Genomic DNA, 60948 nt, shown 5'->3' with positions numbered 1-60948 from the left:
TTAATCGATCTCTTTTAAAAATAGTTCCATTCATGTACGGAATAAGCTGTGAAAATTTTAGAAAAAAAGCTTAACTGAAACTGAAAATATTAAGCTTTAAAGGTATTTTTCTCCTATATTTTGCAAAAAAATGACAGAATTTGCCGTTTTTGCTGATTCAGCCAAATTTTTTATATATAATGTTAATTTTTTGTTATAAACTATTAACTCAAGCTGATAGGAATGGATTTTTTGCTGTTTCTCACATTTATAATTTTCGGTTTTATCAATGCTGATTCTAGGGCCCCAAAATACTGGTTTACCTTTAAGATGCTATATCTTTTTTAGGTGTAGAAAGTTTCCTATACCCCATTTTCATAACTTATTTTCAATATTTAGGGAGCTAGAGTGAGTTATATGCAATTTTTATCTAATTTTGGTGTTAAAATATTTCCTTCAGACGCAAATATGTTATTTTGAATCTGTCTTAAACCATCAAAAACATGCTCATTTTTAAGTATAACCATCATTCTTTCAAAATAAACAAAAATCGTTTAAATCTGATAAATCTACAAGTCAGAATCCTCATTTTAATGACGACTTCCGTTTTGGGGGCCGTCTCCGTTTTGGAGACCGTATACTGTAGCATCTTTGTGCCAAAAATCAGAAAAAATGGTCCAATCTCGAGAAATGCTTGTAACAACGGACGAACGAACGAACGAACGAACAAAGGCTAATATATAGGACCTCCAGGTAGGTCCAACAACCATCTATGTATTTGATTAAACCGTAATGCATGGCCCCCGGCGTGCGCATCGAATTGAGGGGGGCCAAAAAAATATGTCGCCCACCATGGTTGGGCGACGAAGAAAATTTTCGACTTTTTGCCCTTATTTCACCCCTCTAAACGGTATATATAAGATTTTTCAAAGTAAAAAAAAAATACTTTGCAAAATATTGGGGGGGGGGGCCATAGCCCCCCTGGCCCCCCCCCCGGTGACGGGGGCCATGTAATGGCGGAGAAAAAGTAGTAAATAGTTATTTAAGTTACTTAAGTTCAAAACACATCGCCCGGGATTAATATTATTTGGCTTTTCCAGAAAAAAATTAAATATGGGAAGTAAACATCCTCCAACGTTTTTCGGAAGTTTACCCCCCGAACATCTTGACATTTTGACCCATCAGACAACAGGTTTAACCCCCGCGGCATACAATTGAACCCCTGGACATTCAAAATTACCCCCAAACAGAGCAAAATTACCCCCGGACAAGGTAAATGTTGTAGATTTCTCACTACCCCCCCCCCCCAACTTGTCATTCTAGACATAGTTTTTTGACAACTTTTTTCGGTGTATTATATTTTCAGAGCCCACATATCAACAAATACCAATTCTTTTATTTAGGCAAATCTCCATTGACTAAAAATCAAGAATGACCAAAATCGGAAGAATCGACATTAGAAATACTTTCATCAATCTCGAAAAATAATTTGGAATAGAAAGCTTTCAAAGTCTAATTCATTTAAAATCTAGCCGATCAAATTAGAAGAGAGCCTTGATAAAGAAAAGAAGAAAAAACTTTCGAAAAGATGCCATTTATTAACATAGCCATGTAACCTTCTGCTAGAATAAGACTACGTATAATTTCACTGAAACATCCGCAATTAGCTCTTTAGTAGACACTAGAATAGAAATGCGAGAGAAAATTTGGCGTTTAGCTTTCTTAATCACTTATCGCAGCGACCTTTATATCTACCTTCATTCTTCACAAACCTTCTTAAATATCATATAAACGAAAAATGTTTAAAATATCTAACAAAAACATCCTATGTCCGCCACTAATTTCCCTGAATTTCTCCACTTGCTTTTGATCGTCTCTTTATTTCCTACACATTAAGCAAAGAGTACCATCTTAAAAATTTTAAGTATGACCCGGGTAGGGGTTGAATATCACAGCCTTGCACACCGAAGCCGGATGCTCTAAAGTCAAGGTAGAAATATCAGTAGCGTAGACAGAAGGGGAGCAAAATTTGTGTAGGAGAGCAGATTTTTATGACACTGTAATTATCTATTCATAATGTAAAAAGATAGGTGATTAGAGTTTCATAAAAATCTGCTGTCCTGCACAAATTTTGCTCCCCTCCTGTTTACGCTACTGAATATATTGAGATTTTTGGATATTTTATCGCGTGAGAATTCAAAGCTCAAGCGAGATTGGCAATTTCGACATTTCCGTTTGATATTTCAATTTCGGAAGGATTTCCTCGCTTCGAGGCTATTTTTGTTTTAAGATACTACAGGGAGTTCTCCCTTTCCCCAAATATTATAACTTTAATTGTAACCCTTGTGCTACATTTGATTCAGTCTAGGACAATATTAGTTAAGCCAATACACTATAAATACCTTTTGCTAGATGTGATCGTGTTATATGCCGAATAATTAAAAACTCCGGCATTAAAACACTGAGCACTAATTTTTTTCTTATTATTGTTTCGATGCTGGAGTTTTTAATTATTGAACATAACATCGCATCTAGCAAAAGGTCAATCTATAGGCCTCCTATACAACAAAACCTAAAAAGTGTTCTATTTAGCCACACGTCCATAGAATCTTTACGAATGTTTAGAATTTCAACCCGCCTCTCTTTTAAGCAAAGAAAACCAAATATTAACTTTATCTGTTCGATCCATCAATAATATTAATTAATTAATTATCACCTAAGGAATGAACTAAACAACAACTTCACGCTTTTTTATAAGAATATTTGCAAATAATACCCCAGTAACGCTCAATGCTTTCACAAAGAATGCCATTCTATTCTTCAGGTGTGTATTACATGTTAAATTTAAGGTTGAATTTCAATTATAATCTAAGAATACCCTAGCTTACGAGTATTTTAGAATGACTTTCCGCGTCAAAAAGTTAAGAGTATCCATGATGAAATGAAAAAACACCATTCTTATAATAAAACAAGAGCCGCAAAGATGCGGATAAATATTTCCTTTACAAATGTTAAAATAATAATTGATGTCTTCGAAAGATTTCAAAGTGCTTTAACTCGCAGATAACATCAAGCAACACAAGTCCCTAAGAATTTCAAAATTCCATTTATGTTATTGCCAGTATTTACAGGATTATTCATAAGATGACTGTAGGTTCAAAGCTACGGATCACGGAATATATCCAAGCTGAACCCGACTGAGAACAATAATGCAGTAATCAAATTGGCTGGAACTTTAATTTTCGTTAGGTGGACTTTAAATGGATTTTAGTATTATACTAGCGGTCACCCGGCCTCGCACCGCCAAGTAGAGTGTTGTTGAACACATCAAAAGACCTGATTATATAATTATTATTTCAAGCGGTGATTTCCAGAAATATTATATAGCCAAAAAGGGCAAATATTTAAAATGAAAGAATGACAAAAAGGAGAATATTTCACAGTAAGAAAACCAAAGAAAATTTTATATATTTTCAAAATGAGATGAAATATTTTGCATTATACTTTCATATATAAAATATTGTAAGAAATGTAAAAATTTAAAGTAACTTTTGGAATTTGTTGAAATAATGTACGTGCTCCCGACAGAATGCAAAAAAAAAAAATCTCAATTTTTATATACTGGGAAACATTTCATAATCTGAAAGAATGTAGATAGGAAAAAATTCCCCTAACAGAAGCCATTTTATGATTTCCAAAAGCATGCTGCAAGAGCAAAAATGTCACATACTTGGAAACAATCAAAATTTCCAAAAAAATGTCAAAAAATAAATAAATTGTCATGCCAGGAAATCATTTGGGTTTTCTTCATTTTTTAAATGCATGTGGAAGAAAATGTCAAGTTCACGACAAAAGTTTTCCACGTTTTGAATGCACGTGTAAGAAAATCTCCAAATCTATCACAAAAGTTTCCACATTTTAAATGTACATACCGTCAACTGCTTTAACTTGGGACGATTGGTCGAAACATGGAACTGTTTGATATCTGGTCTGTATTTTCATTACTAACTTGTTAAATCTCTTTGACAACAAATTTGTTTTGATAACTCCACCAAGTTTATCAATCATACTTCCTTTCGTAACATGTCACGATAACTTTCACTGATAGCGCCAATTGTAGAATTAGAGAACGCCCGCTGCCTAACCGCCCTAACCGCCTATCACCGATGGGATTAACAAATAACGCGTGTGTAACTTGCTGTACGAGTGGCGTCAAACGCTCCATCGTTTTGCCATTTTTTTAATACGCCGTTCATTAAATCAAATCAAATGACTTTGGAGGTTCGGTGAAATGGTGGCAAAATTACCGTCCCATGTTTTGTCAGATAGTCCCAAGTTGGAGCAGTTGACGGTAAGAAAATCTCCAAATTCACGACAAAAGTTTCCACGTTTAAAACACACGTTGCATAAGATCTCTAAATTCACTACTAAAGTTTTCCACGTTTTAAAATGCATGCGGGGAAGAAAATCTCCAAGTTCAACAAAAATTTTAATTGTACATGTGAGGTGTTTTCAAATTATTAACATCCATATTCAATGCAATAAACCTTTTAAGAAGTATAATGTCATAACATTCTTCATATTGGGGCCGTGGTGTCCTGGATCCGGTTATCAGCTTTAAAATTTGAAATTTATAACTGCAACGAGTTTTCCTTAACTGTCACTAACCCCAGCAGTTAATTCATTGTTGTAGATAAAAAAACTTGCATTGTCGGCATTGCAATTTTCATTGGGTGCAAACTTTCTTCATATTGCAAGTATGTAATTTTTCAGGTATAACATGGTCAGATTTATTCACAGCCACTTGCCTTCGTATGATTTATGTAAATATACAAACAAAATTGAAGTTAGTTTTTTGTGAAAGTTGATAAAATGTCCTGTTTTTCCAAGACCAAGAGATTGTATCATCTCTCATTCCAGCTCATTCCAAACCAACAGAATGTAAACGAAACATCAAATCCAGAAAGGAATATTAAGAAAAGTTCACTGTCGACCATTCCTTGTGACAATCGTACAAAAAAAATCATGATCCAATTCAACTCATCAAAGCATATAAACCAAAGCAAAGAAAAGTAGCGAAAGAGCAAAAGTTGTTGTCTATTTTCTGCCATCTTTGTTTTGACAGTCCGATCAACAATACGCTTCTAAAACGGCCGACGTTGCCCGATCGACAAGGAGAATAGAGCGCCGTAGGGATTTTTACCACTGACGTTTCTCGAAGAAATGACGTCTTCCGCCTTGAAAAAAGAACATCCTACTGTTTTTACCGCCGGAGCTTGATTTAAAAAGAGACTCATGTACAAACTCACGAAATTGACCAAAACCGAGCGTTAGACTTGAAGAAGAAGGAGGAGAAGAAGGAGAAATATTACCGTTTTAACAAATATTTCCTACATAGATAGGAAATATTTAAAAAGCGTGTTTGGTAGATTCAATAGTGTAAATTTATACATACACCTACAAAATTAATGTGAGCTCCCAAGAGATAAGTAGGTAAAGAATAAAGAAAACGAAAAGCCTTTGTTTTTGGTTTTGTTTTTACACAAGTCCTTCCGTTTCATATCAGACACATATATTATATCAGGCCAGTGTCTTGCTATTGTTATATTATGCTGATATAAGTAAAAAATGTTTTTCTTTTCATCTTTCCGATCAATCTTGCTCCACATCCGTGCCAATCAAATGTGAAAAAGCTTGTGAATTAAAATACATAAAATTGATGAGTAAGCACTCTTATTTAAGAACAAAACCTTTAAAGGACATGTTAGTTTAAAGTCCTTCCAAGATTCATTACTCTTAGGTGCCAAATAAACGTGGGGGTTCGAATAAAAGGGGGGGGTTGGAAAATTTTTGAAATTTCAATAAACGGGGGGGACCTAATTGCCGGGGGGGTTGGAAATTGTACTTATGAAAACCCAAAAATAAGGTAAATATAGGCTAAAATCAGGCTTTTTGGAGCAAAATAAGGGGACTTCTTTTAGCCAACTGAAAATATTCTTTAAAATTAATAAACGGGGGGGTCCTAATAAGGTCCGGGGGGGTTGGAAAATTTTCGAAAAATTAACAAGCGGGGGGGACCGTTTATTTGGCACCTAAGAGTACCTTCTCTTGGATAATTGAAAATCAAAGCATGAGAAAGAAAACGACCGAGAAATCTTTATGCCATGAAATATTTCAATAATTATGTCACCCATAATTTAAAAATCGCAATGAAAATATTTAATGAAGAAGAAAATGAGAACTTTTGCGAAAAGCAGCATTTTAAACTTTGAAGACCTTGTTTTCGGCGAAAAAAAAAATTTCAAAAATTTCAAGTAGTTTAATTCTTTACAGACAATTTTAAAAGTGCCAAGGAACCCAAAACAAATCTATCTTTTCGTTTTATCTTCAAATCCCTCACAAATTTTCTGACTTGAACGCCATCAGCCCCATAACTTCAGATTATGATTTTTGGTCAGCCTAAGCTGAGCATTCAAATCCGTAAAATTCATTTCTTCTTCCATCATCATCATCATAAGACGGCAAAAAAAAAATCCGATTTCCCGATCTCACTTTGATTTCTAAACTTTCTTCCGATATCGGGTTAACTTTTTGGGTACTTTTAGCGTGCGTTGTTTTTACAGATCATAATGTGGTGTTTCGAGATGGCGGCTCAAGTCAGTGTGATACGTCAGTGTTGTGCCAAAGTATTTCCAGTGTAAATCTGTTGCAAGCTTCAATTTCTGTCATTTATTTTTTTAACTCGGCAAATCAAACACATGATTTTCATCAAGGGGATTCTTTTTCTACATCTTTTGAAGGTTTGAAGCCTTTTGCTCAAGTTTTTGTTTATGTTGAATTTTCTGATACTTTTTATTGCTGCTTTTTATTAGTTTTTGCATAAAAACATATTTTTCTTGTTTGCCTCTAGGTGGGATTGATGGTGTTATAATGTTATTGGAATTTGATAAAGTTTACAAAAGTACAGCTACTGTCTAAATTTGATAAAGACTGGATGCAATCGTGCTTTTTTGGACTTGGTTTGGACGTGTTTGATAAGGCGAATCGCAAAAAATTGTTTGGTTCCCATCATTTCTACTTTAAAAAGTGGTGGTCATTCGGTCGGTCGGTCGAAAATATTTTTCTTTTAAGAAGCAGCTGCATCTTGTTGAAAGGGAATCCGTGTGAACTGATCCAAATTAAGAAATTGAGAAACCGTGGATATACTGGTTTTCGGTTTACTCCATTAGCATGCGGCTCGCTACTTCAATTTGAAAACTTGTAAACACAGAGCGTGCAGAGGTCGACAGTGGAAATCCAGCAAAGCAGCCGAAAAGCTTTCCGACTCTCCAACTCTACCTGCTGACCGTAAATCAGGGTCGGTCAGATGACAGGAACCAAATGATGACATCACATCTCCTATTATTGGACTTGCAAAATTATGACAAATGGTCTTTGGAATTTGATCTATATCTGAATATAAACAGTTCTTGTTGAAATTGATCAAACTATTTTTCACGCAGTTCCGGACGCAGATTGTGTTTTTCTAACCTTTTCTAACCTTGGCGCACGTTTTGACTGAATGATGGAATGGAATAAATGGCGATAACAGTTTATACATATCTCTTATCAGACTCGCAGAAAGCGGACTGCAGAAAGTTATGAAAAATGGTTTCTAGAATTTAATGAATTTTACCGTCCCAGTTACACAACATGCACACTCTCATCACAACTTGCACAGCCATAACAAACAGATCCATCTGGTCTTCATTTAACATTGTTTTAAAGTTTAAAAAACACTGCCAGTGCTTGGCACAGAAGAGAGGACTCCCAGTTGAAATTAATTGCTACTCCGCTGCCCTGTTGAATTTATTTATTATGGTCGTGTGTTTATTCCGCCAAGGCGGTAAAGCAATCACCCAAATTCATAGACCAATCAAAAGCGAGTTTAAAGCAAAACGGGGGGAAAATGAGCTTCCTCGCATAGCTATGAATTTTAAGTTTTGCTTTCGATTATCATTTGCAACCAGCAAAGTCTTCAAGACGGTTGTGTGCATGTTGTGTAACTTGACGGTACTAAACTACAAAAAAATTTTACGCAGACTGGATGCAAATTGTGTTTTTCAAGATTTTGTCATTTTGCCAAATTAGGCCCAAAAATAGGGTTTTTGTAGAAAATCTGTTCATGATAATGAGATTCTCCTGAATTTTTTATGCAAATTGTGTTTTTCTGGAGTTTGCGCTTTGTGACTTAAAGTTTGTAGCTTATTATCATAACTGACTGGAATGAAATTAACAAAAAGTTTAATTACACTATGTTTCTCTTTTATTTTATAGTAATGAACTATAGCTTAATTGTTTGATGTCATAGAAACAGTGCTACAATGCTAAAGAGAAGTATACTTTGAGCTTCTCGTGGGGGGGGGGGGGGTGGAGGAGCTCTCAGGCTTGTTTTAAATAATTTTAAATCAAGTTATCAAATGTTTCACAGTTTGTACATTATTCAACATTTTTAGTCTACTCTCTTTCAGTACATCTCTTACATCTGTTAACCCACTTATTAAAGCTATCTAGCTAAGCTCTATTGGCTGACCTTCCAGCCTCGGCTGGTTTATTTTTATTTAAAAAGCACGTCCACATCCCAACTAAGGATAATAGTAAATGACAGCTAGGTCGCAGGTCTCCTAGGTTCAGATCTACCGGTGAAAGACTGTAAAAATTGAGTGACCAAAACTGATGTCAGTGGCAATGAATGAGTTACACAACAATAACATATGTTTTTTCAGGGTGGTTACTTTTGAGTAAAACTAGTTGTAACGGTACTAATCTTTAAAAAATCCTTGGCAAGATTTTGTTTTTCGTATGGACCCGTTAAACAAATGTTTAAGACATTTCAAGACTCGTTAACTCCCCTTAGAGAAATTGAAAATTGAAAAAGTAGCAGCCAATCAATATTTGTGAATTTGTACACATTTGTTTATTTCTAAGCCTATCTTATCCTATCATTATAATGTACAAGGATTTCTTTTTCCAAATCATCGCATCTTCTTCGCATAACTATTTCACTCTCTTGAGATATCCGTCCCAGTTGAAAGTCCCGTTATACCTAAAAATTGAATTACAATTAAAGTCAACCATTTTCAGAAATTCCTACATCGCAATTAGCTTAATATAGCAGCCTATTAGAGCTCAATCTGAAAGGCTTTTGAGAAATAAATCCATTGTATTATAGTGGAACTGCCATACGTCCATTGGACGTAAAATCTAAAGGATAATCAAACGGCTTCAGAACTTTACTTTCGCTTAATATTGATGAAAATCTCCGGAATGACATATTTTTAAACACGCTATTTTCTAAATTTGAGATATTCAAGCTACCCGCAGTTTTTGACTTACCGGGCAAGAGGATAATATGATTTAAACGTAAAGAAAATTTTTTAGAGATCTAAATCGTCTTGATTCAAGAAAAATAAAATGGCATGAAAGAACAATTTTATAAATATAAAAGGTAAAGAAAAGGTGTGTCTTATAATTTGCATGGAAGAATGATGAGCTCACTTAAAACGTTAAAGAAAAGTAACTTATTACCCGAAAAAGTCCGTATAGAATGCATCAACTTTGTAAAATTCTTCGTGACGGTTTAAGAATCCTTTCAACAGCTGATGTTTCCGTTGGCCCCATGCTTGATATTGAACGTCTTCTAACAATCCTTGTCCACTCACTGTGACAACAATAAATATATCTTTAACACCCTTAAAATAATCATTCTTGATGACGTAATGATAACTAGGTTTGGCCATTGAATTACAGAGGTTGTGCCGAGTAGAACTTAATTTCGAAAGATTTTTACCCATTGTAAGAAAAGGTGCCCTAAATATGAAAGAAATTGAATTTTTCCATAAAGGTGATAGAAGAAGGATTATCTTCGTGTTTTTTGTGTTTTGTGTCACACTAACTTGCACTCAGTACCAATCCACCCTGGGATTAAGCTATTACACGATGAATTTCAGAAGAAAGGTTGACCTAAGAAGCTTTAAGTTCTTGTTCACACGCTACGATTTCGTTTTGCTCCGAAATGAAATGAAAGCCATTCCATTGGTTAAATTCAATTTTTACGTCACTTTTAACCGATAGAGTGGCTTCATTTCGTTTCGGAGCGAATCGGAACCGCTACGTGCAAACATGGTCTAAACGCTGGTGTCACCCTTTCAAAGTAAGACATCACTAATGAAGACGCTTGACAATGAGGCATAAAAACACTGAAAAATGAGACCGGAGTTACTGAATTTTAAAATAAAGAGTCAAGAAAATTCATATAAATTAGGTCTTAAGTCCTGAATTTGTTCTTAAAGAATAAGAGCAGGTTAAGGAATATGAGTGTTAACAAGATAACACGGATTCACTGATTCTTGTTCAAAAAAAGAGCTCCATTTTCACTCTAACACAGAAATGTGATAAACAAAACACTTACCGAGAGGAGTATCAGGCGAAGTATCTTCAATGATGAAATAGTCACCAGGCTGCATGTATTGATGGAAATGCTCCATCACACCCACCACATCAACATGACAATCTTCACTGATGATCCAAGGATGTGGTAATTCCTGGTGGTTGATGGGAAACAAAACATTAGTTGTCAGAGAGCTAAATATTGAAGATAAGCTACACCAAGGGGGTCGATAATAAAATCTAGGGCACCATGCTGATTAGTGACGTGGAAGTGTACCCAAAAACCTTGAAAATCCTTTTAGTTCCAAGAGGTACTAAAATACCAAAAAGGTGGTATCCAGAGAAATATTTTAAAAAATCGGTACTAAAATTAGTAATTTTCATAATTTTATGAATCTTTTCCTGAATTTTTCGTGATTATTTTTCAAAGTTTTTGCAATCTTTCAAAATTTTAAAATTTTCTCATTAAAAGAAAATTTCCCAACTTCAATTACTTTTGCATTCAGTCAAATGTCTTCAATGTTTTCTCAATTCATAAAGCAGCATTGCTTAAAAATATCTTTGAAAAAAAGTATTTTTGAGAAAATATAATGAAAATATTATGTTCCAAAAAATGCCAAACAAAGAGATAAAACAGTCACACCTCAACAAAGGTTTACTGTTGAACGTTTTTGAGCACGCAAAGAGAATTTTTTAAGGTCTTGCTGGCTGGAAGGAGACTGTGACGTGGTTTCAACGTTACGGACTTTTTTATGAATATTATGGAGATATTTTTTGAGGTGGTGCTGAAGGCTTCTAGAAAGGTTTCTGAAAATTTAATCTTAATCATTCAAACACAGAAGAACGAACAAGACGAAATTTTATTTGAGACCACAGAGATTATAAAAAGGGTACCTTTAGCATTTCAGGTGGAAAGGCTTTGGCAATCTTGTTTGCATCTCCTTGTCGAATAGTGACATTTTCATCGTTCAATGCTAAATCTTCAACCATACTTAATTCGATATCGATGGAATGAACGTGTGTTTCGATACCGTAACTTTTTGCTGTGTCTGCCATCCATAACGCACATGCGCCAGTATAAGCACCTAAAGAAGGAAAAAAAACAAGAGTTGTTGTTTTAAGTCTGTCTCAGAAGTAAATGGAGACATTACTTTTTTAACAATTTCTGAGAAATCCCTAGAAAAAGTGGTTTGATTGGGAAAATATATGTAAATGAACAACTTTTAGACTTTTACCAATTCTCAGTATATAAGGAGAAATGGCCATCGTTTCAGAATTTCAAGTATCAATATTCATTCAGTAAATTTAAGTTTTTCAAGGTATTTTTAGAATATATAATCTAAGACTCAATTCTTAAGGAAAATGACATCCAAACAAGGTGCAATATAGACCAACCACGGACAACACTGTTCCACAGACCCGTTGGCCACACCTATCCACCCAAATCGTCCTTAGTTAGGAATCGACTTTGTTTTCATCCCCATTTTTGAAATTCAATGGCAAAAAAATGCACTCAAAGCTATCCCCATTGGGATTTAATACGCCTTTCCCGATATCGATTGCGCAATCACAAATTCACGGGAATTTAACATGAAAGCGAGGCTGGGTAGGGTGAATTTTGTAAACAAACCACGTAAATCACTGTATTTTGCTACAAAAATTACTCCCATCCAAAGAAAAGCACTTTATTTATCTTTATAAACATGAATAAAAAGAAGAGACCTGTTTATTTGCTCTTTCCTTTTGTTTCGAGTGTTTCTCACCTTTTATCAGAAAGAAAAAGAAATATTTTTGAGACTGATTTATAGTGAGAAAGGCACACACACACCTTACACAAGGAAAATGATTGTGTGAAGCAATGAGATACTGTGTAGTGTGTATCACTTCAACGTTGACTTCGTTTATAAGATGAGTGAAGAAAACACTGCTAATGAAGAAAAATACTTCCAATCAAAAAAGACTCGTCCAGCTAAAAATCTATCTGGTGGACATGGGAAATACTGTTGCATTCCAGGATGTAAAAGTGCAACTGCAGATTCTAAAGGAAATAAAACGAATATATCACTTTTCAAAATCAGACAAGACTGGGTAGCAACTATTTCAAAATTCAGACGAAAAGGAGGCAAAGATACCCCTTTCTTGCTTGGCAACTGTTGGATGGTCGTATCCTTGACAGGGAGTTTTGGTGCTTGGGCTTGTCTAGATTTCCCTGGTACACCCCATTGTTGTGACCTACTGGTGCAGGCTACTTCTTCAGGGATTTCTGTGAGTCCTTTGAGTGAGTATAAAGCAATCTCCATAAGCAGCCCCATCACATGATTACAATAGCCAGAGTTCCCTGCCACACAAGTACAATTGGCAGATACTACCTGGCTTGTAATTTTATTTATACTAACTGTTAAGCTCCATTTATTGTCTTTCATACTGGCTTTGCTGATGGCTTTAAAAAGTATGTGTCCATCCTTCTCCATAGAATATATATTGTTCGATGAGATATATCTTTCTGCTTGAAACTTGTGTCCTCTATCTCTTGTTTTTATGATGGCACTTCCAGGTGTTTTACCACTGTTCTTTCTATGAGTTTCGATCTCCTTCATCCCAAATGCAGGTAGTGAAGCAAAAGATTTTCCCCATTTTACCTCAGTCTTTTGAACATCAGATTGTGTTTGTGTTGTTGTTGTTGAGAGTGGTGTTGTTATGGGCTGGTTTTTTGAAGTATTTACAGTATTTACAGGAACAGAACGTGGACAATCACTTATAAACATATCAACATCTTCTTCATTGTATATAATTTCAATAGGAATTTCTTTATTTACATTATTTACAAGTTCTGTGAAGATAAATTCTTTCTCAGTCAATCTGCTACTGCTCGCCGCCATGATGTTTTGAAAATGTACCCTACCCAGCCTCGCTTTCATGTTGTATTTCCGTGAATTTGTGATTGCGCAATCGATATCGGGAAAGGCGTACTGTGGAAAGAAGTTCTATCGGGACTGTGAGACAGGGGTGTTCAAGCAGTAAAAAAGAATTCACCGTCTCCCTCTTCACCTACTATATGAAAGACAGGCTAGAACGGGGTTTTAAAAATCTTTACTAACTTTGTAAGACGTTGGAGAAAAGAGTTGATTTTCATACCCGTTTCGATGATGGTTTTTGGTTGTAGTTCCCATATAAGTTGTTGATAGATCACCATGTCACAACAATCTTTCATCATGCTCAACCCTCGCCACCTTGTACAATATTTCCCTGAAAAGAAAAAATACACCTGTGAATGCAGCAATTCTATAGACGTAAAAAATTGAGATTGAGAGTATGTACATGTTTTTCTTTATATGAGCAAGTCTCTGACCCAATACCAGGCTCGCATAATGCTAAGTATTCTATTGTTCTTAAAGAATAGAGCCATTGTTAAGGTACCAAAAACTTAGCCTAAATATGCTTATAAACGTTATGCTTATAGAAAAAACATGCATGGCCCCAGAGGTTTGCGTGAGTGAATACGTGAATTGGATTTTATCATTGCGTGAATGCGCGGATCGAAAAAATCTGCGTGAGCGTGAAAATCCACTTATTGCACGTGTAAATAGGTGAATTCCACACTTGTGTACCAAAAAGATCGAGATTGTGAACATTAGACTAATAGACCATTAGGCCATCACTCCCTTTGGTGAAAATCTCAACTAAAGAAATAGATTAGAAAAATATCACATACCTTTCGAGACCTTCTTGAAAGTTTCCATATCAAAAACACTTTCTTCTTTTCGATCTTTGATCGATTGGTATCGATTCTTATCGCATAACAATTTATCAATTTCCACATAAATATCGTTCTTACACTTCGAGTAATATGTTGTATCTGTGATTAAGCCTTTCTTGATATCCTCTGTTGTTGTAGCGGCCATTTTGGAATGATGTAATAAAATAACGAAATCCTTGGAATTCTGAACTTAGCGAACACAAGTACGATTTCTCTGATGAAAGAGGTTTTTTAGTAAGTTGATGTCGACGGTTTGATTTAAAACGGTTATAAAATGTATTTATGCTTTTTAGCCTTGGTTTTTATAAACGGACTCGTAAAAAATTGAGTCCAATATAGTGATATTTATCTAAACTTTCAAATCTTTTGTGTTTTTAGATAGTTAAAAAAGATTATTTGAAAAAGTTTTTATTCAAGTTTAACAATAAAGTCAAGAAAAAAAATAATTAGGAACATATTTTTCTTATCACTTGAATAATTTCAATGTTATCATAAATATGAGAACAGTTGGTCTGGTCTCCAAGCTATGAAAAATATGGCTTTAAATTTCTTTTGAAACTGTTCTGAAAAGAATGGTTCTTTAAAAGAAAAGTAGGATGTGAAAATTTGAACCTGGCATTCTAAAATTGCTATCATGACGAACAAATGACTAAGGACATTAAAAAAAATAATCCTTTCATCCAAGATAACTCATGAGAGGCGTGGCCGTTTCGATGGTCTAAAGATCTTTATACTCTGCCAAGACGATATTCTCACGGGTCAATAGTTTTCGAGATTAAAAAATAAATAAACAAGTGATACTTTTATGGACCTACCTGGTTATGCATTTAACACATATATAATTGATATCTACGTGAGCGTGACCATTAAACAATCATTCAGAACACAAATAGTGACGATCTATTAAAATCAGTTGTTTGTTTCTTATAAAAAAACATGTTTGGAAACCAAAATTTCATGCTCTTGAAATATTCTTTCATATTCAAGACTTCGAGAGCAAAAAAACATATCTCATCAAAACATTCAGTAATTTTAAGAACATTGATGTACACTTATTAATAGTGATTCTTATAGATAAACATGCGTTTTTTGAGCCAACAAAATCTTTTTGCAAAAATCTGCTTGAATCATCTTTTACCTATGATGGTACCTTACTTTCCTACAAAAAATCAGAAAAAATCAATGATCCAATTTTTCACAAAGTCCAAAAAAATCTCGAGAAAAGCTAATACCTAACTAATTGATAATGTTCTTATAAAAAAATATCAAATTTGGCCAGTTTTTCTATAAAAACACGCCAAGCAATCAAAATTTCATGCCGAAACACACATACTCTTTAAAAGTAAGTCCTCCTGAGCAAAAAAAAACATCCATCTCATAAAAAAATTGAGTAATTTGACTAAGAACATTGATGTATGCTTATAGTGATTCTTATAGATAAACATGCGTTTTTTGAGCCAACAAATTTTTTTTGCAAAAATCTGCTTAAGCAGAAAAGATGTTTTACCTATACTACGATGGTAACCTACTTTCATGCATAAAATCAGAAAAAATGAACGACCTAATTTTTCACAAAGTCCAAAAAACCCGTTTTTTAGCCGTTTTTTGGCCCTAATTTGCCCCAAATTTTTTTTATTTCGAAAATCGGGCTCCGTCACATTCGAGGGCTTATAGTTATGCATCTTTGTGCAAGAAAACTAACGAGCCAATAACGCTAATAACGAACGAACGAACGGACAAAGGTTAATTTTTTATAGGACCTCCACCGGGGTAGGTCCAAAAAACAAAAAAGAGGTTGAATGGCCATAAGCTGGGCTATGTCGTTACAAATATCCGAACAGATCCTGATTACTCAACGCATAGCACGTATTCGCTCTAAAAGGTTGTGGCTCCGTTAGATCTTCTATTCAGGTTTGGCGGTTCTCTTTGATAATTTTCATTTCAGAGCTTGCTTGAAAATTAGGTAGTACATAGCGTTCCCAAAAAAATCAACGTAGTTATGATCAATAGTAGCCTCTCCCGTAGGTTTATAGTTATGGTTTTCATAGAGGCTATTTGCAATGTTACCACAGATTTATAAAGCCCGAAGGGTTAGATGGCATGCTTTTAAGCCATCACAGACAAAAAATGAATATCACAAGAAATATAGTTGCTATTCTTTTCGAAAATCCGCGAGGCTTCTAATTGCTACCTAGATGTTACGTGCCGTATTCCATGGTATCTTAAAAGCTCGAAATTACCGGCATAGGATGGTCCGATTTTTACAATCCTGTACCGGCTGGTAGTTCTGAATCTGGATTTTGCCGTTTTTTTATGCGGCTGTAGTGTAAAGGTAGAACTTTCGGCTAAGGTGCATTAGATCACTGGCCAGGTTAAACCAAAGACTTATAAAATTAAAAAATGCTCAGAAATTTAAGAGAGAAGTCAATGGTAAATACAGGATGAAATATTCCACCATAATTTAACAAGTTAACTTGGGGTTAATAACTATCAAAAGAGGAACCATCGGGTCACCTCCAACTGCAGTCGCAAGACTTACTTGCAGGTCTTCTTCTAGAGGGTTTGCGACCCGTTTTGGCACCTTCTTACATAATTTGAAACATATAAATTGATGGGGATTATGTTTTCAAATCAGAAAATTCAGACAGAAATTGGAACATAATTTTCCACTGAGGACGATGTTTTGGCCAATTTTTACAGTGGAAAGGAGGGGTCCCAGTGGGTGTGTGAAAAGGGGGTGTTATGGCCTTTCAGAAATAGATTGTTTTGTAGCACTTATTGATCTGGGGACTATGAAGTCAAATTGCAGACGTATCTGAAGTCTTATTACTTGAAAGACATTAACATTTCGAAAAAGAATTAGATCATTTAGTGGACTGATTTATTCTAGTAAAGGCAAGTCTATAACTGTTCCATCAAGAGAAAATTAGGATTAGCATAAACATATAAACTTCACAGCGAAACTCGAGAAAGGTAAATACGCGTTTTTTATAGTAACACAGGTCTTATTTTAAGCCAACAATTATTAGAACAAATTGAGAACAATCTAAGTCTCAGTTTTCAGAATTGCTGAATATAAAACCCTTTAAACCACATAAGTCAATAAAGTAAGCTTATTGTTAGAATGGATTCAAAAACAAAATCGCTAAAAACACGTAAAATTGAAACAACCGAGCCTCAGTAAATCTAGAACCATTTCTTATAAAAAAGCGTAAGCATAAGAAAGCATGTTTAGAGAAAGCGGGCTTATCAAGGATTTGATTTTTTTCCAAAATTTGTCAAAATAAGCAAAATTATGAGTGACAATGACATCACTAGTTACGTAAATACTGTAACTCCTTTTAACACCTAGAACTTTTCCTTGACATATAAAAATATGAACTAACACACAAACAGTAAAAATATATTTTTTTATGAAGGATAAAAGAGATCAACAATTTTCAAACATTATTGATGGTATAATAGAGAAAGGTCAACGATTTTGAGTGGCAGGAATTGGTGGAAAGAAAGAAAATGTGGACGCGAGACCTAGCCATTGCAATTGGTGTAGTTTGTCTTGTACAAAGTGTAACATGTTCAATGCAAGGTCAGTTTATTCCCTTCTTTAGAGCCTTGTATTTTTAACATGCATTTGTGATTGACAAAAGTTGGAATTGATAGCTGCAAGAACAAACCTGAAGTTAACGTACGGCTGGTTTAGACGAGGAAAATGTGTAAAAACCTTCAAACTTTGAGTTCCTTAAAAGCCCTAAAATCAAACTTCTTTTGTTTCAGATGTCAAAAAGTGTCCGAACCATGAAGTTTTCACCGGCAGCCGAAAGTTAGATGGGATCTGTCGTGGCATACAAATTGACGACCAAATCTCATTCCCTAACTATTTGGGGCATAGAAACTTAAACGAAGCTATCAAATCAATCAGTTCATACAAAGTCTTCATAAAGCTTGGCTGTTCAAACCAATTTGAAAGATTCGTATGCGCGTTACACTTCCCGAAATGTAATAACAAGAAACCACCGTGTCGGCAGATTTGCGAATTATCGCGTGATAGTTGTGCACCCAAACTAATGGAGTTCGGAATGAAATGGCCCGTCTTTTTGGGTTGTGGTCGGTTCCCGGATAGTGAATATGCTGATGTTTGTATCGGAGGAACAAAGAAAGGTTAGCATTGGGTTTAAAGCGGAAGGCTAAAGAGGAATCTTGAAACCAAGCAAGAAAAATGGAAGCACTAACATTTGCGCAGATTTTAGAATGAGCGATTGATTATGACGGATTGGATCTTTAGCGCTTTCTCTGCTTTCATGCGGCAAATTTTGAAACCTGGCGATGGATTTTACTTTATCTGTGGCGTTTGTGTGAAAACAACGTGGATCGCGGGTTTTGGATAGGAAATAAGTGCCATCTAAGAATTGCCTCTCTTTAAACTCAATGGTGTTACACTTGTTTGTCTGTAACCAGTGTAAACAATTTCATTTCCGGGGTTTGACGGGTGTCACCTTGAGAGTGGTTTCTACATAAAAATCAAAACAAAGTCCATTCTCTTCTCACTTCTTTCTAGCCACGGTAGCACCAGCTCCCGAAAGATCAAGTATTCCTACGACGACAACACCTAAATCATTTCCTACCACGGTAAAACAAGAACCGGTACGACAGTCGAACATAGAAACAACAGCATTACAAACAGCAGAAAAATCAAAATGTATGTCTATGGCTGACAATAAAATAATAATGAAAGGATTTTGTAGAAATCGACCCTACAACTACACAATTATGAAGACCAAATCTGAGATAGAGGAAGCAAATCTGGTAGGAAACCAATTCGAACCACTGTTGAAGGTCGAATGTTCCGAGCATATTCAAGATTTCATTTGTTCCTATTATTTCCCAAAGTGTGAAGCAAATAAACCCTTACCTCCGTGCCGAAGCCTTTGTAAGGAAGCTAGAAAGGGTTGTAAAGAGTTAATGAACAAATTTGGATTCCAATGGCCACGCCACCTCCGATGTAGGCACTTTCCTAAAAGAAATCAAGAAGGAAACAATTGCTTTATGGTTAAGAAAAAAGTAACTCCAAAGCCTACCTTAACACCAAAGCTACCAGTTAAAGGTGAATGTATAGCATTTGACAAGCAGCCTGTACCTTTTAAGGGGAAATACTGTAAAGTTCTACCATATGACAGGACATTAAAGATGAAAAAGACTACACTTAATTCCGTTGGAAGTAAAGTGGTACGGTACATCCCTTTCTTTCAAAGATGTTCAAAACATCTAGAGTTATTTGTGTGTTCGGTGCATTACCCGAAATGTGAATCCGGACTTGTTTTACCTCCATGTCGAAAGGTTTGTGAGGCTGCCAGAAACGGTTGCAAAGATACAGTAGCGAGATTTGGATTCGGCTGGCCGGAGAAACTCAATTGTCATCATTATCCTGTACAAAATGAAAATAAAGATAACTGTTTCATGACTGATGATGAAGAAATACAAAAGATTCGCCCCTCGATAATAAAACCAAACAAAACATGCAACTTAGTTAGAGAAGTTTTGAGAAATAAAAGGATTTGCCAGCAGCTCCCGTACAGCTATACGTCAATCGATAAGTTAAAGGCGATAAGTGGTGCAAAGAGGATGATTAACATGTTCAACCCATTATATGCAGTCAGATGCTCTGATCATTTACAAAACTTTATTTGTTCTTATCATTTCCCAAAATGTGAGCTGAACAAAGTTTTGCCACCTTGTCGAGAGCTTTGTGAAGCTTCTAGAAATGGTTGCAGTCTGTTGATGCAAAAGTATGGTTTTCAGTGGCCGGAACATTTAAAGTGTGATCAATTCCCGAAAAAAGTTATCAATGAAAATAACTGCTTTTCCGGTAAGTTTGAGTTTTAAAGGAATGCAAATAAAAGGGGTTTTATATAAGAGCACTACAAAGAAGACCGTACATTTCTTTTTCTTTTTTTCATTCAAAAGTTTTCTTCTCGAATCTTAGGTAAGTTATAAGATTTAATCTACAATAAAGTTAAAAATATAATCTTTAAGCGCTTCCCACACTATACAAAACTTGTAACGCAAAGGGTTAACCCAGAGAAATATTTCGGACGGTTTTAGACGTCATGAGGTCGTAAAAAAGTTATTCTTCTTAGCAACGGTCATTTCTTAGAATTGTTTTAATTTTATTTCATTGCGAAATTAAGGTGGCGAACAAAGAATAACAAAAATCACCCAAACAAGACCAACAAAAGTAACACAGATGACAACAAAATTAACGAATTCTTCAAAGTCCCAAAAACCAAAGACATCGGAAACGGTATCCAAACCAAATCAATGTCAAGAACTCATAAGGACTCATGAATCATCAAATGTTTGCAATAAACTACCCTACAAATATACTTCCATTGGAAAGTCACCTTATTACGCCAAAAGTTTTCTTGAAGTTCAACTTTATGAACCTCTGTTCAAAACAGGCTGCTCAGATCAAATGCAAAATTTCATTTGTTCATATTATTTCCCAAAATGTGAGCTGAACAAAGTTTTGCCACCTTGTCGAGAGCTTTGTGAAGCTTCAAGAAATGGTTGCAGTCTGTTGATGCAAAAGTATGGTTTTCAGCTGCCAGAAGAATTGAAGTGTGATCGATTCCCGAAAAAAGATATCAATGAAAATAACTGCTTTGCTGGTAAATTCATAAATTTCGAAAAGTAAATTTTGTGAACTCTCAATGTACAAAGTTACAGCCTAAATTCTGTTCCTTCAAAAATTGGCAGTTTGCACATTTTGATACATTCCTCTCTAAGAAGAAAATATATAATTAAGATGTTGAAAAGATAGTCAAGCTGAGGATTTTAAGACTTTCAAAATTTTTCGGAAATTAAGATGAAAAAAAATCAAGATCTTTTCTACAGGACAAAAGTCTTTGAATTTATACTTTTCTGAAACTTGGAATTTCGCTGATTTCAATATGTTTTCAGGTTTTTCATATCTTTCTTGGAGCGAAAGTTGCAGCTCTCTAAAGTAGGTTAGGGTAAAATTAGCAAAATGGAAAATAAGAAGATTAAGATTAAAATCTTTCCAACATGGTATTACTTTTAATTATGTCTTCTATCTATCAAGGGCAATTTATCAAAATTACTCTAGGGGCTGAGTTAGGTCCCGTATGCGCATCGGCGTATAGTCATTTTTTCTTTTGATCATGAAAGTATAGTCCTTGAAGAGTCAGAAAACGTGTGTGGCGTTATTTGGATCAGGCTCAAATTTCCATAATGGAGGATTTTAGATTTCAACCCTTTTTAGCCCTCTTGCTTGAAAAGAAATTTTTTTTTGACTTTAAACATAGACACATTATATACCAATCGATCACAAATTTTATGCTGATTAAGAAAAAGGTCAGAATCATGGTCTGAAAATTTTGTTATCTGGAGATATGAAGCACTTTCGATTTCGATTTTTTTGAAATGACTACTTTTGGTTCCAGATTTGCGTGGCTTTAACATTTGATTGGCTTACTTAATTTACTTGAAATTTTCGGAGGGTCTTGCCTACTGTTCAAATAATAAAATTCAGGAAATTTTTTTTTTCTACATGAATTTCGAAATCCATAATGGCGGATTCAAAATTTTCTTTCGTCACATGGGCTCTTAGGCTCTGCTAGCCTAAGAAAAATATTTTTTGAGCTTAAAACCCTGCATATTATATACCAATCGATCAGAAATTTTATACTGATTAAGAAAAAGGTCAGAATCATGGTCTGAAAATTTTGTTATTTGGAGGTATGAAGCACTTTCGATTTCGATTTTTTGAAATGACTACTTTTGGTTCCAGATTTGCGTGGCTTTAACATTTGATTGGCTTACTTAATTTACTTGAAATTTTCGGAGGGTCTTGCCTACTGTTAAAATAATAAAATTCAGGAAAATTTTTTTTTCTACATGAATTTTGAAATCCATAATGGCGGATTCAAAATTTTCTTTCGTCACATGGGCTCTTAGGCTCTGCTAGGCTAAGAAAAATATTTTTTGAGCTTAAAACCCTGCATATTATATACCAATCGATCAGAAATTTTATACTGATTAAGAAAAAGGTCAGAATCATGGTCTGAAAATTTTGTTATTTGGAGGTATGAAGCACTTTCGATTTCGATTTTTTGAAATGACTACTTTTGGTTCCAGATTTGCGTGGCTTTAACATTTGATTGGCTTACTTAATTTACTTGAAATTTTCGGAGGGTCTTGCCTACTATTCAAATAATAAAATTCAGGAAAATTTTTTTTTCTACATGAATTTTGAAATCCATAATGGCGGATTCAAAATTTTCTTTCGTCACATGGGCTCTTAGGCTCTGCTAGGCTAAGAAAAATATTTTTTGAGCTTAAAACCCTGCATATTATATACCAATCGATCAGAAATTTTATACTGATTAAGAATAAGGTCAGAATCATGGTCTGAAAATTTTGTTATCTGGAGATATGAAGCACTTTCGATTTCGATTTTTTGAAATGACTACTTTTGGTTCCAGATTTGCGTGGCTTTAACATTTGATTGGCTTACTTAATTTACTTGAAATTTTCGGAGGGTCTTGCCTACCGTTCAAATAATAAAATTCAGGAAAAGTTTTTTTCTACATGAATTTCGAAATCCATAATGGCGGATTCAAAATTTTCTTTCGTCACATGGGCTCTTAGGCTCTGCTAGCTTAAGAAAAATATTTTTTGAGCTTAAAACCCTGCATATTATATACCAATCGATCAGAAATTTTATACTGATTAAGAATAAGGTCAGAATCATGGTCTGAAAATTTTGTTATCTGGAGATATGAAGCACTTTCGATTTCGATTTTTTGAAATGACTACTTTTGGTTCCAGATTTGCGTGGCTTTAACATTTGATTGGCTTACTTAATTTACTTGAAATTTTCGGAGGGTCTTGCCTACCGTTCAAATAATAAAATTCAGGAAAAGTTTTTTTCTACATGAATTTCGAAATCCATAATGGCGGATTCAAAATTTTCTTTCGTCACATGGGCTCTTAGGCTCTGCTAGCTTAAGAAAAATATTTTTTGAGCTTAAAACCCTGCATATTATACACCAATCGATCAGACATTTTATGCTGATTAAGAAAAAGGTCAGAACCATGGTCTGAAAATTTTTCTATCTCGAGCTATGAAGTACTTTCGTTTTCAAAAAATCGAAATCGAAAGTGCTTCATACCTCCAAATAACAAAATTTTCAGACCATGATTCTGACCTTTTTCTTAATCAGCATAAAATTTCTGATAGATTGGTATATAATATGCAGGGTTTTAAGCTAAAAAATTTTTTCTTAGCCTAGCAGAGCCTAAGAGCCCATGTGACGAAAGAAAATTTTGAATCCGCCATTATGGATTTCGAAATTCATGTAGAAAAAAAAAATTTCCTGAATTTTATTATTTGAACAGTAGGCAAGACCCTCCGAAAATTTCAAGTAAATTAAGTAAGCCAATCAAATGTTAAAGCCACGCAAATCTGGAACCAAAAGTAGTCATTTCAAAAAATCGAAATCGAAAGTGCTTCATATCTCCAGATAACAAAATTTTCAGACCATGATTCTGACCTTTTTCTTAATCAGCATAAAATTTGTGATCGATTGGTATATAATATGTCTATGTTTAAAGTCAAAAAAAAATTTCTTTTCAAGCAAGAGGGCTAAAAAGGGTTGAAATCTAAAATCCGCCATTATGGAAATTTGAGCCTGATCCAAATAACGCCACACACGTTTTCTGACTCTTCAAGGACTATACTTTCATGATCAAAAGAAAAAATGACTATACGCCGATGCGCATACGGGACCTAACTCAGCCCCTAGAGTAAATGTGGGACTGCTAATTTTTTTTGGAACAGACTTAAAGGGAATAGCGCTATACTTATAGTAGGGGTCGGAGTTGCTGGTAGTTCCATGGTATACTCTGAAATACATGCTGATGTCAGCCCGAAAGCTGATTGGCTTAACCGACAGTTATACGTGGTTTGAGAGTATAGCTAAAACTTTGTTATGTTTTCAACAGTAAACGAAAGTGAATGAAGACAAAATGTAAACAAAAAGATTGCAAAGAAGTTTTCGAATAAATTCACAATAGAATGTCTTCATTTAAAAATAGAAACACTCGATTTCATTCAAAAGAAAAAGACATTCTTTTTTTCTTTCAGTTTTATGTAAGTCTTTTTGTGTTGTTGTTGAACATTATAGTAAATTATATTCACTTTTTTGAATATATTTTTTGGAATAAAGTCACTTTTGGTTTTTGTTATGATCCAGCACTCCTAAATACTCCTCCGTATGGGTGTTTGTGCCAATGCTAGATCAGCATTTCATAAATATACCATGCGTCGTTCCCTTTAAACTTTGACTAGTAAACTGGTAGATTCGCTGGATTGTAGGATTCGGATTCAAGGATTCGGATTCGGATTCAGGATTCGTAAAAAGCTTTGTAAAAAAAAATTGAAAAAAAATATTAACTTCAAACCAAAAGATCTTAAAACATTACATAACATAGAGCAGTTCTTGACAAAAATTGATGTAAAAATGGGCGTGGCCTTGACGCTAATTAGGGAAATTCCCCTTTTTAGGATTCAAATTTCCAGCCCATTGCATACTTTGGCTAGTTCTCAGTCCCTTCGTTGTATTTGTATCAATTTCTAAACACCTGATCTTATGACCGGAAATGTCAATGATTAATCGTGGACAAAATTTATTGACAACAAGGGCGTGGCCTCGATGCTAATTAGGGAAATTCCCCTATTTAGGATTCAAAACACGAAAATTGCAAAGTTTGGCTAGTTCTCAGTTCCCTCGTTGAATTTGGATCAATTTCTAAACACCTGATCTTATGACCGGACATGTCAATGATTAATTGTGGACAAAATTTATTGATAAAAAGGGCGTGGCCTCGATGCTAATTAGGGAAATTCCCTTATTTAGGACTCAAAACACGAAAATTTCAAAGTTTGGCAAAGTTTGGCTAGTTCTCAGTCCCTTCGTTGTATTTGGATCAATTTCTAAACACCTGATCTTATGACCGGAAATGTCAATGATTAATCGTGGACAAAATTTATTGACAACAAGGGCGTGGCCTCGATGCTAATTAGGGAAATTCCCCTATTTAGGATTCAAAACACGAAAATTGCAAAGTTTGGCTAGTTCTCAGTTCCCTCGTTGAATTTGGATCAATTTCTAAACAGCTGATCTTATGACCGGACATGTCAATGATTAATTGTGGACAAAATTTATTGATAAAAAGGGCGTGGCCTCGATGCTAATTAGGGAAATTCCCTTATTTTGGACTCAAAACACGAAAATTGCAAAGTTTGGCAAAGTTTGGCTAGTTCTCAGTCCCTTCGTTGTATTTGGATCAATTTCTAAACACCTGATCTTATGACCGGAAATGTCAATGATTAATCGTGGACAAATTTTATTGACAACAAGGGTGTGGTCTCGATGCTAATTAGGGAAATTCCCTTATTTAGGACTCAAAACACGAAAATTGCAAAGTTTGGCTAGTTCTCAGTTCCCTCGTTGAATTTGGATCAATTTCTAAACACCTGATCTTATGACCGGACATGTCAATGATTAATTGTGGACAAAATTTATTGATAAAAAGGGCGTGGCCTTGATGCTAATTAGGGAAATTCCCTTATTTTGGACTCAAAACACGAAAATTGCAAAGTTTGGCAAAGTTTGGCTAGTTCTCAGTCCCTTCGCTGTAATTGGATCAATTTCTAAACACCTGATCTTATGACCGGAAATGTCAATGATTAATTGTGGACAAAATTTATTGATAAAAAGGGCGTGGCCTCGATGCTAATTAGGGAAATTCCCCTATTTAGGATTCAAAACACGAAAATTGCAAAGTTTGGCTAGTTCTCAGTTCCCTCGTTGAATTTGGATCAATTTCTAAACACCTGATCTTATGACCGGACATGTCAATGATTAATTGTGGACAAAATTTATTGATAAAAAGGGGGTGGCCTCGATGCTAATTAGGGAAATTCCCTTATTTAGGACTCAAAACACGAAAATTTCAAAGTTTGGCAAAGTTTGGCTAGTTCTCAGTCCCTTCGTTGTATTTGGATCAATTTCTAAACACCTGATCTTATGACCGGAAATGTCAATGATTAATCGTGGACAAAATTTATTGACAACAAGGGCGTGGCCTCGATGCTAATTAGGGAAATTCCCCTATTTAGGATTCAAAACACGAAAATTGCAAAGTTTGGCTAGTTCTCAGTTCCCTCGTTGAATTTGGATCAATTTCTAAACAGCTGATCTTATGACCGGACATGTCAATGATTAATTGTGGACAAAATTTATTGATAAAAAGGGCGTGGCCTCGATGCTAATTAGGGAAATTCCCTTATTTTGGACTCAAAACACGAAAATTGCAAAGTTTGGCAAAGTTTGGCTAGTTCTCAGTCCCTTCGTTGTACTTGGATCAATTTCTAAACACCTGATCTTATGACCGGAAATGTCAATGATTAATCGTGGACAAAATTTATTGACAAAAAGGGCGCGGCCTCGATGCTAATCAGGGAAATTCCCCTATTTATTAGGATTCAAAACACGAAAATTGCAAAGTTTGGCAAAGTTTGGCTAGTTCTCAGTCCCTTCGTTGTACTTGGATCAATTTCTAAACACCTGATCTTATGACCGGAAATGTCAATGATTAATCGTGGACAAAATTTATTGACAAAAAGGGCGCGGCCTCGATGCTAATTAGGGAAATTCCCCTATTTAGGATTCAAAACACGAAAATTGCAAAGTTTGACAAAGTTTGGCTAGTTCTCAGTCCCTTCGTTGTATTTGGATCAATTTCTAAACACCTGATCTTATGACCGGACATGTCAACGATTAATTATGGAAAAAATTTATTGATAAAAAGGGCGTGGCCTTGATGCTAATTAGGGAAATTCCCTTATTTAGGACTCAAAACACGAAAATTTCAAAGTTTGGCAAAGTTTGGCTAGTTCTCAGTCCCTTCGTTGTATTTGGATCAATTTCTAAACACCTGATCTTATGACCGGAAATGTCAATGATTAATCGTGGACAAAATTTATTGACAACAAGGGCGTGGCCTCGATGCTAATTAGGGAAATTCCCCTAATTAGGATTCAAAACACGAAAATTGCAAAGTTTGGCTAGTTCTCAGTTCCCTCGTTGGATTTGGATCAATTTCTAAACAGCTGATCTTATGACCGGAAATGTCAATGATTAATCGTGGACAAAATTTATTGACAAAAAGGGCGTGGCCTCGATGCTAATTAGGGAAATTCCCCTATTTAGGATTCAAAACACGAAAATTTCAAAGTTTGGCAAAGTTTGGCTAGTTCTCAGTCCCTTCGTTGTATTTGGATCAATTTCTAAACACCTGATCTTATGACCGGAAATGTCAATGATTAATCGTGGACAAAATTTATTGACAAAAAGGGCGTGGCCTCGATGCTAATTAGGGAAATTCCCTTATTTAGGACTCAAAACACGAAAATTGCAAAGTTTGGCAAAGTTTGGCTAGTTCTCAGTCCCTTCGTTGAATTTGGATCAATTTCTAAACAGCTGATCTTATGACCGGACATGTCAATGAGACGAGCCTCTAAAGACATTGATAAAGTCTACCACTACAAGGTCGGAAAGAATACAGGCCATTATGCATGCATCCTACAAGAGATTTGTTAAAGATGCAGAAGAGGAGTTGGACATTTTTGGTCTGTCGTATAAACAGAGCCAATCTTACACCTTCCGCATCATTGAAGGCCTAACCTATAGAGAGAAAGTTGACCCTGATGATCTCACTAGTTTTGGTGGGAAACAGCGACTGCCCATCGTCTTCAACAGACAAAACTATCTCGAGACGGTCCAGTATTGTGTTCTTCCCGAGCTGCTGATACACTTTCAAATGGAAAACTTCCATCTGACGTATCAGCAAGCTACAGAAAAACTTAATGGAAACCGCAGAATGACCACCCACCATGTGAATTTACTTTTATGCGTAAGGAGACTTCCACTATTTTTTGCTCAAGAATTTCAGATACATATGAAATTGGCTTTTATTTTCCGAGACAGGTAATGCAACAAGAATTCAATGTGCACTAATATTTAGTAGAATCAGCATGAAAAACTAAATTATCCAGTAAGACCACATGAACCAGTTAAGTATATTTTTCTTAAAACGATTTGAATGATAACAATCCTAAGTGACAAGTGCGGGTATCTTTTACAGCAACGAAAAACGGATGGGGCATCCTTCAATGGCATATTCATCCAATGCAGAGCGGCAGACATCCTGTTGGAAAAACGAACAGATGCTCTAGTTTTCAAGACGAACAAAAACTTTATCCCGATGAAAGTTGTAAGAGTTCTTTAGTTACGAGATCCTTTTTCTTAACAAAAAAGTACTAAATATATCTTTCAGAACGAAGGCCAACCACCATAAATCAGAGCCCAATGAAGTGTCTCTGTGAATGGCTTTGTAAAATCACAAGGTATAAGCTTGTGGATAAAGTTCAACTCCGTTATATACATGTACATGTATATGTGTTCTTGATTTTAGAGGTTGCTAGAAGAGTAAATAGAGACGATAAAGTACCTGTTATAAGTACTTAATTCTAATGACAAAGAATTCTCTATCTTCTTAGGCATTTTTGATTTATTTCGTAATATGTTCATACTCTATTTCAATATTAAATCAGGATGGATTTACCTCTTGGGAAAATGATTTTGGCTTCACACTTGAACAGACGGAGAAATTAGACAATGTCAACGTTTATCATGCAAATACCCATCAAAGGATATTCCTCATTTCAAAACAAGGCGGTATGTTTTCATCAACCATTAAAAGAAAATTGAAAAGCTATTTTTTGGTCTATGATATTTTACGGGATGGTATTTTCATGGAAATTACGTCACTTTCCTATTCATACTATAATGATTTCAAAGTCAAGTCAATCCTCCTATAAGGTTTCCGGTGGGGAAAAAGGTAAAATTCACAACACAACGGTACAGGAGAACAAGCCATAATCGTCTAGTACGAGCTAGATTATACTCCGAAGGGATTGCACTTTGGAAAAACAGGTGAGAGGTATGTGCAAGCCATAAGGGTACCCTTTTTCATACCTTACAAAAAATGAACGACTTCGAAGTCACGTCAATCCTCCTACAAGGTTTCCTCACGAATAAATAACGGATACCCTTTTTTATTCAGTACATAATATTTTACATAACTTTCAGACTCCCTCCCACCACTTATTCAAACCTTTGAGTAATTATCAAGTTAGAAGTAAAAGATTAGACAAGTTCATAATTTTTGCAATTAAATTTCAGGTAAATTCGATGACCTACGAACAGTTTTAGTTGCTATATTGGCGAAGCTGGAAGAATCGAAATGCCGTTCAGTTACTGTAGGATTCACCGACTACCTGCCAAGTTTAAACAAAACTGAAGCACGCACTATGTTAAAAACAATTTTACAATTAAAAAAACAAAAGTATCTAAAATTAATTCGATTTAGCTGCCCAGAGGAGCACTTGGGTTCATTGAGATTCATGAAAAACCTCTTCAAGGATTGAATTACTAAACTTGAAAAAATAAACATGAAAAAAACAAGCCTCTTTTCCTTTCTATTTTTCTTTACATTGTTCAATTCCAACCCATTTTATCAATAAATTTTGTCCACAATTAATCATTGACATGTCCGGTCATAAGATCAGGTGTTTAGAAATTGATCCAAATACAACAAGGGGACTGAGAATTAGCCAAACTTTGCAATTTTCGTGTTTTGAGTCCTAAATAAGGGAATTTCCCTAATTAGCATCGAGACCACACCCTTGTTGTCAATAAAATTTGTCCACGATTAATCATTGACATTTCCGGTCATAAGATCAGGTGTTTAGAAATTGATCCAAATACAACGAAGGGACTGAGAACTAGCCAAACTTTGCCAAACTTTGCAATTTTCGTGTTTTCGTTGTTCTAATTAGCATCAAGGCCACGCCCTTTTTATCAATAAATTTTTTCCATAATTAATCATTGACATGTCCAGTCATAAGATCAGGTGTTTAGAAATTGATCCAAATACAACGAAGGGACTGAGAACTAGCCAAACTTTGCCAAACTTTGCAATTTTCGTGTTTTGAATCCTAAATAGGGGAATTTCCCTAATTAGCATCGAGGCCACGCCCTTTTTGTCAATAAATTTTGTCCACGATTAATCATTGACATTTCCTGTCATAAGATCAGGTGTTTAGAAATTGATCCAAATACAGCGAAGGGACTGAGAACTAGCCAAACTTTGCCAAACTTTGCATTTTTCGTGTTTTGAGTCCAAAATAAGGGAATTTCCCTAATTAGCATCAAGGCCACGCCCTTTTTATCAATAAATTTTGTCCACAATTAATCATTGACATGTCCGGTCATAAGATCAGGTGTTTAGAAATTGATCCAAATTCAACGAGGGAACTGAGAACTAGCCAAACTTTGCATTTTCGTGTTTTGATCCTAAATAGGGGAATTTCCCTAATTAGCATCGAGGCCACGCCCTTGTTGTCAATAAATTTTGTCCACGATTAATCATTGACATTTCCGGTCATAAGATCAGGTGTTTAGAAATTGATCCAAATTCAACGAGGGAACTGAGAACTAGCCAAACTTTGCAATTTTCGTGTTTTGAATCCTAAACAGGGGAATTTCCCTAATTAGCATCGAGGCCACGCCCTTGTTGTCAATAAATTTTGTCCACGATTAATCATTGACATTTCCGGTCATAAGATCAGGTGTTTAGAAATTGATCCAAATACAACGAAGGGACTGAGAACTAGCCAAACTTTGCCAAACTTTGCAATTTTCGTGTTTTTTTTTTTTTTTTTTTTTTTTAGCTATAGTGTATGTAACACGAACAAATAGTACAAAACTAAAGGTTCCTAACCTCCCGCAAAAGGACCTCCAGATCATACCGCCAGGAGGAAGGAACCCAAACTAAGCTAACAATAAATTACTAAATAAATTGATAAATGGAAAAAAGGAAAAACTTACTACAGAGGATAAATATACTAACAGAAATAAAAAACAAAAACAAAAAGAGCTAGGAGAGCAGTTAGAGTAAAAGACTAAAATAACGGTCCCCCAAAACGGCTTGTATCACAGATAAATTTTATTGTTATACTCAATATATCGTGATTTTGGACAATGCTAAAATCGGGGTCGCCATAAAGAAGTATTCTACACAATGTTTTGGGATTAAATGGAAACAAGGTTATGTCAAGTTGAAGAAGGCTGTCAAACATCACAAGTCTGTCGTTAGAGTAATCAGAGCAATGCATCAAAAAATGCTGTGTTGTTTCTACTGAATTTTGTCGACAATTGCAGAAGGGGTCAACTGTGTCTGCAAAATTATGCAATCATCTGTATGGAGATGTCATCCCAACCATGCGCTTTGTTAGTCGTAAGTGCGCGAATGAGGGCTAAGATTTTGGCTTCATCAAGAGCGATATTGTTTATTCTAAGATTAGTTACATAGTTTTGTTGCGGTAAAACACTATCAGTGTCTATGAGAGAGCACTGATTAGCAAAGAACTGATTAAATATATTTGTTTTTGTAGCGACGTCAGCAATAAGATTATTGCTGGAATCTCGAACAGGTGGAATCCTTGGCGACTTCCTCCTATGAAGAAATTGATTTAGGATAGACCAGTATTTCTTTGAACCTAAGTTTGGGTCATTAAGGTTATTTGCTAAGCGGGAAAAATAAGAATCTTTAGCATCCCTGACAAGCCCTTCTACACCTAGATTGATGTTCTTGAAGGTTTTTGAGGTCTTCTTTCCTCCTCCCATTTTTTACATACCGCTCATAAACTTTCGATTTTACAAGTAGGGCTCTCTTTATCTCAGCCGTCATCCATACCGCATCCTTATTCCTGATGGTTATGACTTTATTAGGCACAAAGTTTGACATAATGTTAATGATTGTTTCAGTCAAAAGGGAGACCCGGCCATCCATATCAGTACCCTCAAAACACCTATCCCAGTCAACCATGTCTACCGCCCTTCGTATTAGAACGGGATCTGCTCTGGAGAAGTCCCAAACCTTTCGTTCATAAGATGGAGCGAAGGGGATTTTAAAGTTTAGCTTGCAAAAGGTTATCTGGTGATGGCACTTAGGGTGCAAAGATGGGAGGATACCAGTATCTAGAATCAAATGATCTGCTGAGGAAAAAATTAGATCAATGCAAGAAGTTGAATTATCAAGGAGATGAGTAGGCCCATCAATTAATTGTTTCAGACCATGCTGGGTAGCTAGATTTTGAATTTCTCTACCTCCAGGATTGGTGACATCACCGCTCCACCAGTCAGAATTCTTGACATTGAAATCCCCAAGAAAGATTGTAGCAGTAGGTGAAAAATTTTGGATATTTATTATAGTCTCCTCCCATTTGCGAGAAAAAACATCGAATTCATCAGAAGTCTGACTGGGGGAACGGTAACAGACGCAAAGAAAAAACCGGTTCGCACCGGTTTTCATCTCAGCTACAAGACATTCGTCCAAAGTAGTGAGTTGTGGTTTCACATCGAGACCTAGATGATCTCGATAATATATACAAACACCACCTCTCTTATTATTAGAGGGATGGTCGCATCTTTTGATCTCATAATTATCAATAACCAGCCTAGGATCGTTATCTTTTATCTCAGAATTCAGAAAAGTTTCACCCAAACAGACAATGTCGAATTTATGAATGTTCAGAAATGCAGAAAGTTGTTTAATCTTAATAAAATCTCCCATAGAGTCTTCAACCCAGACGCTATTCAGGTTCCAATGACAAATGCTTAGCGTAGTTTCCCTCTCCGGCCCAGGGTTAACCTCAATATCTCCGGATAAAATAAGGCATAAAAATATGAGTGTAAAAAGGAAATTTTGTAAGATGAAAAAACTACAGGAGGGATTAAGCTTATGATATTTCAGGCGTAAAATATTGAAAAATCCGATGCATGCTCTGTACTGACTAAGACTTACCCCCATGACAAACTCCGATCAACAACCATCAAACAACATGACATAAGAAATTTGCTCATAATGCTCTCTAAGCCAAAAAATAAAACAAAAAAAGAAAAATATAATTCCGAAAAAAGTTGTAAAAAGAGAAAAGAAATGCTTAATGCATAAAGAATCATTTGGTAAAAAGATTCCATCGTGGTTAGTGAGAGGCAATTATAAGTAATTACTTAGATGAAAGGACATCATAAAGTGATTGAATTTCGCAAAAAAAGAAAGAAAGTTGCAAAAAAGTTTGATAAACACAAAAACAACAAACTTTCAGATGTAAGAAAAGGAAAAAACTACTTGTTTAAAATATATTGTTTGAAGGACTCGATATCATTGAAAAACTTGAATTCTTTAGATTTTAAGCGTGCAACACAGTTGCAGTTTATGTCTGCAAACACAAAATCCACAGGCCCATCGTCAATAATTAATGCCTTAGCTCTGTCTAAAAGGTCAAGCCTTGATTTGGTGATGTCAAGACGTATTTTTATGTTTTGGTCTAAAGCATTACTTTTTCTAGCTTTATACAAAGCTGTGCGTTTCCCAAACGAATGAAATTTGACAATCATGGATTGCTTTTCTCGACCAACACGATGAGCCCTATCAATATCAGCAGCAGAAATGTTTAAGTTCAAGTGATTGCAAAGATCCACAACCTTTTTACACATTTATCAGCGGACTCGTCAGCTGACTTTTCCATGCCATTGATTCTTAAGCAATATCTCCTTGAATATTGCTCTTGATGGTCATTTTGTTTGGTCAAAAAATCTACAGAACTCGAAAGTACAGCATTCTTATCACATAAAATATTGACTTTGTTATTGAGTTCAGAAACTGACTTTTCTAGAAGTTCAATTCTATCTTCATGATGAATGCTATCTTCCTCGAGAGAAAGAATCCTTTTTTCTTGTTCGTCAAGACGATTGTACAATTTTGTAAAGAGATTTTTAATGTCAGCAATATCTTCTTTAGTAGCCAATTTCTTCCCAAACTCAAGTAGTTTCTGCTCTAAAATGTCTTCATGCTTGGCAGCATCAGAAGAGTTTCGTAGGACTCTACCTTGACTCATAATATTCCTCAATAGCAAGTAAAAACAACCAAATAATCAGCAAAAAAACAATATTTCAATCAAAGACAAGCAAAAAACAAGCCAAAAATTTCAAACGCCCCTCAAATCAAACACGCTACATTGACATGACCGTTCAGTTCCGTGGTCAGTTTAAAAGAAAGTTAGTTTGAAACCTTGCTCTATGTCGATCGCTTGTTTTCGTGTTTTGAGTCCTAAATAAGGGAATTTCCCTAATTAGCATCAAGGCCACGCCCTTTTTATCAATAAATTTTTTCCATAATTAATCATTGACATGTCCGGTCATAAGATCAGGTGTTTAGAAATTGATCCAAATACAACGAAGGGACTGAGAACTAGCCAAACTTTGCCAAACTTTGAAATTTTCGTGTTTTGAATCCTAAATAGGGGAATTTCCCTAATTAGCATCGAGGCCACGCCCTTTTTGTCAATAAATTTTGTCCACGATTAATCATTGACATTTCCTGTCATAAGATCAGGTGTTTAGAAATTGATCCAAATTCAACGAGGGAACTGAGAACTAGCCAAACTTTGCAATTTTCGTGTTTTGAATCCTAAATAGGGGAATTTCCCTAATTAGCATCGAGGCCACGCCCTTGTTGTCAATAAATTTTGTCCACGATTAATCATTGACATTTCCGGTCATAAGATCAGGTGTTTAGAAATTGATCCAAATACAGCGAAGGGACTGAGAACTAGCCAAACTTTGCCAAACTTTGCATTTTTCGTGTTTTGAGTCCAAAATAAGGGAATTTCCCTAATTAGCATCAAGGCCACGCCCTTTTTATCAATAAATTTTGTCCACAATTAATCATTGACATGTCCGGTCATAAGATCAGGTGTTTAGAAATTGATCCAAATTCAACGAGGGAACTGAGAACTAGCCAGACTTTGCAATTTTCGTGTTTTGAATCCTAAATAGGGGAATTTCCCTAATTAGCATCGAGGCCACGCCCTTGTTGTCAATAAATTTTGTCCACGATTAATCATTGACATTTCCGGTCATAAGATCAGGTGTTTAGAAATTGATCCAAATACAGCGAAGGGACTGAGAACTAGCCAAACTTTGCCAAACTTTGCATTTTTCGTGTTTTGAGTCCAAAATAAGGGAATTTCCCTAATTAGCATCAAGGCCACGCCCTTTTTATCAATAAATTTTGTCCACAATTAATCATTGACATGTCCGGTCATAAGATCAGCTGTTTAGAAATTGATCCAAATTCAACGAGGGAACTGAGAACTAGCCAAACTTTGCAATTTTCGTGTTTTGAATCCTAAATAGGGGAATTTCCCTAATTAGCATCGAGGCCACGCCCTTGTTGTCAATAAATTTTGTCCACGATTAATCATTGACATTTCCGGTCATAAGATCAGGTGTTTAGAAATTGATACAAATACAACGAAGGGACTGAGAACTAGCCAAAGTATGCAATGGGCTGGAAATTTGAATCCTAAAAAGGGGAATTTCCCTAATTAGCGTCAAGGCCACGCCCATTTTTACATCAATTTTTGTCAAGAACTGCTCTATGTTATGTAATCTTTTAAGATCTTTTGGTTTGAAGTTAATATCTTTTTTCAATTTTTTTTTACAAAGCTTTTTACGAATCCTGAATCCGAATCCGAATCCTTGAATCCCAATCCTACAATCCAGCGAATCTACCTAGTAAACTAGTCGGTTATTAATTATAATAAAACTGTCAATCAAATCATGTAAACACTAATTAAATATTCAGCGCGCGTGAGAGAAAAGGAAAATAACTTCAGAAAAGACACGCAACCTCGCCTCTTCGATTCTTTTTATTTGGAGCTTGATTTTTTGTATGGGTATGTTTTCAACGACTAGTTTACTAGTCTAACTTAAACTTAAAATCAAAATAGTCGTAGTAGCATGCGAACACCTTTCAAAAACTCAATATAACACATTTTATTTCTTTTATTTTCATTCATGATTTAGGTGGAGAACCAAGGACAACAAAAGCAACTCAAATGACAACAAAAATGACTCGAATAACAACAAACTTACCGATTTTTTCAACTTCCCTAAAACCAAAGACATCGGAAATGGCAACCAAACCAAATCAATGTCAAGAACTCATAAGGAAATCATCAAATTTTTGCAATAAACTACCCTACAAATATACTTCCATTGAAAAGTCATCAATCAGCTATGTCAAAAATTCAATTCTTGAAGTTCAACTTTATGAACCTCTGTTCAAAGCAGGCTGCTCAGATCAAATGCAAAATTTCATTTGTTCATATTATTTCCCAAAATGTGAACTGAACAAAGTTTTGCCACCTTGTCGAGAGTATTGTAAGGACGCTACAAATGGTTGCAGTCCGCTGATGGAAGAGTTTGGTTTTCAATTGCCAAAATACTTGAAATGCGATCGTTTTCCAAAACGAAACATCAACGGAGATAACTGTTTTTCGGGAAAGATTTAATACAGAAAATCATGCAGAAAACTTTTCTCAAAGATTGCATCGACTACTTTCGGAGAAAACTGTTCAGGCAGAATGTAATAATAAACCTTCATGAAAACGTTGAGAAAATTTATGTGGATAATCATACCTTAAAAACATTGCCTTAAAGGATTGATATCTAAAAAACAAAAAAAACGAGAGATACTTACAAACCGATCGACGCTGTATGAATAGAAACAAAATTAGAATACTAATTAAATAATATGAGAGCTTTATCAGGGGGGGTTATCAGCTTTCTCACAAGGCAACATTTCTTAATTTTGTTAAATTACACTAACCAATTGTTCATTTGTTCATCTGTATTTGAAAAAAAAGAGAAGAATTAAAGTGGATTACCTTGTTCCTAATTCTTTTTTCCCTTATTCTTCTTGGTCGATTCTGAGCTACACCCATCTATGTGTCAATCATCAAAAAATAGACAGATTCTTGATCAGGATAACATAATTATTATATCTCTATCTTTATTTGATTTTTGCTTTTACTGAAAGGAAAAAAACAAAGTGAATAATGGAAGAAGGGATATTACCATAGGCGGTTTTAGACCCTGTCGAAGATTTGTAATTGTAATTGTATTGTCAATTAACGAGGGTTACTTGATCTATTGTCTTGAATCCACCACTGACTACTACCGGGGTATGCCAGGAATAAGTTACCTTCTTTAATGTGAAATTTCTCTAGTTTTTTTTAATTTTGGAATAACATTTTTTGTTGGAAATTAATTTTGGTCCAATAGATCAAAAGTTAAAATGTTAAAATGAAAAATGATTCATTTTCTGAGAGTCTGCTAAATTGCGTGCGTGCGTGCGTGCGTGCATGCGTGAGTGCGTGGGTCAATATTTTTGCGTGGGTCATTTTTTGAGTGGGTTTTTGAGTGATCATTTCAACCCTCTACCTCTCGTATCGATTGCACCTTGTTTTGTCATACATATATTTTTTATATTTATATTTATACCAATTACTAATTAAGTTTTGATTAAGACTAAGAGCTATAAATGTGTTTCTCATAGAGAAAACAATTACAAAGAAAGTATTATGTTAATGTTCCTGGTATACATTGTAAAAACTTCAATACCGATCACTAAGTTTCATTCACATTCAAGAGTTATAAGCTTGTTTCTTATAAAGAAAAAGCTTACTAAAAATTAAAATGTTAATTATCTGCACTGCCCCGATTTGACTGTCAATACCGATCACCAAAAATTTCGACCCACGCAAAAAATAATGACCCACGTAAAAAATTTTGATCCACGCAAAAATATGACCCACGCAAAAAATAATGACCCACGCAAAAATTTTGACCCACGCAAAAATTTTGACCCACGCAAAAATATTGACCCCCGCACCCACACACTCACGCACCCACGCAACCCACACAATCTAGCAGACTCATTTTCTGAGACTGCTCAAAATCGTCAAAATTAAGCTACTAAATTTTGATAGTGACGAACAACGTCACTAAACATCATTTTTATTGTTTGTGTCATAAAAACAATAATGAAGAAATTATTAAAAACTATTAATCTGAACAAGAAAACTTCCTTTAAAGGCAAAATATCTCGTAAATCTTGCTTACGAATGGCTTTAGTAACGAAATCAGGGCACAAAATTCCACTTTTAGGGGTCTAAATATGACATATAAATAATGACCTATCAAAATTTAAGTTTATCCTTCCTTTTCGAAATGGAAGTAATTTGATTCTTAAAAAAATCATAGAACTATAGAGATTTCCTTTCAAAAAGAGTAACTTATCACTGGCACACCCGGTATTCAGTTTTCAAGGTATTGCTCTCACTTTAAGCTTTTCCTACCATAAACTATTCCCTTGAGGAAAAGATATTTTGTTACCTTTTTATTGTATAACTTGATTTTCTTAACATATGTTCGTGGTAGGGGTTGGAGCCAAATCAAAACTTTTTTCAATTATGGAACCTCTTAAAATCTAGACTGTTGAAGACGAAAAATTCGTACGAAAATTATCAAAATCCTGAATCTTCACTGAATTCTGATTCTTGTTTGGCCATCATATCAAAAATGGAGAGAAGCCAAATTTGAGAGAGTCGAAGTAGGAGTAACTCCGGCCTCCTCCGATTAGTTATTGTTAAAATCTGAGCTTACTAGAGGATTAAGTGTTTTTCTGTTTTCTATTATTATTATGAGATCTCAGATTATTAGTGAAATAAATGAAAATATAGAAGAAATCTGCTTAATATCTTTTCATTTTTTTATGTTTTGATAGTCAAGATAAATCTAGACGATCCTATCGTCTACACAAGATCACTAAAAAAGGGAGTAGTTTCTAGGAGAGGCGTGATAAATTCGGGTGGAGTAAGCTGTGGCGGAGATGTTTACAGTGTAGACGATACCAATTTGGCGCAAAAGAAAAAAAACTGAAAAAAGCCGTGGATTTGCTTTTGCGTATTATTGACGATTCGGTTCGACCTTTTTCAAAACATTCGAAAACGTACAGTATCAACTCTTGTTTTTCTACACAGCTTGCTGAAGGAATTTCTTGCATGAATTTTTTTTCTTTATGGGTTTATTTTGTAGCTCAAATTTAGATGCTTAGAATTTAGATGTTAGTTTGTTTGCAATTTATTTGCAACAAGTATTTAAATTTTAAGAGCCATGCTTCATATGTTTAACATACTTTGACTTCAGAAATAATCACCACAAAGACTAACAGGTTTGTTGCTAATATTTTTTACTTCCAACCTTCATTTTTCTTTTTAACTAATTTTATAACTCAAAGACACCACACTTGCTGTACATTTAGTATCATTTTACACACTTCCCTTCTAATAAAAACAGCTTTTTACCTCCCCATTTTACTAATTTTTAACTTTTATATTTTTTATATTGTAGATTATAATATAGCCACAGGAAATCATTTTGAAGTTTTTAATTTTTGTTTGTCTGGAAGATGGTATCAATTTGAAGGTAGACTATGTGCTTTTGGCAGCTAGAGAAGAGTTTTATTCTGTGTGAAGACAATTTGTTTACAATATTTTCCACCATATGTATTCTATATTTAAATATAATTATATTCTGGCCTTATTAGGTAGAAGTTGTAGACGTTCATGGTACAGCAAGATGCTGTTATTGTTACCATACAATGCTACTTGAAAATCTTAACCAAATCCTAGCTGGAAAAACTGATTATTTAAAAAAAGATAAAATATTTTATTTTTTCAGACTTATCATACTACATATTCTACAAATGGCCTTTTAATTGCTTTTACTTAATCCGCTGATTGGAGTAAAAACTGAGCTTTTTCAGGGTTTCGAGAAATTAAACCAAAAAATGCCAGAACAAATTCTCACCCTTATTAAAATCCCTGAAGTTATCTCTAAATTATAAATTTGTTTTTTTCCCGATTTCCTATACAAATTTGAAAAAAATAAGAAGTTTTAGTTCTGTTTTGCTAACTTCTTTATATGAACATTATACTGTCCAGTACTGTCTGCTATTGTGAAACCAAATTTTACTTTAACTTATGTAGCATTAAAATTGCCATAAATCCTAGAGCACTCTTCGGATTGACTTCAGATCTGGTGTGTAAACTCTCTGTACAGACTGGAAGAAATTAGCAAAGAAAAAATGCCCAAAAGATACCCGAATCAAAATCTTGCTTTTTCAGCAAAGGGCGACAACAGTCAGACAGTTTCTTTTTCAAACAGCCAAATTTCTTGTTAAAAAATAGCTAAAATTGGCTAAAATTTACATGATATAGATATTCCTTTGCCACACAATTCACCAAATTTTTTTTCAGATATTCATTCAATCTGAAGTTATTTATAAAAAAATATAGGTCAAAAAATTATATAAAATATTTTAATTCCCGCAACCCAAGATTATGCTAAAAAAATTTGTCGCTGAATGTCTTGACCTGTAGTAGAATTGGTAAAGGAATAACAATTGCTTGAGAATGTTAAAGTACAATTTTTACATTTTACCCTAACCACAACAAGTAGAAAACAAGAAATTAGTCACTTATATAGAAAAATTTCTCAAAAATTAAATAAATAGGTTCAATGTACAGTACAGTACATGTAGCGACATGAGTATTCACAGCTTGCATTTGGCAGTACCATTTTTGATTGTTTTAAATGGTTTTATTCTTCATATACATAACGTATAGAACAATTTTCCAACCACGTTCTACTGTTTCAATTTTACAAATTTCACAAATTACATAAAATAACATTAAATAATTTTATAAAAAGGTATTTAAGCAGTAGGGAAACTTATTACCAAAACTTTTTTGGTGATTTCACAAAAACATTTTTGATGAACTCTTGATATGCACCATTGTCTTCCACAGCGACAGCTGATTGGTTGAAAGTGACGTATTGACTTATTTTACGTCACTTACAACGAATCACCTATTGGGTACGTGATGTAATATCAGAAGGCCTTGGAATGGCACATATCATGAATTTGCAGTGAAAAGGTGCAATTCATGAAAAATTCCAACCTTTCACATCGTGAATTTGCCAAAAATTTATGGTGACTTTTTTAAACATTTTGTTTTTCATGTACTCGTACATCTGGATATAACTGAATATAAACTACGTTCTGATTCAATTAATTGCCCCTATCTAACCTAAGAACACCCTCTTTTTACTTTTCGAGAAAAATCTCAAAAAAGCCCATTTTTATGTCCAGTGAAGTGGCAATCTGAACACCCAATAAATAAGAAGAATTAGAATTTGTAAAACACCAGTTCTAAAAGGTTCTATTCCTAGAAACTTGGGGAAATAAAATAGATTAGAACAAACATGAAAAAATGGTACATGAAGGAAAGTATTTTCAGTCAAAAATCAAAAAGTAGTTTGAGGGAAAGTAGTTGAGAATAAGAGTGAGAATATGTGAAAATATGACTTGCTTATGCTCATAAACCACATAAAAGCACAAGCTGAAAATTTCAAGGAATGGAAAGAATGGAAAACATACCTGATTATAAAAATAGAATTTTGAGGAGAAAGTCAGTCAGGTTATTGTTGTTCATTATTCAAAAAGATTTTTCCAAAAGCAAATCTTGAGGAATCTAATCCCTACTGACACACTAAAGACTAATATACTGTACACAAAAATTCATGCATAAAAAAGACTAATAAAAGTAGAAATAATTCTTCTCCACCATGAAAATAAATCTCATAAAAACAATCTGAGTGAAATTTCATCAGCCATCTTTCTCAAACGTTTAGCTGTTTGCACTGTTTGCACTCAGTTCGAACAAAAAACGCAAACGGAAAATCTCGAAAACCCGCTGACCTCTCTCAGAGGTCAGTCAGGCAAGGATTTTTATATTGAGGTGCGCCAAATTGGTATCGTCCGTTATGTTCCAAAACTCTACCGCCACTTTTTTCCCGTAAACCGCCCTGACGCCCTAACTCTTTCTCGCATTTACTTTAAAAACGGACGATAGCATCGTCTAAGATAAATCATGATAACTGATAAGAAATATAAACAAAAATAAATATGTTACATAACAAAGCCATAATCACCTGAAATAGTAAATCTTGACAAAATTTAGCAACAGGATGAAACATCCTTGATTAGTTTGTTTTTTTAAACACTCCTAACAGGTTAGACTGAGTTTAGCCCAAAATCTTGGGCTCAGTTTTTAGGTTAAAGGCGTTCAAAAGACTAAGATACAACTCAATTCGAGTGCCTCAATTAAGGTTTACACTTATAGGACAAAAAAACAGTGTGAGATTTCAGCACTGATAAATGAAGCTATAATAGTTATATATACTTTTAAAAACGTATGATAATAAAAACATAACAAAAGATAAAATAAATTAAATACGAACAAACATGTCAACAAATAAATGACTATCTCTAAAAACCTTATGCATAATAAAAGAAACGAAAAATCTATAAAAAAAAAGTTTGAATGATTTTTTGGAAGAGCTGGATCAACTTCTCAATTTCAAACTAACACTTATAAAATGAAGACATAAAAGCTATTATATACTTTTTAAAATTAATAATAATGAAAATGTAACAAAAGACAATAAGTAAACCAAATATGAACAAAATCATGTTTCCCTTTAAATTCAAACTTTCTACCCTTTTCTTTGTTTAAAACCATCATGGAATTTCTGTTTTGTTACTAACAAACGAAACCTTTCATTTAATCATCGTATCCAAAATGCTTGCGCCTAGCACTCTCCAATGAGGCTGACCAAATGTCAATGTACCTAGTGCCACTGCTCAATTTGCGACAACACACATCTTCTGTAGTGTTAAGCGAACATACAAATCGGACAGCATCGTCCATGTCGACTTCACTTGCACCAATTACACACATGTACGGATATCTGTACATTCTCTTCAAATCTTTTTCTGGTTGAAATCTATGTAAATATTTTGGATTCGGTAAAGGATCATCAGCATATCTTGCCCAACGATCTGGATCAATAATCAATCTGACTTTTGGGAGACATGTGAAATCAGCACAATTATCTCTGATTGTGTAATTGCCAGTCACAATTATCACATGTTCAGCATTATACTCATTTTGGTAAAAGACTTCCAAGTGGTGGTCACCATGATTTATATGGTTCTCAAAATTGGTTACTCGATCTTGTGTTGCTTTCCATGATGATTCACTACCGTTACCTTTGATAGATATCTTTAACTTCAACATTTCCTTTGGGATCTTCCGTTTAAAAACACCATATGTATGTGTAAAAGTATTCATCAAATGAGCATTGTCTTTTAGTTGTATACAACGGTCTCCAAACAAATTAGACAGTTCCTCGTTAGTGGTTGGTTGTATCGCACCATTTTTAGGACATTGAAGATTTCCACCGCAAGCTTCGTCATATTTTCTTTTGATGCCCCTCTCTTGATATCTTTCATCAACTTTGAATCTGATATTATAAGATTGGAGTTGATGCCAACAGAAAAGGTACATGAGCTCATCAAAATATTGTTCTCTAGATTGATCATAGTTGAGCCATTTCATTGCTGCTTTGTATTTATCATCTTCAGATGAATTTAAGTATGGGTTGGTAAACAAAGCTTTCAAGTGTTTCCATTGCATCTGTTTAAAAACTAAACTATTTGAATGCTTTTTAATTGAAATCCTTTTAGCTGATTTGTCACAGATTCTTCGAGTATACTTTCCAACATATTTTGAAGCACCGACAAAATAAGTCAATGCATTAGCAGCTTTTATATCTTTTATTATTTTAGTGACAATGATATTTTTCAATGATTCAACTTGTAACATTTTATAGAGAAAGTACCAAGCTGAGTTTGTTAATAAGATCTAAAAAAGGAGGAAGGAGGAACAAAAATTTTAAATTGTCAAACAGAAAAACTCAGTCAGATAAGAAATGAAGAGAGGAGACTAAGTCTGTGTATAATATAATTTTACACTTGGGTCTGCTTGGGTACCTTTTCCAAAATTTTCTAACCTTGACATTCTTATTCCAACCCCCTTCCCGCTTATTAATTTTTGGTTTTCATTCCAGCCAGGACATTTGGTTTTTTCTCCCCAAAATCTATTTTTTATTTACTAGACATAAGACACAATGATTTTTTATGTATGATTTCTTGTATACATATTTTGGTTGATATTTTCAATGTTATATGATAGATTTCAGAAGCAATTTCATTTCAAAATTAAGATATAAAGTCTAACCCAGGTCTAAAGCAGGTTTTAAGTTTAGGGAAATTTTCAAACGATTGTGGATTCTTCACAATTGCAAAAGACACATCTGGACACACTTCGTACTTTTCAGTCTCTAGTTCGTAGTTTTTTGTGAACTTTGTGAGTTATTTTCTATGTTTTTCAACTTTTCAAACTTTGTTTGAATGATTTTCTGAAAAATCGCCACCGATGGGATTCGAAACCTTCAAATGCAAAGTTCCGATGAGCAGAAGCCCAACGCTCTAACCACTACATTGCAGATTCATATCAGGAGAGTTTTTCTGATGACTATTTATATTTTACAAACTACCGACCAGACTACATTAAGAGAAAGTCACAAAAGAGTGTTTGTTTAGGGCTCCAACCCTGACCCTAACTGATTATAACCCAATTCCTAGTTAATCTAATACATAACCACACCCAAACCACACCCATACCCAACCCTGCTAGGTTGCCTGCAGGTCCTGACATGCAGGTCCTGTAAACTATTTCACAGTCTAGTTTTTGATATTTTATGTTCTGGTTTACAGCCTGGTCTCCCTAGTGCGATTTGCATTCTCCATATCAGAATGCAGTCCGCTTGCTTGCGCTCACTTCGCTAAAGCCGTAAGGACCAATCTACACGGCGCAGAGCAATTCTGAAGCAAAAATAGGATAGTCCTCCACTTGCTAGTGAAAATAGAGCTCTTTCTGTTACATGAAAACATGAAAAAGAAGAAAACAGAGGCAAGTTCATTTTCCAAGAAAACATGGTCTGATGGTTGATAATGATAATGCATGCAAACTTGTTCATGGACTCTGGTGTAATCTTTGGATGTTTTAAATGGTTTTAGATTTGTAAGGCTGCTTTTATTAAGTTCTGTTTTGCTGCCCTGGGTTGGCTAGGAAAGTTTTGGAAACATGGGTTTGCACTTTCATTCTCTAGGGAGACCAAGCTCTATAATTTTAGAACTTTTTTTGTTGAGATAAATTTTGTTTTTTCTAAAATTTTGAGCTTGGATAGGTTAGTCCTGACGCTATTCCTGCATGCCAAATCTAAAAATATCTTTGTATCTTTCGCTTTTACGAAGAAGCCCTTTAAGAAGCCCCCCCCTTTATTAAGTTTTGAGATTTTTTCCATTCAAAACCATTCAAAAAGTACACACCCTAAATTGCAGAGGTGCCAACTCTCATGCATTGAGCATGAGAGTCATGCCCAAGGGAGGGCACTTAATTTCTAAAGGACAACATGTGCCATAAAAAAAGGCTTTCAAAATTAGACAGGTCAGCCCTTGAGCAGTGAGAATGAATCCTTACAGTGCATTTTACCGAACGTTTCTGACCCTTACAGTGTAGTTAGATTTCATATCTTTTTCTGCTGAAGCCACCTGAAAATGAGCCTGAGATGTCCCGTCGATGGGCTTTTCAAAAAAAAAATTGAATATGGGGGGATGGAGAATATAACATTTTTTGGAAATTTACCCCCGGACACCATGACTTTTGACCCCCACGGTCAGCAGATCTAATCCCCTCCCGACAGCAAGTCTTAGCCCCTGGACAAGTGTCACTTGACCCCCTAGCCCGGGGGCCACTCATAGCTTTTTGATAGACTGGATGGCACTGATACGTGGCCCGGCGTAATTTGGCAGGCTTCATATTTTGGCTTTGCTTAAGGTGGTAGCAAATATATGCCACTAGATCCAGTCCTTTTTTAGAGAAAAGCAAACATAAAACCATGACCAAAGAACCAACCTTTTTCAAATTTTTCAGGTATTTTCATGTTTTTATTATAGTTTCATAAAATTTGATGAGGTTTCAGAATATATTTTATTGTTTTGTTAAATAAAAAATAAAAAATAAAATTTTTGTAAAAAATTCAAGATGGCGAAATCCTCTAGTCTACTTCACTGGACTCAGCGTCATCAAAATCATCAAAATCATCAGAAAGCAAAGTTCAGTCAGCAGTAGACTCTAGTCTATTGACCCCCTGGACATTACCTTCAAACAGAGCAAAATTACCCCCAAACAGAGAAAGTTTACCCCCCCCCCTAGACAAGGCAAATTTTGTAGACTTTTCACTACCCCAACACGCACACTTATATCCTCCACCCCTCATGAACAGACATTTTCTGGAAGAGCCCAATGTGCAGAACAAATAAAAAATGGGTGTGAGACCAGATTTTTACTTTCAGACTTGCAATTCAGCAAGGCCTGGGTCACATATAACTTGTGTTTGTGTCATTTCCAGCCCCAAAATGTGAGTCGGACATAAAATCATCGGAAAAATGCACCCTGAACATAGGTGGTTGGTGCATGCTGAATCCATCAGAAAAATGCGCTCTTAGCATAGGTTTGTTTAGCCTAGAAATCTAAGCCAGATTGATTCAGTCACTTGGTAAAATATGATGATAAGAATATCTGACTGAAATAATATGACTGAATATCTGGCTTAGTACAAGTAAACTTGGTTTCTTATCAACTGACAAAAACGAAATCTCAAATTTTCCCGGGCACGTTTTTGTAAAGGCACATAAATTTGCATAATTTGTTCAACACATATTCTTCAACAAAAGGTTTCCCACAACTCACTCGCATAAAAAAAGCAAAAATATAAAAATAAGGAATTTGTTAAATAAACAACCTCCTCCCTATCTACTCAACTTCTCTTTCATGCAGTTAAATAAAGATTTTTCAAATTAAAAGAGTGAGAGAGAAAAACATATCTTTCTTTTTATGCAAAAAGTAAACAATAGAATATGTTCAAAAAGGCTTTCCTTGAGAAGTGAAAAGCGTTTTCAAAATAAACGAAAAATTTAGTTTCTTATCACATGGTCTTTTATGGCCAATTAGAAGAGGCCCAATGCTCATTTTTTGAACGTGCGCTTTGCCCGAGCTAGTTTTTCAAGGCAAACTTAAAAGTTCTCACATCATAAAAAATATTAAAGCACCGTTAGCGCTATATTACCTTTAGCCGTATCTTGGCCTTGTAAAAACTGGCTTGGTTAACCAGGCTAAGGTTTGTTCAGGTGGCAAGTATCATCGAGTGCGTGAGCTGTAATAAGATCAGATAGTCACACTAGCGTCCCGCCGAAATACGTATCAAAGATTAATGCTGCGAAAACGCTATATCGTTTATCTGACTCTCAAGCAAAAAAATGCGCCACAAAACTTCTAAAGGGATATTAATGAAAAAATAACCCAGCGCTTTTTAATGAAATTAACATTCTCAAAGACATGAGAAATTGCCTAAAATTTGAGTCAAAGATGAAAACATTTGAGCCAAGCCAACCTTGGAAACTAATTTGAAGATCAACTTCCCAAGAAAAAAGATCTACAGGGGAGACGTAACCCATCTAGATCTGTGCAACACCGGATAGGCTATTTCACAAAATTTTGCCAGACCTCAAACACTGACCCATTTACATGTGCGGAATTGTTTTTTCTTTAGCGTATAAACAAGGCCTTAAAAATCGAAGCGCTACCTCGGGAATTGAATGACAAATTTTGGTTGGTTGATTTTGGCTGCTGCACGTTTTATTTTGTTTCAAACTTTCAAGAAAAAATAGAAATAGAGAAAAAAGCAGTTGCATAGCGCTTTCTGACGCAAAAAATCTTTACAAAATTGTGGATAGAATTCTTAAAACACTCAATGATCAAAACGCGGGCTACCCTCTCTGAATCTAAAAATTTCTTCGAATAACATCGCTAAAGAATCAGACAGATCTTCAGACTCTCCGACTCTAAAGGATCGGATTTTTAACATAGGAAGTGATGTGAACTCAGCTTATATGTGTCCCAAAACACACCCTTACAGTTTATCAAGCTGAAAGAAAACCCTTGCAGTGCACTCTATCAAAAGTACACCCTTACAGTGTATTTTAAGGCCCCGAAAAACCTACTTTTAAGGTAGCACATGTCGTGATGGGTCGGACCATATGAGTGCCCTTCCCAGTCATGTTTAAAAACAGTTTGATTTCCAAGGATTTCTCATGCTGCCAACAACTCCCACCCCTGCCATGCCTAGTTTCTTGAAAAGTCAGGTAGTACTAATAGTTCTGTGCAAGACAAAAATAGGAAAAAGTGGGAAAATACAACCTCAGCTTTGAGAAGCATCTCCTAACATCTCAGATCAGTCAGTCATCAGAGTCAGGCGTTTGATAGCTTGTGAAAGAAAAGAAAGGAGGAAAAAGAAAAAGTCGCACGTGATCCATAGCTTAGGCTACCATATTACTTTATAAAAAAGCATGAATGAATCGAAGGTTGCTCCACAACAGAGTCTATTTAAATTTTCAGCCGCGCGCCTTTTTTTATCGCAAACCCTATATCGAAGAAAAACGTCGGAGAAATTTAGAAATTTAGAATGATACCGAACATAGTACAGACGCACACCATCATGACAAGGTTCACTTCACTTAATCTTCAAAAGCATCCACCGAAGAGGGACTACAAAATATCTGTTCTGAAGGCACGTTCCAGCTGTAAAATATGGCGGTCTGTTCTTTAGCGAACTAAAGAAAACAGTCTGCTGGAAAAATGTGATCTGTTCTACTAAAGATTGGGACCAGTTGGAAAAATATGATCTGTTCTACTGAAGATTGGGACAAGCTGGAAAAATATGATCTGTTTTATTGAAGATTGCGACCAGCTGGAAAAATATGATCTGTTTTACTGAAAATTGGGACCAGCTGGAAAAATATGATCTACGTTCTACTGAAGATTGGGACCAGCTGGAAAAATATGATCTGTTTTTATGAAAAAATAGTCTGATATCCAAAAAATGAGGTGTCTAAGAATTTCCTATCTGTTCTGAGGGAATTTCAAAAAAGTCAAAAAGTCTTTGAGATCTGTTCTTTTCCTTTCTCTGAATGTGGTTGCCTGGAGTAGTGGCAGCTGAAAATTCTCCATCTGTTCTACAAAACATCTGGAAATTGTCGATCTGTTCAGAATCTGTTCGCATAGACATTTAAACTGTTAGCTGGAAATTAAGTTTCTGTTCTTAAAAGTCCTTCAATAACGATCTGTATTCTCTTCTGTATTTTGTCAGCCCTGGTAGAGAAGAACAGTTAACTCAGTCAGCATAAAATCAGTCGCCTTTTGAAGGTTGTTTCTGCGAGACCTATGTAAGTTTTTGGTGGTAAATTCTCGTCGTCTGTTGTCAGTGTGGCTTCGTAAACAGTGTTTTTAGCTAAGCAGTTACCGTTCATGGGGCATTGATTTTTGACGATGCAGTTGCATGTTTTGGTTGGTTGTACGATGTCTTGCTTTTTGAGTACTGCTTTGTTATGTCCATCGATGATGGCTTTCATGTTGGTCGTGCAGCTATATAGACTGTATTTCGATTGAACAGCTTGTGGTATTTATGATGACGAGGAAAGTGTTTGTCGATCAGCTTCAGGAACTTTTGTGCAATATTCGTTTCGACCGATTTGCTGAAGGGAGGGTTAAACCAAATGACGCTGCGTTTTCTTTGGCGTGTTTGTGGTCTGTTCACTGTTGGTGTGTAGGTTAAGTTGGTTTCATAGCCGGCGTCATTCAAAGCCTTTTCGTAAATGGGATTTGCTTCATTGAAGATTTGTGACGAATGCTCCGATAAGCGTTTTTGAACTTCGTTCCTTTCCATAGTTGTGCCATGGTTGAGCATAAAACATGTTTGTCAGTTGTACACTTTTTTTATAAGAACAATTTTGTAAGAACAATGCGGCTCAAAATCGCCAAAAAATAAGAACAATTTAAAAACAATGCTTAAGTTACACATTTCAAGCAATTTCGGGGTCAAAGTAGCAAAAAATTCTCATGGTTGATTGAAAATCGATTGACGTTTTTGTTTACGTTAGTTTGTGATTTCCCGCGAACTTGTAATTTCCCTACTAGATTTTGTAATTTCCCTCCTATTTTGTAATTTCCCGCAAAAGTGAAATTTCCATCCTTTGGAAATTCATCACCTTTTTCAAATTTCTTACTAACTTCGAAGGCTTAAGTAAATGGAATACTATTATAGCGTTCTAAATCTACAGGCCTAGCAAACGTCATGAATACTATCCAATTAAAACTCGATTTTTGCGTTTCTATGACTTTTTTGAGACCTCTTTTTAAAGTTTCAGATTGATTTCCAGTGTTAAATTGAATTGTTAGAAATTCAATCCAACCATGAGATTAACCAGGAATCCTTTTCGCAATTTTTTCGAATTGTTTTCGCAAAATTCTGGATAAATTACCCTCGGTCAAATTTCGAAATATTTTAAATTTCCCTCGTTGAACTCGTGAAATTTCAAAAAATTTCAAAATTGACCTAGGGGAACTTATCCCGAATTTCCCTCATAACCATGAGATTTCTAGTACAAATAACTTAAGAACAATTTGGGGCTCGAGAAGTGCCAAATAAATAAGGACAGCCAAGCCTCAGCAAAATTTTACTGGTTCTTATAAAAAAAAGTGTAGTATTATTAAAGTCTGTCTCAAAATAATTTGCAGCGGAGACAAAAAAAGGCTATAACTTTTGATAGAATTCGAATTAAAGTCTGTCCAGATATAATTGGCAGTGGAAACAAGAATGCCTGTAACTTTTGATAGTCAAATATAATTTAGGAATTTTTTTTTGCTTGTTTTAGAGAATCAAAAGCGCTATATTTGAATGTATTTTTGGTTGAAAAATTCGCCATTTTTAGCGGTTAAATTTGCGATTGTAAAAATTGTGCTTTTTTTCTACTCATGCTATAACTTTAATTTTTACACCAGTGGTAAATCAGCTTTAGGTAAAGAAGGTTGTCAAATTTCAAAGCAAACAGAAAGGCCCTTCGGAAGATATGGGACCCGAAATATCCCTTGGTTGCACTTTTCTGTGAAATATCAAATCTCCAACATATTACTAAAAACGGGGGTTATGTTTTTATTTTTGAACAGTGCAATTAAAATTTGGAAAATGTTAAGTGTTGGTGCATTGGTATTATTGGTATCATTGATTATTTCGAAACGAAGTGAAATAACAGTATAATTGTTTTTATTGAAAAGATAAGCATGAACTTATATTGCCTTTGTTATTTTTAAGTCATTAAAGAACTTTGCTAATTCCCAAATCACTAAACACAGTTTGGCTATTAGGTCATTAAAGAAATCGTAAAATGTGTTATGATCGAAAAACTGTTTTATCAATATTATCACTACCCCCGTTTTTAGTAATAAGTTGGAGATTTGATATTTCACAGAAAAGTGCTACCAAGGGGTATTTCGGGTCCCATATCTTCCGAAGGACTTTTCTATTTGCCTTGAAATTTAATAAACTTCTTAACCTAAGGTTGAACTTCCACTGGTGTAAAAATGGAAGGTATAGCATAAGTAGAAAAAAAGCTCAATTTTTGCAATCGCAAATTTAACCGCTAAAAATCGCGAATTTTTCAACCATAAATACATTCAAGTATAGCGCTGTTGATTCTCTAAAACAAGCTAAAAAATTTTCGGAATTGTATTTGGCTATTAAAAGTTACAGGCATTCTTGTTTCCACTGCCAATTATATCTGGACAGACTTTAGATAGCGGTTCTGTGCTTTTTTTTAAAGATAATTGTGAGTGGAATATTATCAAGTAAAAAATTTGAGAAAAAAAGAAAATGAAAAATGAAGAGGAAAAAAATCAACTTTGTAGAAATGTGGTATAATTACCATTTTCACAGGAGTGATTCTTCAATCTTAGATCATTATCACTGTGAAAAATGTTTTCAAAAATATTCATTCAATCAAAAGATACCAAACAAAGTTTATTGCTGGTTGACTCTATAAATAAAGTAAGAAAAACGACAAAAAACAGACTTTACTACAATTCGACTTCAAAATTGAGCTCAACAGTGATAAGTAGTAGCTTCACGACAGAGTTTTTCGAGTTGAGGCTTTAGGAATGCCAGCAATTGTTTGAACGTATTTAAAAACAATCCATTGATCGTTAGTTTGTAATAATCGAACGTATGAAATTGATTGGTCGACACATAATGACGTCACAATACCACGCCTTCCTTTTGATTTACATACATCGTATATTGCTTTTTCATCAACCGTAAAAGTTTGCTCATTGCAGCACTTGCAAGTGATACTTTTTCCAATGTTGCCGATCCGGATTCTTCCGTTAAAAGCGAAGATGACATAGTGCTCTTTGATATAGGTTTTATCGGTTAAGATTTGATTGCAAGTTTATCAAGATTAACATCAACCAACACTTCTATGAGAGAGAAATCTGTTGCCATGTAACTTGGGAATTCAAGTTAAATATCAAACTTCTAAAGAATGAATCGCTTCACGACTATTAGTTAATTCCTCAAATAATGCCCACCTTCAACTTGAAATAATAGTTATTTTTGAAACTGTTTATAAGCTTGAAATAAGAGAAAAGGGAGTTGAGTAAAAAATGAAGGCCACCTAGTGCTAAGCTGACGTATATTCTTTAAACACCTCTATGAACACTTTCAATGGGACCCTATGACCCTATTTTTCAATTCAATTCATAAAAATCCTCTGTTGACCACATACACATCGAAACTTTCTATAAAAAAATAACCAGTAAAATAAAAATTTCTATTTCTATATTATTCAAGCAATAAATGAAAATTCATCAACCATGAATGAGCTGTATTAGGGTGGACATCTTTTATATAATAGTTTTGAGATATATGCACAGTAGTGGAATGGAAAACGGACAAAGAAAAACAACCTCAAATACAGAAAGCTACAGCCATTTTACTGGGGTCTTGACCAAAGAAAGAAAATAACAAAATTGATATTCTAGACGTTCGTAACATTTAACTATCAAAGCATATAAGGGTAGTGTAGCATGAAAGATTTTCATAAACTTTCCAATCACAATTTGACAGCAAGTCTAACAAATTGGTATCGTTGGAAAGCCCTAAGCTCAAAATGGTTTTTTTCTGTTTTTCTAAAAAAAAAACAATCAGATCATCAAGATGATATGTAAAACATATTTAACATTACTTTATTCACCCTTTTAGAAAATCACCTGATACAAGCAAAACTAATTAGAGGAGTCCCCTTTTTATGCAAATGATTAGACAAATTCAACTGTCCAAATTAACAGGAAAGGTAAAAGACAAAAAAATATCTCCAATGTTGTGGAAAATTTCTCTAAAAATCACTATAAATTATGATACAAAATTCTAATTGATTTCATTTTCTAAAAAAAATATAAAATAAAAAATCAAAATAACCGAACGCTTCCGTAATAAAAGTCTTGAGTCGATACAAAATAAGCCAGTGTGCTGTGCATGAAGATGAACAATATTTATGACATTTTATGTAATAAGAAAAACAAAGTCAATTAGGTTACAAAATCTGGAAGTACCTAGTGTTTCTAGCTTTGAGAGCCGATAGTCTATACTCTATAAAATACATCTTCCCACTCCACGTAACTACTCTCCATCCTTCTTCTGATTTTACTTTCTATATTTTCTTGAGAGCATCTTCTAAGATTTCAAGCGTCGCATTGGCATGGCTGTCGTTGAAAATCAAAGCGGGTCGGAGTCGGATACTGGCTGCGCCACATCCACCGTTGTTTAAACCTGAAATATGAATAGGAATATTTGTTTTTCACTATGAGAACAAATTGCATAAGAACATGAACCAGCTGCGCTAATAAGTCTGATTTGAAGAGTCACCAAGGTTGATAAATAAGGCTAATTATTTTAGAGGCCAACAATTTTAGAACATTGTAAAAATATTTTAAAGATCTTTGCAAACTCTAGAACTTAAAGTGAAAGTTGGATTTTACATCAAGACCAATTAATTAGCCTCAGCCAACAGAAACAATAAACTGTACCTAAATTTCGTAGAGTGGTCGACAGTTTATCTCTTGTTTCAGTTGTTTTACATGATACAGCGAGGAAGGTACCAAGTCCACGGGTGTCATGAATAAGGTCTGGGTATTTATTCTGAAAAAAAGAAGAGTTATTTCTAGTGAAAATTTGATGAGATCTTGACTTTCTTAACCAAAGTGTCGTCAAAAGTTTTTGGCGTCAAAAGATCAATAGATCTTATCGCAGTTTTTGATTTTTCTGAAAAAGCGATGCATTGTGGAATTGTTTCGGAGGTATTACAATAGAAATCTCTTAGGAATTCTATTGTAATACCCCCGAAAAATCAAAAACCCCGATAAGATAAATTCCTTTCTGTTGCACTATGAAGAACGATTAATTTTGTCAACTTCAATTTCAAAATCAAATTTGAGGATACAACTTCATATCCGACATTTCCACGAAAAACCCCGAAAAAGGCTAACCATTTTTTATGCTATAATGATTAAAAACGTTTTTGATTATTGACCAGACTGCCTGATCCAGGGTAGTAAGTGAAATAATGTTTGACATTACCTCGAGCATACTGAGTCCATTCATTAAGACATTCCCTGCACTTTGTGTTCTTTCTAATAATTTGTCTTCATCGATGGTATCAAGAACAGTTTCCAGCAGAGCGTTTCGTGCTGGGTCTCCCATCCAGGTATTAAATATACGATAAGCCTATAAGGGAATACTCAGTTGAGTTAAAACGTGTCTAGATTTTTAAAATCCCAAATCCCAAATTAAAAAGTCAATAACACCCACTATCAGAGATTCACTTATGAATTCTTAGTTGACCTATACCTTAAGGTTTCAGGATCAGATTGTGACGTAATTGAAAATTTTCCCTAAAAACTCAGGGTAAATTTATAGCTTTTCAAAACTTGCCCTAAGTCAGCCGTACATAGGGCGTGGAGAATATAGTGTTCAGATGTGTTGTGAAAAATTCCATGTCCACAGGGTAAATTAGCCAAGGGATGAACTTTAGAGCCCAGGGGGGGGGGTCAATTTGAGGTTTGCCTAGTGGCAAAACACGTGTCCAGGAGGTGAGAAATCGAAATGTTCAGGAGCATCATTGAAAATCCTCCATTTTCATGGAACGGGTTTTTACTGGTAAAAAGAAAGAAAGCACAAAAGAAACTGATATGTCTACAAATCTCCGAGTGAATTCATAATTTTGCTCAAAAGTGTACACTTAACTAGAACTACATCATCCTTTTTGACTAAATTCATTATCCATATCCAATATCCATATCCCCCGACATTTTGGTAAAACTATAACCAACTGGACAAATATATCATAATTGAAAAGCCACCCTCGCCGAAAATGCATGAACGCTGTCCAAACTTTAGGGCCTACTTCTATTTACCTGTTTAGGAAGGAATTCTTCTTTGTAATAATAGCCACCGATCAACAATTTCTTGGCGAAAGTTACCATATCCGGAGCTTCTGGCAAATCCCAATGTTCATGGGCCCTGAAAAAGGTGAAATCATAAGAGATTTAACATTATCATAGCCGCTACATGAAGTTTACAACAAATTAGCCCAAATTCTTTCCATTTTGTCTCTTCTTATACATTGCTGAGACGGAAATTCGTTTTTTGAGACGGACGAAGTTTAGCAGCGATGAAAATTAACAATTTATAAACGATTACATGTGCAAGCGATTTGTTGTTTAACCTGTTTCAAAGTAAAGAGCATAAAATGTTGTTGAATTTTAAGACAGACACGAAAGCTTAAAGAGTCGAAATTCAAAATAATGAAAATATCTTAAAAAATTTCGCCCTTGGTAGTAAATCATTGAGATCCAATTCTACATCTTAGCGTTTTTATATCAACGAGCAATCACCGTTTCTAGAAAATGTCTGGGGGTAACAAGTGATACTTTTATGGACCTACCTGGTTATCAAAACTAATCAATGAACATTGAAACAGTGAAACACATAAGACATAACTGGTCAAAATACAAAACAAGTGATACTTTTATGGACCTACCTGGTTATGCATTTAACACATATATACAGTAATTGATATCTAGGTGAGCATGACCGTTAAACAATCATTCAGAACACAAATACGTGACGATCTATTAAATATTTTAAAATTTCTTATAAAAAAACGTTTAGAAACCAAAATTTCATATTCTTGAAATATTCTTTCATATTCAAGACTTCGTCAACAAAAAAACATCTATCTCATCAAAAAATCTAGTAATTTGGCTAAGAACATTGATGTATGCTTATTAATAGTGATTCTTATAGATAAAGATGCGTTTTTTGAGTTGAAAAATTATTTTCTAACAAAACTCTGCTTGAGCCATCTTTTACCTACTTGCATGCAAAATAATCTGAAAAAAAAACAAATATCCAATATTTCACAAAGTCCAAAAACCCCGTTTTTTGGCCCAAATTTGCCCAAAAACATTGTTTTTCGAAAATTGGGCTCCGTCACATTCGAGGGTTCATAGTTATGCATCTTTGTTCAAAAAATTATAAAGAATGAAAGAGCCAATCTTGAGAAAAGCTAATACCTAAGTAATTGATAATGTGCTTGTAAAAAAATATCGAATTTGGCCAATTTCTCTACTCTATAAAAACACGCCAAGCAACCAAAATTTCATGTTTAAACATACATATTCTTCAAAAGTAAGCCCTCATGAGCAAAAAAAGCATCTATCTCATAAAAAAATTGAGTAATTTGACTAAGAACATTGATGCGTGCTTATTAATAGTGATTCTTATAGATAAACATACGTTTTCTGAGCCAACAAATTTTTTTTGCAAAAATCTGCTTGACATCTTTTACCTATGATGGTACCCTACTTTCATGCAAAAAATCAGAAAAAATTAATGATCCAACCCGTTTTTTAGCCGTTTTTTGGCCCAAATTTACCCCCCAAATTTTTTTTCCAAAATCGGGCTCCGTCACATTTTAGCCACCACCATTTTGTACCTTTGTACCAAAAATCAAAAGATTCCTATGATTCAATCCTGAGAAAAGGTTAATTTATAGGACCTCTACCCCACCGGGGTAGGTCCAAAAATATAATGACCGCATATCTATTGGGATAAACTATCAACACTATTGAATTTTATTTCATTTTTTATAAGAACAATCCACTATCAGAAAAATGCACAGCTTAATAAATGAAGTTTCTAGAAAACTCAAACCATCGCGCTCTACCGTGAGATTTTCTTCTTTTAGAAAAAAATAATAATAAAAATAACAATTTGGCTACTGTAAGAACGTTGATCTATGCTTATAAATAGCGATTCTTATAAACAAATATTCGTTTTCAGCCAAAAAAATAATAAGTGTTTCTAGAAGACTCAAACCATCGCACTCTAAAATGACATTTTCTTTGTTTAGAAAGGTAACAGACGAACGGACGAACGAACACAGGTTGATTTATAGGACCTCTACCCTACCGGGGTAGGTCCAAAAGCTTATTGAAACTGGTTGTCTGGGGGTTGAAATCCTTTGTCCGAAGGAGGGGTCAGAATATGTCAACTTCTGATAAATGGTAGAATGGGCTATTCCAGAAAAAAATTGTACCCCCTATGTTGAGGTCTTTTTTGGATTTTTTTCCGATTTTTCAGGACTCCCTTGGATTTTTTACCTCATTTTTATGACCACCCTGGATTTTTTGTTTTTCAGACCACCCTGAAAGTTACACCTCCTCAACATAGGTAAGTACAGACTATTATTTGTGGAATAGCCCAACATACAACGCCCATGCAATTTTTTTTCTGGCAGAGCAAATCTCAAAAATTAAAAATACACACCAGAATTTTCCAGATGGCCCACCACCAGTTTGGACTTCGTCAACGATAAATGCTACTTTAAGCTGAAAAATGAAATTATCAAAGAAAAGATCAACTTACTGATCAAAGGTGTAGGAAAGGTGGTTATGGAACATCTAGGGTAAATTGTAAATTCATTGCCATAGAGCAGTCTGTTGGCATTGTGCCTTTTTCCCAGTCAACTGTTTGTGTTATTTGCATAAGTTGAAATTGTTACAGCTTTCAAATATTGACCTGTTAAAAACGTCTTTTGGCGTATTTTTAAGTATTTTAAAACGTCAAAAAATTAGAGGCACCAGATACAATGAAAGGGTATCATAGAAAATTTTCGAAACAGTTTACCTCTTTGCATAACTTTTGGAGTTCCTTGAAGAAATACGGAGTGGCGAAATTGTCTCCTGAAACAAGTAAAGTTGTGTGAATTAATAAGGTAAGTAAGGTTAACATTTTGACAGTGATCGAATCCAGTGGATGATCAGCCCAAGTTTTCTTTACACTAAATATTGTCGGCCCTTTTTACGTCAGTCCTTATTGGTGAAATCTTTGGGCCGCAGCCGTTCATTTGGGGCCGGCGTAGAAGAAGCCAGTAATTACTTTAGATTGGCGTAAAAAAAGCCGATAAGATAACCTTCAAATAGTTAAATGTTAAAATGAATGATATCTTATGAACTCTGGTGTCTAATAAAGAGATCAAAAATTGTATACTTTAGGAAATCACAATTTAGAATTTAAAAAGGTGGGTTCCAAAAAGGACTGGCTGTTAGGGACCTAAGATTAGTCGATCGCTTGTAAGAATAAGGATTAGAGAAAAAACTGTATAAGCCCCAATGAAAATTACACAGTACCTCCTTCAGCTTGAATCGGTTCAACAATAGCAGCTGCCACGTGCTTTCCTGCTGCATTGTATTTTAATATTTGTTCACGTGCCTACAGTACAAGATAAAAGTGACTGAGTGAATATTAGCGAGAATAAATTTCTTTGTCATTATACATTTAAGCTGAGATGTTCAAATTTTTTATTACGGATGAAAGCACCCTTTGCGATGATTGTAATCAATAGAACGAACATTGGGAAAAGGGGAATTCGTTTCAAAAAGACCGCCTGGAAGACCACCTATGAGATGGACAGATCAATAAGAAAACACTGGACTCCCACTGCCGACAGCAGGTAGAAGGATAATGGATAGGGATGCTTGGCGAACAAGGAATAATGGAAGGGCAAGGGACACCGTTGCCTCAGTCAGGTCAAGTAAATCAAAAGCAAATTTGAATCAAAAAAAGATAAGAGCGATGTAAGAAAAACTGCTGTAAACATTTGCTAAAAAGCACCTTCAAGCTGAAAAAAGTAAAAAACGCTTACAGCTTTAAATATATCGTCCTTGAAAGCCAACGCTTGAAACAAATAGCAAACTTGTTAATTATTTCTTCAAGAGCAAGAATAAAGCATAAAACAATCGTGTTGTTCAATATAAGAAAACTCACACTTTCAATAGCTCTATCTTCAATTTCTCGATTCTCAGCTTCGTGCTCTTCCAAAGGATATTTCAAGAGAGGGAAATCAGCAACAGGCCAATCGTGAAGTGGAATGTCAACTCGATGAATACCTTTTGATCTTGTAGCAGAAAGTGATCCTAGTGAGAAAATTTGAAGGTGTAATTTTTCTATAAGTATTCTCGTTTAGATTTCAAAAATTGCAGCCCTCAAAAACAAAGGAACCACTAGATACAATCCGTCGTCGTGATTGCGGCGCGTTCTAGGCGTGTTCTGGATGGGAAATAACACGTTATTTCACTTTACTTCACTTTTTCTTGCATGAGAAAGGTTAGAGATTCTACTCTAGCCCTCCGGGCTTTAAACTCAATCGGGTTAACATCACTAGCCCGTGAAATGTAAGCCACAAAATAAGGAGGAGGAGGTTCTTCCTTGTTTTAGTTGTTTTAAATGCAAAACAAATCCTCCATTTGCCTTGAAATGAGCTCTAGCAAGAAGGAGGTATAACAATGCATTTATAAATAAGTCCTTACCAAAAGTTCTTCCGTGAAATGCAGTTTTGAATGACAACACTGTCAAATCTGGAGTTCCGGGTTTCTGGAAAGAAAAAAAAGAAAATTACCACGTTGAATTTGAACCAAAAGTGAATTGTGGTGAATTGTGGTGCTTTCTTATCAAATTGTTTCACATTATGTTATAATAAGGTCTGACGAGGTCTTTACATTTTGATTACATATCTTATGATAATAATTGAAGTGAGAGTAGTTCAAAATTGTAGAACGACATTATTCCAAAATTTTTAGGTCAGTAGAATTTTTTTTCTTTTTGATTTTCAATTTCATTTTCGAGTTATTTGAAAATTTTCAAAACCTCCTAAAGTTCATTATGACTCTAAATTATATTTCCAACAGGGGATTACAATTAAAATTATATCTGTTTTCTTTCAAGACTAATGTATCAAAATGTACAACAAAGTCTGCCATTTTCAACAGATTTTACCTCAGATCGCATACAAGTATCCAATTCGATATCTGTTGGGAGATCTTCTCCACGTTGATCTGCCTAAAAGACAAAATATATAAACAAATAGTGAAAGACTTTTAAAGGAATTTTTCTAAGAGATAAGGCCAGATCACTTTGACCGAACCACCGCTGATAATATCTTAAGACATTCCACTATACAGATTTTAATGAAAGATAGAGATGTGTAAAAGAATGCTTGATACAAAAAGTATAGATTTTTTTACTTTTCGGTTTCGGTTTCGGTTAAAATGAAATTGCTGTATATTATAATGATTTATAAATTGCAAAATCTTGGTTTCATCTTGGTTAAGTTTGATAAAAACCATCTTCCTGAAAAATTAAAGCAAAATTGCAATTGTTGTTACATTCTAACCTCAGCAA

At 34.8% G+C, this 60948-nt stretch overlaps 3 protein-coding genes and 1 long non-coding RNA gene across 4 annotated transcripts in view; 1 reads left to right on the top strand and 3 right to left on the bottom strand.

The window, feature by feature from the left end:
• Positions 1 to 8906: 8906 nt before the first annotated feature.
• LOC136803663 (rhamnosyl O-methyltransferase-like) lies at positions 8907 to 14422 on the bottom strand. Its single transcript, XM_067060383.1, has 6 exons — positions 14120 to 14422; positions 13543 to 13653; positions 11302 to 11492; positions 10430 to 10562; positions 9547 to 9679; positions 8907 to 9064 (listed from the first exon to the last, which is right to left on the bottom strand). Exons 1-6 carry the CDS (start codon positions 14307 to 14309, stop codon positions 9016 to 9018), a joined length of 807 nt encoding a protein of 268 aa, XP_066916484.1. The 5' UTR covers positions 14310 to 14422; the 3' UTR covers positions 8907 to 9015.
• Positions 14423 to 17535: 3113 nt separating this feature from the next.
• On the top strand, positions 17536 to 37105 carry LOC136803661 (uncharacterized). Its single transcript, XM_067060382.1, has 5 exons — positions 17536 to 17750; positions 17939 to 18322; positions 18720 to 20027; positions 20350 to 20829; positions 36247 to 37105. The coding sequence occupies exons 1-5, from the start codon at positions 17678 to 17680 to the stop codon at positions 36732 to 36734; spliced, it is 2733 nt and encodes a 910-aa protein (XP_066916483.1). The 5' UTR covers positions 17536 to 17677; the 3' UTR covers positions 36735 to 37105.
• LOC136803662 (uncharacterized) lies at positions 19122 to 37250 on the bottom strand. The gene is made up of 3 exons (XR_010846183.1): positions 37110 to 37250; positions 36862 to 36891; positions 19122 to 19175 (listed from the first exon to the last, which is right to left on the bottom strand). It is a non-coding gene; the product is annotated as an uncharacterized lncRNA (long non-coding RNA).
• A 16270-nt stretch (positions 37251 to 53520) lies between these two features.
• The window catches only part of LOC136803659 (4-aminobutyrate aminotransferase, mitochondrial-like), an 11609-nt gene continuing 4181 nt past the window's right edge, over positions 53521 to 60948 (bottom strand). The window contains exons 8-17 of the mRNA XM_067060381.1: positions 60544 to 60606; positions 60078 to 60141; positions 59536 to 59684; positions 58899 to 58980; positions 58396 to 58451; positions 58036 to 58097; positions 55620 to 55725; positions 54784 to 54930; positions 54234 to 54345; positions 53521 to 53976 (exon numbers count right to left, since the gene is read on the bottom strand). Coding sequence (XP_066916482.1) covers positions 53858 to 53976; positions 54234 to 54345; positions 54784 to 54930; positions 55620 to 55725; positions 58036 to 58097; positions 58396 to 58451; positions 58899 to 58980; positions 59536 to 59684; positions 60078 to 60141; positions 60544 to 60606 — 960 coding nt within the window. The 3' untranslated portion in view covers positions 53521 to 53857. The remainder of the gene's footprint in view (positions 53977 to 54233; positions 54346 to 54783; positions 54931 to 55619; positions 55726 to 58035; positions 58098 to 58395; positions 58452 to 58898; positions 58981 to 59535; positions 59685 to 60077; positions 60142 to 60543; positions 60607 to 60948) is intronic.

The sequence above is a fragment of the Clytia hemisphaerica genome, unplaced genomic scaffold (genome assembly GCF_902728285.1).
Source record: "Clytia hemisphaerica strain Z4C2 unplaced genomic scaffold, Clytia hemisphaerica genome assembly, whole genome shotgun sequence".
NCBI lineage: Eukaryota > Metazoa > Cnidaria > Hydrozoa > Leptothecata > Clytiidae > Clytia > Clytia hemisphaerica.
The sequence above is the reverse complement of the archived record's forward strand: the minus strand, read 5'-3'. Positions and strand labels throughout refer to the sequence as shown.

What these genes read in the sequence shown, in the direction of transcription:
- LOC136803663 (XM_067060383.1), bottom strand. Translation starts at nt 14,309, where the DNA reads ATGGCCGCTACAACAACAGAGGATATCAAGAAAGGCTTAATCACAGAT. An exon ending in TTTCAAGAAGGTCTCGAAAG is followed by an intron (nt 13,654 to 14,119) that starts GTATGTGATATT and finishes TTTTCTTTTCAG; the next exon opens with GGAAATATTGTACAAGGTGG. An exon ending in TTCCACCTGAAATGCTAAAG is followed by an intron (nt 10,563 to 11,301) that starts GTACCCTTTTTA and finishes ATCAACCACCAG; the next exon opens with GAATTACCACATCCTTGGAT.
- LOC136803661 (XM_067060382.1), top strand. Translation starts at nt 17,678, where the DNA reads ATGTGGACGCGAGACCTAGCCATTGCAATTGGTGTAGTTTGTCTTGTA. An exon ending in TGAAAATAACTGCTTTTCCG is followed by an intron (nt 20,028 to 20,349) that starts GTAAGTTTGAGT and finishes TGCGAAATTAAG; the next exon opens with GTGGCGAACAAAGAATAACA. An exon ending in TGAAAATAACTGCTTTGCTG is followed by an intron (nt 20,830 to 36,246) that starts GTAAATTCATAA and finishes TTCATGATTTAG; the next exon opens with GTGGAGAACCAAGGACAACA.